Genomic DNA, 59,095 nt, shown 5'->3' with positions numbered 1-59,095 from the left:
TGGTGGAGGGAAAGGGGGGAGCCCAGAGCTGGGGCAGCATGGGGTGTGTGTGGGGGGAGAGCCCAGGGGTGGGGTGGCAGTGGGGCGTGGGGGAGCCCAGGGCTGGGATGGAGGCAGCCAAAATGTTTTTTGCTTGGGGCAGCAAAAAACCTGACTCTAGCTCTGAAAGCTGCCAGCTACCAAGCTCTAGTGGCTTGCTACTCCAGTTCCTTATGGTTAGGGTAGCATCATGATCAGGACGAGCGCTAGGGATTTGAGCGCCCTAGGCGGACAACAATTTCGCTGCCCTGTGCGCTGGTCCCGCGGCTCTGGTGGGGCTGCCGCAGGCACGACTGCGGTAGCTCCACCGGAGCTGTGGACCAATGGACCCTCCGCAGGCACGACTGCGGTAGCTCCACCGGAGCCGTGGACCAACCGACCCTCCGCGGGCACGACTGCGGCAGCTCCACCGGAGCTGCCTGCCGCTCCCTCCGGCGAAATGCCGCCCACCAATTATTCTGGCGCCCTAGGCAATTGCCTAGGCTGCCTAAATGGTAGTGCCGGCCCTGACCATGATTGTATGTTAGGAGGCAAATTCTGAGGTTCAGGAGCTCTCCAAACGTCTAGATTGGTCTTTGGATGTCTGTCACAGTGGCCAGATCACTTGCTTTGGAAGCGTCTCAGAGGAGGTGTGGCTTGGCTATGTAATCCCAGCTTGTCTCCAAAAGCCTTGTGGCTAATAGCATTTTACTATTAAAACTGAGACATTTTGAAAATCTACCTTCCCCACTTAATTTACTATTTGCATTTGGCTGGTCTTTGGAGAGTGAAACTTCATGCATCAGTTACACTGCATGGCCCTGATCCTGCAATCCTTCCATGAGCAAAGAGCTCTTATTGACATCCATGTGCAGGGTTTGGAAGTGTATTCGTACTCCTAGTCAGTTTTACTCTGGGTCTTGTGTTTTGGATTTCTAATGCTGCAAAGGGAGGTTTAAAGGAAGAAAATAATGCTTTTGTTTTTTTAATTATTTGTTTAAATCCTGGAAACTTGTCTGTTCATATAATTTTGTCACACTTTTATTTTTAACATAAACCCTCAGTGTTGGGCACCAAACTGGACAGAGGATAAGCTGGCAGTTCAAAAACTTACTTCACATTCAGTAAGGTTTCTTTGTAGTCCTGTCTGCCACGTATTAGGTTACACTGACACCTGGTGGCTTCTGGTAGTTATAGGTTAAATGAATAAAAAGGACCGTTTTCTCTTAACTGTGAATGCTCATTTTTCCTGTGATTTTTATTAGTACATTCAACTGATAACCACTCACATCTTAGCTGATATTCTGTAGCTGTTGAAATCACTTGTGGTCAGAGGGTTCAGTATGAGGTGAAGTGAGACAAATGCTATGTGAGCACACCCCTGCTTTACCTCTGCAAAGCAACGACAGGGAGTTGATGTATTGTTCTCTGGGGTCACGGTGCAGAATTCTGAGCTGAGATCTATAGACAGCAATAGATGTTGCAGTACACCACAGGACACGTACCCATCAATGAGATGCATCTGCATGCAAATAAAGGAGGTTTTTAAAATAGCCGTCTCTGGTGGTGAACAGCATACAAGAAGAAAAGATGTGAGTTGGTGCTTGACTGGAGTGATGGGTAAGTAGGAAGGAAGAAAGAAGAATGGCTATCCAGAAACATAATGAGCTACAGCCTGTATGTTTGGTGGGGTGAAATCTAATTTGGTGGGGTCAAAGTACAGACTGCTAGCCAAATGTAGCCCAGGGGTATCTGGAATGGGACCTGTGGCCACCATGTTGTTTAAGGTAGAGATGAAACCAAATGGATCAAGATGTATGCTAAGACTTGTCATAGCTATAGGCTGCGTCTCTAGGTTTAGAGTGTGGGGAAGGTATCCAGTAGCGAGCCAGCAATTATAGTTGTAAATTGCCTTGAGAACCCTCTGGATGAACAAAGCTGCATAAAATGTAGGGATATTATTATAGAAGTTATTAGAATGATTATTTTGAGAGCAACAATGGATCCTTTTTACCCTTTGCTGCTTGTACTCTGTGGCAATAACCTGTGCCCTGTCCACAGACAAAGTTCCCGCAATACAGCAGCAAGAGTTTCTCCTGTACAATGGGTTAGGGTTCATGAGCCTGACTTTCAAAGGTGCTGAGCACCCTCAGCTCCCATGGCATCAGTGGGAGCAGTGTGTGCTCATCACTACTGAAAACTGGGCCAATAGCCTCTAGCTTAGACAGCAGTGAGTGTTCTCAAATTCCTTGTTCCTGCTGGGCTTGGCTGCCTCAAGCCACCCTTTGTATTTGTTTGGGGCTGTGACTGAAGAAAACTTAGGCTTGGTCTACACTGAAAAGTTATATTGGCATGGTTACATCAGCCAGGGATGTAAAAAACCCAAACCACCACACCCCTCTGTGAGCAACATCACTATGCCAACAAATCCTCCCCCCCCCCCACACCCCACGACACAGATATGTTGACAAAAGAGGGTTTCTATCAACACAGCTGGCTTTGCTGGGGGAAGTGGTGTCCCTACACTGACAGAAAAAGTACTGTTGGGGTAGGCTGCACCTCCTGTGTGGAGCTATGCCAATATAGCTATGCCAGTATGGTGTCTGTAATGTAGACACACCCTGAGAAGCCCTTGGGGTTGGCCCTTAAATGGGCAGGATTGTGGCAGTGATTTGTTTATTTATTAAACACAATAAAAATACCTTCTGGTTGTCTGAACACTTAGTAGGATGGGAGAATCCATGTTTGATCACCCCAGCTTCAACTGACTTCTCTTGCATCTGCACACAGACATTTACATACACTCATTGTCTTTACAAAAAATAAAGCCACCCAAATCTCAATTCCTCTAAGCTGAAATAATTGTTACATTAACTAACCCTCAAAGCTAGGTACACTCTTTCTGCTCTTTGATCCTTTTTATTCAAAGGCTTGGCTTATAGGGGATAGAGTGGGAAGATACCTGCTGGACCATCCAGTCTAACTCTCATGCTTCAAACACAAATATATGATTCTGTCCATACAACTTTGCCTGGAACACCTCTCATCCTATAATTCCTTCACCAGGCAAAGGGATTTTCCTGTCTGCTCTGCCACATGGCTTGGAAGGTCTGACTTCAGTGTATCTCTGGGTGCTGGTAACATTAACCCCTTCCCTGCCTGTATTCCTGGGGATTATGATCATCTGCAGCAAATGCACAGACTGGATTGTGGTTCGCATTGCAGCTTTCATCTGTGCTCTCCTGTGTTCTCACCATTCCACTAAATAAACTAACTTTACAATGGTTACTTCTTTGTTTTCCTTTGCCAAAATATAGTGTTAGCTCACCCCTTCCAGCCACCCCAATACCATAGCCTGGGCCACCAGAAGTTGAGAGATGCTGCTGCAATGTCTCCACCTGGTCTCTTTTTCAAGCACAGCTGTAAACTAACATGAAGAGTGACTTTAATTCTTATGGGAGTGACAAACACAAAAGGTAGAGCCCAGGCCCACTACAGAGCAGAAAGGCAGCTCTTCAGCAAACCCCACTGCGCTGTTCTGCCAATACAACTTCTGCTTTGGCTGCAGCATCACAGGGGGCCTGAACCTGTTCACGTAAAGATTGATATTTGTATATTGTTGGGGTGGTTTTTATGGTGTGGACAGACATCTACAGGACCAGGGATTAGGATGAACTTGTAAACTCCTTTCCAAACTTATTTCAGGATTTCAAACGGGATCTCCAGAGTCAGAAGACTAATGGAGAAGTCTCTGTGGCTCCCTGTCTCACTGGCCAGAGGGTACAGGTTGAATTTTTTTTTACCAGGCACCTATTAGCCAGAGGACTAACATTCCTAGGCAGAGTCCAGGATAAAAGATAAGGGAATAGGACACATCAACACAATCTGTGGAAATGTTCTAGTGAGGAGCCCATTCAATTTACTCCCACCAGGTAGGAAGGGAGGAGGTGTCACACTTCCTACCAGGGTGCTGTTCATGGATCCTATGCAGGGGCTCTATCTTTCGTATGGGTCTACAGCTCATAGGTGGCTGATAAAGCCTTCCCCTCCCCCACGGCTGGAAGTGCTGCTCTCTCAATCCCACCAATGTTCCCAGCCTCCTATCTACTGGGATGGAAGAATAACTGTACTATCCCTCTTCTAGCTTCCTGGCTGCTAATAAGTACATAGTGTCTCTGCTAATCTATTGTTCCTTTAGCTGTCTGCCTATTATTCCTTAGAGAGAGAGTCTATATGGCACTGCCCTTCCTCAGCCTTTAGTTTTTGGGTCATCCTTTCTCATGAATAGCTTCAGTGTCTGATCCTGCTCTGCACTTTGTAAAGTAGCAGTTGCAGAGTGAAATTAACATAATTCTCATTAATTTCCTTGCTGCATACTGGTCTGAATAGCAGAGCACTGAAACTCACCACAAAGGAGTTAACATCAAACTGTTGCTTCCTGCGAAGTTATGAGCAGGAGAAGAGACACTGGAGCTGCCTGTGTGCAGACTCAGGAAAACAGAATTCCGTAGTCTCATTTGAAAGATTTTCTTCTAAACCAGTGGTTCTCAACCAGGGGTACATGTACCCCTGTAGGTACGCAGAGGTCTTCTGGGGGGCACATCAACTCATTTATATATTTGCCTACTTTTACATCAGGCTATATAAAAAGTACTAGCAAAGTCAGTAAAACTAAAATTTCTTACAGACAATGACTTGTTTATACTGCTCTACATACTATACACTTAAATATTAAGTACATTATTTATATTCCAATTTATTTGTTTTATAATTATATGATAAAAATAAAAAAATAAGCATTTTTTCAGTAATAATGTGCTGTGACATTTTTTGTATTTTAGTAGGGCTGTCAATCACAGTTAACTCACGCAATTAACAAAAAAATAATTGCAATTAAAAATTAATTGTGATTAATTGCACTGTTAAAAAATAGAATACCATTTGAAATTTATTAAATATTTTTGGATGTTTTTCTTCATTTTCAAATATACTGATTTCAATTAAAACACAGAATACAAAGCACATAATAATAAGGCACAGAATACACAGCGTTCACTTTATATTATTTTTTATTACAAATATTTGCACTGTGAAAATGATAAACAAAAGAAATAGTATTTTTCAATTCACCTCATACAAGTACTGTAGTGCAATCTCTTTATCATGAAAGTGCAACTTACAAATGTAGGGTTTTTTTGGTTACATAACTGCATTTAAACAAAACAATGTAAAACTTTAGAGCCTACAAGTCCACTCAGTCCTACTTCTTGTTCAGCCAATTGCTAAGAGAAAGAAGTTTTTTTAAAATTTACAGGAGATAATGCTGCCCACTTCTTAATTACAATGTCACCTGAAAGTGAGAACAGGTGTTTGCATGGCACTCTTGTAGCTGGTGTTGCAAGATATTTACGTGCCAGATGCGCTAAAGCAGTGGTTTTCAAACATTTTTTCTGGTGACCCAGCTGAAGAAAATTGTTGATGCCCATGACTCAACAGAGCTGGAGATGAAGGGTTTGGGGTGTGGGAGAGGCTCAGGGCTGGGGCAGAGGGTGAGGTGCAGGGACAAGGACTCTGGGTTTGGGGGGGTTCAGGCCTGGGGCAGGGGGTTGGGGTGCAGGAGGGGGTCAGGGCTCTGGTCTGGGGGTGCAGGCTCTGGGGTGGGGCTGGGGATGAGGGGTTTGGTGTGCAGAAAGGGGATCCAGGTTTAGGGGGGGCTCAGAACTGGAGTAGGGAATTGGGGCATGGGCTTACCTCGGGTAGCTCCCAGGCAGTGGGGCAGCAGGGGTGCTAAGGCAGGCTTCCTGCCTGTCCTGGCACTGTGGACCATGCTGCACCCCGGAAGCAGCCACCAGCAGGTCCGGCTTGGTGGAGGCACACAAGCGGCTCCACATGGCTCTGGCTTGCAGGCACTGCCTGCACCATCTCCCACTGGCTGGTACTGGGTCATGACTCACAGTTTGAAAACCACTGTGCTAAAGATTCATATGCCTCTTCATGCTTTGGCCATCATTCCAGAGGACATGCCTCCATGCTGATGATGCTAGTTAAAAAAATAATGCGTTAACTACATTAGTGACTGAACTCCTTGGGGAAGAATTGTATGTCTCCTGATCTATTTTACCTGCATATATATATTTCATGTTATAGCAGTCTCGAATGATGACACAGCATATGTTGTTCGTTTTAAGAACACTTCCACTGCAAATTTGACAAAATGCAAAGAAGATACCAATGTAAAATTTCTAAAGATAGCTACAGCACTAGACCCAAAATTTAAGAATCTGAAGTGTCTTCCAAAATCTGAGATGGATGAGGCCTAGAACATGCTTTCAGAAGTCTTAAAAGAGCAACACTCTGATGCGGAAATTACAGAACCCAAACCACCAAACAGAAAATCAACCTTATGCTGGTGGCATCTGGCTCAGATGATGAAAATGAACATGCTTTGGTCTCCACCCTGCTTTGGATCGTTATTGAGCAGAATCCATCATCAGCATGGATGCACGTCTTCTGGAATAGTGGTTGAAGCATGAAGGAACATATGAATCTCTAGTGCATCTGGCATGTAAATATCTTACCACACTGGCTACAACAGTGCCATGCAAATACCCATTCTCACTTTCAAGTGACATTGTAAACAAGAAGCAGGCAGTATTATCTCCTGCAAATATAAACAAACTTGTTTGAGCGATTGGCTGAACAAGGACTTGTAGGCTCTAACATTTTACATTGTTTTATTTTTGAATGCAGGTTTTTATTGTACATAACTCTACATTTGTAAGTTCAACTTTCATGATAAAGAGATTGCATTACAATACTTGCAGTAGGTGATTTGAAAAATACAATTGCTTTTGTTTTTTACAGTGAAAATATTTGTAATAAAAAATAAATATAAAGTGAACACTGTACACTTTGTATTCTGTTGTAATTGAAATCAATATACAGTATTTGAAAATGTAGAAAACATCAAAAATATTTAAATAAATGGTATTCTATTATTGTTTAACAGTGAGATTAATCACACAATTAATCACAATGTTTTTAATCACACAATTAATTGCGATTAATTTTTTTAATCGCTTGTCAGCCCTAATTTTTAGGTCTGATTTTGTAAGCAAGTAGTTTTTAAGTGAGGTGAAACATAGGGGTAGGCAAGACAAATCAAACTCCTGAAAAGAGTACAGTAATCTAGAAAGGTTGAGAGCCAGTGTTCTAAATCATAAGGGCTAGATACTTTTTTTTTTTTTTTTAATGAAAGCTTAAATTCTATCCCACTTACCAGGGAAAGTTTCCTACTCACCACTGGCAAGTGAATTTTTCAGTTTCTGGCATAAACTGTATAACATAGAATTTCATTGCATCTGTGGTTTTCCAAAGTTTCAGTTCATAATCATAGGGGAAGATCATTCTGGATCTGAACATATGTATCACATCTCTGTGTGCATACATATTGCTCATGTACGTATGTCATGTATGTTACATTCTTTATTGCTTGGCTAAAAAACAATAGAAACCCACCTGCAAATATCTGAAGGCTCAAAACATCCAGGAGCTAAAGAAATAATTTAGAAAGGCCCAGAGGCTATAACTAGGAGTGATGGAACTAAAATAAGCAAAGGAAAATGTAGACTATCATGAAACATGTCTACTAATGAGATCTAACAGACTCTGGAAGAGCATCTTACAGGGGAAGTAGTGGATGATCCATCAAAATGGGACAGGACAAAGCACTAGAAAGTATACTGTAGAGAATGATCCTGTACTGGCTGGAGATGGATAAACTGACCAACCTATCTACATGTTTATATGGCCCCCACACTGTTGTATTTGAGTACCTAGATCTTATCTGTCTCTAATTTCTATGACTATAATTGCCTTATCTATGAATGTATGTTCATTAAGGGAATTTACTAAAAGACTATGATCCCTCAGAGAAAAAAACTTTAATTAAAATGTAGGGAGACTGGCCAGCCTAAGTGCTCTGAGGAGGGAAAGCTAAACTGGAGACTAAGGCCTGGTCCAGGCACATATTTTATGCCACTATAGCTGCCAACTAGGAGTGTGATTTTTTTTTAATCAATATAGTTTACTCCTGGGGGAATTCTGTGCCAATAAATAACTAAATAAATAAATAAAAATCTGCATGCAATATTTTCAATTTCTGTAAAATTCTGCATATTTTATTTGTCATAACACAATATAATCACACCAGTTTCAATTATTTTTGGTCATTTATTTCAAAATACCTGTCAGCGAGTATGTCTGTAACAATACAGACAACAAAAAAAGATTCAAGAAATGTTTTTTGACAAATAGATTTCTTACTAGTCATATTGATACAGAACTCTGAGTAATAATTCATTTAAACTACAATACAGAAGCGTATTTCACGCACCCCTCAGAAGGAATGCAAATGCTTGGGGGAGTAAGGGATAATGGAGGAGCTGAGGGAGAGGGAAATAATTGCTGGGAAGGATCCTGGGTGTGAATTTGGAGGGTTGCTGGGTATAGGTGGGAAAAGTATGGAACAGGTTTTTTTGGAGGGCGGGGAGGAACTGTTAGGGAGCTTCCCCCATGCTGACCCCTAGCCTCTCACATTCAGACACATCTGCCCCTCTCCCCATGTGTCCCTGCACACCATGTGTCTTTTATCCCCTGTCCATGTGTCCCTTCACCCCCACTCAGACACCCACTCCCCCCTTCCCCATATAGCCCTGCACCCCCCGCCCCACTCCCCATGTGACTCTGTGCCTCCACTCAGCCACCCCCCATCCCCATGTGGTCCTGTACATTCTCCCCCGTCACCATGTGGCCTGCACCTGCCTTCCCCTGTGGCCCTGTACCTCCATGCTCATTCAGTCCCTGGCCCAGTCTCTCTTCCCCCACTACTCCTATCTGACCCTGCAGCAGATCCAAGCTGTCTGTCTCCAAATAGTCCCTGTCTCCTGACCTGGCCTGACAGGTGCTGTGAAGAAGGCACCACAGGCAAATCTTTCTTTTCCCTAGCTGTCTGGTAGCTGCTACTCTGTTCTATTGCCACAGCGGCTTCTGTTGGGCAAAAGTCAGAATTGCAGCAACTTTCCAGTCGAAGTTTTTTCTGCTGGGTCTGGCTGGGGATGCTGCTCTGTTCTAGCACCACAGCTCTCTCTGGTGGGAAAAAGGTAGACTGCATCAACTTTCCAGCAGAAGATTTTATCTGAGCAAAAAAATTAAAAATATGTGCGGCTCATTAATTATGTGCATACACAATGGCACAGAATTCCCACAGGTGTAATAGTTGCACTGGAAAAACCTCTAGCATGGACACAGTTACACCAATATAAATGTACTCATACTAGGGCCTAGCCTACACTTACAAGTTATGTTGACATAGTGACGCCAGTTAGGGGTGTGAAAAATACACATAACCCTGGTGCTGAAGCTATGTTGACCTAACCCCCAGTGTATATGCAGCTATGTTGATGGAAGAATGCTTCCGTTGATGTAGTTATAGTAGGTTAGGGAGGTAGTAGGTTAGGGAGGTAGTGTTCCTACACTAAAGGAAAAACTCACCACTTCTGTCTTTGTAGGCGGCGTCCGCACTACAGGATTATTCTGGCATAGCTCTGGGAACCTAGCTATGCCAGTGTAGGCTCTGTAGTGTAGACCTACTCCTGGGTTAATTTATTCCCCTTCTTATACTGGAATAAATTAAACCCACATAATCACTTTTACACTGACATAACGGTGTTCACACTAGGGGAAGTTGTATGGCTTTAACAATACTGGTATGGCTAAAGAGAGTACAAGTTTTGTGCATAGTCAAAGCAAAGTCAGATCTTGGGTATTGAAAGATCAACTTTGAGTGAAGCAGGATAGCTGTGGTTTATACAGACCGCAGCTATATGCCTTGTAGGAGCACAGTACATGAGAAAACTGAATACAGTCTTTTGGGAACATCACATTCCTGAGCATTTACACAGAACCCCTATCTAGAATGTTGCCTGGAGAGCCTGTGTGGCATATTCCAGACCAATGAGCACACAACTGTGTGGAGGTCGAGTAGAGCCAAGATGCTCAGTGTTCTAATCTAGAGCATGTTCTAGACACCACATCATGGACTAGAGCAGACCCATCCAGTCCCCCATTTTCGAGAACATCTGTGGTTCTTTACAGCTGGCTGAAGCCACGCCGGGTATGTTGTTTTAGCTCCAGTACAACATAAAGGGTTCCAGAGCCATGCCCTCTCCCGTGGGGCACTACATTGAGCAGAACGCTCCCAGCCATTCTAGAGCTCGCTGCAGCACCGCACGGTCTAGAACAAGCGGGGAGCTCCCCCCTCCGCGGCCATGTTCTAGAGCGACTTCGTTCTAGAACCGCCCGCCCCGGGACGAGAAGTTGGTTCTCGGACCCCTCGCTCCGCCCGAGCGCCGGGCCGGGGCGGGCCGGGGGCGGGGAGCGGGGCCGGGCTTCGCGGTGTCAGCGCCCCTCCGCCCGCCGCAGTGTTTACATCCGCTGCCGCTCGCCTGCCCCGGCCCGGCCAGTCCCGTCCCGGCCCGGCCCCGCAGGCAGAGCCAATGCGGCGCCGCCGCCCCTCGCCCCGGCCATGGACACCAGCGACCTGTTCACCAGCTGCAAGAAGGGGGACGTGAGCCGAGTGCGGTGAGGCTGGGCAGGGCCCGGGGCCTGAGCGATCCGGGGAAGGGCACCGGGGGCCGGGCCTTATGGGGAGGCTGGGAAAGGGGGTGCAGGAAGCGGGGTCTGGGACTAGGATACAGGCCAGCTAGGCCTTGGGGGATCGACTCCAGGGATAGGGGCCGGGCCAGGTTGTGGGGCCCCAGGGAGAGGGGCCTGGGGCATCCGGGCCAAGTTGTGGGGCTCCAGGGAGAGGGGCACGAGGGATACACACCAGGTTGTGGGGGCCCCAGGAAAGGGGCACAGGGGATACAGGCCAAAGTGTGGGGGCACAGGGAGAGGGGCCCATGGGATAGAGGCCGGGGTGCGTGGACACAGAGAGAGCAGTATGGGTCAGGGCACAGGGGATACAGGCTAGGTCTTGGGGGCACAGGGAGGGGGCAGAAGTTGGAGCTGAAGGGGAATGGGGGAGAGGACATGGGGTGGCCAAGGCCAGGGGGGTCATAGAGAAAGAAGTGGGGAGGGGCAGCAGAAAATGGAAGGTAGGGGTTGCAAAGAGCAATAGGGAGCTGGGATCGTTGGCAGCAAAGACAGCTGGAAAGGGGCCAGGAGAGAGCAGTCCCTCTTGCTGCTCCCAGTAAGTTCTGCTGCTTTGTGGGATACCTGTGAGCACCTTTCCCATGTATAGAGTCAAGAAGGGGTAGGTGTGTGGCACACTCTTGTTATGTGACTTCTCACCATTCCGTAAAACCAGTAACCACTCCCTGTGCCGCTGGGGCTCAGAGAGGTGGGAGCATTGCAAAGGCTGAGCTGAAGCAGTTGTATGATATTACTAGGCATTTCTGTAATGCTGACTCCCTCACAGGATGTGTTGAAGTTAATGCACATAAAGCATTTTGAAGGGATGAAGCATCAACACTTTCCTGTTACAGCCCAGGAACAGATGTGCAAGAAGGTTGAATACCTTGCCTAGGGTCACCCCCAGTGATTCAGTTGTACAGCTGGGGTTAGTACTCAAGAGTCCTGACTCCTAGTTCCATGCTGTCTCTGAGGTACAATGCTGACTTCTGAATACTTAACGCAGGTCTGACACTGACTCACTATGTGACCTTGGACAAGACACCTAATCTTTTTGGGTATGTGTGTCTCCACTGCAATAAAAGACCAGCAGCAGGGTTGCAGGTGGCCCGGATCGGCTGGCTCAGGCTCACAGGGCTTGGGCTGTGGAGCTATAAAATTGCAATGTAGATGTTTGGGGTCAGGCTGGAGCCCAGGCTGTAAGACCCCATAAAGGGGTGGGTCTCACAGCCTGGGCTCCAGCCTGATCCTGAATGTCTACACTGCTATTTTTAGCCCCACAGCCTGAGCCCCTGAACCTGAATCAGCTGACCCAGGCTTTCAGGGTATGTCTACACTGCAATTAAAAACCCTGTGGCTGGCTTGGGCTGTGGGGCTATTTAATTGTAGTGTAGATGCTGGGGCTCAGGCTGGGCTGCAGCCCCTGCTACGGGACCCTCCCATCTTGCAGAATCCTAGCACCTGGGCTGCAGCTGGAGCCTGAACATCTGCATCACAATTAAACAGTCACACAGCCAGAGCCCTGTGAACCCGAGTCAGCTGGCACAGGCCAGCAATGTGTTTTTAATTGCAATGTAGACCCGAGCCTCCATGCTGCAGGTTCTTTATCTCGGTATAGATGTACGCTCTGTGTCTGTCTCACCCATCTGTCTGGGCTAATACTTGCTTAGTTTCCACTGGTTTTGAGGAATGAACTGTTTGATATCTGATGAGAGGCGCTAAAGAAGATTCTAATTAAATAGATATGTCACAAAATATTAATATAGAAATATTCACATGCACAACAAAGAAGAATGGATGTGTAAATAGAACAACTCCTTCTTAAGATTGTGTTCTCTTTTCTAAGGAGTTCCTTGCATCTGTAACAGTGTTATTCCTGCTAGCTAGAACCAGAGTTGTGCTTTCTTTACAAAAAGTGCTCTGGGATAGTTTCCATGTAACAGTAAAGTTTGGTACCTTGAGCATGTTTGAATTTCTCTCTACATCTCTCTATTTTAATAGACAGTTTTGCTTTAATTAAATAACTCTAAAATGGACCAGGAATTTTGTAAGAGGATACTAAGAAATGTGTTCTTTCTCCTATTACACAGCAGGCCATTTTCCCTTTGTTACTGAATGCTCATTTCATTGGGCTGCCTAAATTTAACAATCTGACTTGATAATACGCCATTACTATGTTGCTTCCTGACTGGGTCTATGGTTAGAAAAGCATGGGAGCTAGAATTTATAAGAATTCTTAATTTATCTAGCCCTGGATATCAGCTAGACCTCATGGCCTGAAACAGCTGATGACTTTAGATAGCAGTCAAAACACCGAGAGCGATGGATGCAAAGGGGAAAGTCACTTTTTAAAATTATAAACATGTTTTTCCCAAGTTGTTGGATGTACTGTCTTTTTCTACTCTAATGCATTTGGCTTTGCTATAGTTTGATATATTTCTTTAAAGATCAAGCATCTGATCACATCAGCTGGTCCTAGTGTGCATCATTCACAACCAACCAATCTATGGCAGCTGTTTCTAGTAGTCTTCTTTTTCTCTCCAGCTGGTCTCTTGCTAGAATAATTTCATACCAGTGCAAATACACCTTTACCCCGATATAACATGGTCCTCGGGAGACAAAAAATCTCACCGCATTATAGGTGAGACGGTGGTATATCAAACTTGCTTCTTCTCCCCTCCCCCCGTTTCTTGTTTCCTGACTGCCCCCTCCAGAGACCCCCATCCCTAATCACCTCCAGGACCCCATCCCCTACCCAACCCCACTGTCCCCTGAGTGCTCCGACCCCTATCCGGCCCCCCCGACAGGCACTCACCGGTAGCGGTGGGAAGCAGAGCTGCCCAGCCCCAGTCTGCTTCGCTCTGCTTCCCGCCATCAATGAGTGCAGGGAAGTTGGGGAAAGGATGCCCTCTCCTGCACTCACCTGCAGTGAGAAGTGGAGCAATGCGGCCCCATCTCGCTCCGCTTTCCTTGCCCCGGCCCCAGCTGTGTTACTGGGGGGTGGCTGGGGAAAGGTCCTGCACTCACCTGCAGTGGGAAGTGGAGCTCCGTGGCTGGGAGCTAGCGGAGTGGAGCTGGCTGGGGCTGGGCTGCTCCACTTCCTGTCGCTGGTGAGTGCGGGGAGGTTGGGGAAAGGACGCCCTCTGCACTCACCGGTGGTGGGAAGCGGAGCGATGCAACCCCAGCCCGCTCCACACTGCCACCTCCCAGCCATGGTGCTCCACTTCCCACCCATGCTGAGTGCAGAGAGGTTGGGGAAAGGATGCCTCTCGTACTCACCTGTGGCGGGAAGCGGAGCAGCCCAGCCCCAGCCAGCTCCACTGGAGGTGGCAGTGTGGAGCGGGCTGGCACCAGGCTGCTCCGCTTCTGCCGCTGCTGGTGAGTGCAGGGGGAGGGGGGAATCCCTTCCCCCAAATCCCCTCCCCCGAGCTACATGGCTGGGGCTGGGGCAAGCGAAACAGAGCGGGCTGCTCCTGGCCCCCCGCTGATCCCCAGGGCCACTCTGGGACTGTGGGGCCCCCAAAAGTGCCCTCCCACAGCTCCTGCCTCCCAGGCCCTGGGCGGGAGAGCCCCTGACCGCACCTGAGACCCTCTGCCCCTTATCGAACCCATCGGCCCCAGCCTGGCCCAGCACCCTTAACATGCTGCTCAGAGCAGCATGTCAGAGCTTTACCGTGTTGTAGACGAGCCTGCATTCTATCGGGTTGCGTTATATCTGGGTAGAGGTGTATAATGTGCTGCAATGCTGGAAAATGATTATTAGGATATCTGCATGGTGATCAATAACACAGTCCCATTATCTAAAGAAAAGGCTGAATATTTGCTTTGCTGATGGTACAAGTAACTCTGCGAAGCATTGGAATGTTAAATTCAAAATTATGGACTTCAAGGTTGTGATGATCTAGTCTGACCTCTTGCACATTGCAGACCACAGACACTCACTCACCCACTGATTCTCTGGCTGAGTTACTGAAATCCTCAAACCATGTTTTAAAGATTACAAGTTACAGAGAATCCACCATTTACCCTAGTTCAAATCAGCTAGTGACCCCTGCCCTATGCTTCAGAGGAAGGCAGTCCCTGCTCCAGAGTCTCTGCCAATCTGTCCTGGGGGAAAATTGCTCAAGTCTGTTCTCCTGTAATGAGGCAGCATGGTCTAGGCAGGGGACCCAGAACTAGTTAGCAGACCAACATTATTTTCCTGATTCTGCCACTAACCAACTGGGAGACCTTGGACTAGGCACTATACTACTCTGTGCCTCAGTTTTCCCTCGTCTTGTGTATTTTGATTGTAAGCTCTTTGAGACAGGAATTGTCTCCCACTTTGTATGTATATAGTGCTTAACACAATGGAGTGCTGGTCTCAGTTGGGGCCTCTAGGTGCTGCTGTAATATCAATAATGGATAATTTATTAATCTCATGAGCAGATACAATGTTATTGTTAAATCAGGTGTTATGCTTGTAAAAGAAAGAACAGGCCTTTTAATCCCCAACAGAAACATTTGGGATGGAGAAGAGTCTGTGATTTCTATAGCAAGCAATATTAAAGTAAGTTACTTTAGTTCTGAAAGTAAATCTGCTCCCTTGTACATGAAACATAGTTACATAGCACAATACCCTGTGCTAACTGTTTTAATCAGTTCACTATACTGTTCAGCCTTGGACAAAACTAGAGGAGGATATATTAATTTAAGAGCCAGGCTCAGCTGGAGAGCAAAGGAAGCATTCTGTACTGTTACCAGCTCTTGTGACGCTTTGCCTTCCTTGCTCACTGTAATGATAAATCAGATACTGTATTCCATAAGTCCAAATTTTGTTATGGATTGTAACAGCACTGATTATGAGTTGAGTCCATAATTTTGTTTCATGTCCTTCAGTTCTACTTTATTGTTTATCGGTGAGGGTACCCAGGATATTGTAGGTCCTTTCCAAATGCTCCAGAAGGGTGACCTCTGGCCTGAGGAGCACACACTCTAAGGACAAATGCAAATAGAGGTTAGGGAAACAAGAATAGGCCATTTGTATACAAGTTAGCACACCTTGCTGTGAGCAGTGCAGTATAAGTGGATCTTTGAGAGACTTAATTGTGGATGGTGGTGGGGCCTTGCAGATGAGCTCTTGGAAATTGTACCAGGTTCAGGGACTGCATGAAAGAAGGCATGGAGCCAGTTGTGGGAGAAGTGGACCAGGCTGGGAATGCTGGCACAGTGGAGCGGATGAGGAGGTAATGTGAAGCTGTACAGTAGTGGCTAACTAAGGAAGGGCAGAATTATATAGTGCTTTGAAGGTAGTTAGAGAAATCAACTTTTTGGCACAGTAGCAGATGGAAGGAATCAAAGGGAGGAGTGATGTGAGCTAAGTGATGGACAAGGAAAATGACTTGAATGTTTTGTATGGACTCAGGGGGGCCGACGTGTGCTCTGAAGGCCAGAGAGGAGGATGTTGCAGTAATCAGGGCAGGCTGTAATGGGATACTGAATAGAAGATGTCTGTGGAAAGAAAAGGACCGCTCTTGGAGATGCTGAGGAGCAAGAAGTGGCAGGGTTTGGCTATGGCCTGGATGTGTGGGGCAAGGGAGAGAGAAGTCCATTATAACCCCTAGTGACAGGGAGGATGGTATTGTTGTCAACTGTAGTAGAGAATTCTGGGAGTGGGCAGGAAGAAAATAAATTCTGTTTTGGCTATGTTATGTTTTAAGATTTGTGTGTGTGTGTGGTCAGTTGTAAGTAATTGCTCAGCAGCAACTGTTGCAGAAGAACTTGGAGTGGTTTTTTAAATGATCTGGCTTGGTCAGTGATTTGTCACCTTAGGCTCAGAAGGTTGTGGATTTGAGTCCACCATCAGAACTTCAAGTCCAAGCCAGCACTGACACCACAATGCAGTATTGTTGAGACAGACTGCATGGGTACAGCTGCTGTCCTTCAAGTGGGTTGTTAAATTGAGATCCTTTCTAACCATCTCTGCTGGTTTTCCAGTTGGAAGTTAAAGAATCCAGGGAACCTTTTGATAGTTATTACTGTACAGACCCAAAGCTACATTTTCTAGAGGGGAAAATGTGACATAAAAAGAGTCTAGAAGAAGTTATGACTTACGATCTTTTTCTTTCTTCTCTTTCAGATATCTTCTTGAACAGAGAGATGTGGAAATAAATGTTCGAGATAAATGGGACAGTACCCCTTTGTGAGTGTTACAGCCTAGAGCTCCAGTGTGACATATTTGGGTGAGGGGAAGGTGGGAGATCTCTAGGAATCCTGTCTGGTTGTATGCTCTGCTGAATACTTTATTCTCTCCTTTGTGTATTTTGTGCAGCCGGGTGCCCCTTTGTCTAGCCATTGAGGTAGTGGGTATAATAATCTGAATGGGACATGCTATGGAAGTGCTAGAGGAATCCCAAGGCAGACAATGGATCACTGCCTCCACCTCTGGAGTGGGGCGTGGTGACTGATTTAAAGGTGTGCGGAAACTCTGCACAACAGTGTGGGACAGGGAGTGAAGAATACCATGTTCACTGTTGAAGTCTGGTGCTCTGTGCATATAATATGCTGATTCCAAAGTGCCTTGACACATCTGCAGTGTATTCTGAAGACTAAATATCTTCCAGAAGGCTTGTACAAAAGTTAAGCAGTAAAGGTGAAGGAGGTGATGGTATTTGAGTGCCAAAAGTGTGTGAGACACATGATCTCAGTTGGTCCCAAGGCACTCTTGTAATAAACATGAGTCCCTGAAAGTTTACAATCCAAACAGGCAGCATATAGACAAAGGATGGGAGATGGGATGCAATAAGACTGAAGGCGAGTTGAGCCTAAACATGTGTCTTGTTCCATGACAGTTTAGAACTATTTTTGGATGTTTTTGTGAAGGCAGGATGAAGGTTTACAGGCCTCCTGGCAGAAGTGTGCTTGCGGAGGGACTCCAGGGAGAAGAGCAGAGGCATGGTAGACAGGGCATGGAAGATGATGGGGAGATCAGCGTGGGTGAAATAGTGAGAGTACATAATCTAGTGATTATTGAGAATAGGAGTCAAGACTTATGAGTTTAATTTCCAGCTCTGTTACTGACTTGCTGTGTGACCTTGGGTAAGTCATTTCCTGTCTGTGGTTTCCTGATGGAAAAGTCCTCTAGAATTCAGTAGGGACCAAGCCACCAATAGGATTCTAAAATGACTCTAAGATCTGTAGAACTGAATACAGTCTGAGATCTCTTCAGTAGCTTTTTGGATAGTTCAAAACACCTGTATAAAGCTTCTCATGTATTTCAGTCTATAGGACTTTTCTAGAAGGGCCAGTTTTATCTGTCTATAAAAGAGGGATAATACCTCCTACATTGAGGGGTTATAGTCTTAATTGATATTTACAGTGCAATTTGAGATCTTCAGTTTAAAGGTGCAAGAGGAGCATAAAATACTTGGGTTGTGAAAAGATGCCAAAAGGAAAATAAATCCATCCTAAAAGGGAATTGGAGACATTGGTTTACTGTACATCTGACACATGGGGTTGAGCCTACAGCATTCTAAGTATGCAATAATGAATGTGCCTACTGAAGAAGCAGGAGTGTGTTTGGGGCAGTGGGGCATGGAATTGCTGGGTGCACATGAAATAAACGAATGAATCAAGTTTGGCAGCCTAGAGGCATTACAAGGGGCTGAGTCAGGGTTTGGACCCTGAGGTCTCTTGGCAGTCCAAGAGGACCTGAGTGTGCTGAGAACAGAACCTGCCCAGCCTTTTGTATGGAGGGGCCATAAGCACCCCACCACTGATGGAAGGACAGATTAGTGCAGTGAGGGGCCTGTTGGGGAAAATAAGGGCCTCTTGAGACATTGTGATACACTCTCAAAGCAACAAAGGTTTCACTTGTTGTAATTCTGACTTTCTTTTTTTTTTTAATTAACAGATACTACGCTTGTCTCTGTGGACACGAGGAGCTTGTATCCTATCTTCTAGCCAGTGGTAAGAGAGGGTGTTGAGATTATGCTGTTCTCTTCGAGTATCTGTCCCACTTCTAGCTTTCCATTTATCATTTGCTGCTAATGTGTATAGAAGCCTATACCACTTCAACTGTGGCCTGCAGAGCTACATCATAATATAATCAAACCTCTGATTTAAAAAACCTTGACTGTTGTGGGACTCCACAGTCAGGCTGAACTGGCTAATGTCCCGTTTACAGACCACTTACTTCTTGGGCTTCCTACAGGGAAGTGTTTTTTGTGTATGTGTGTGTGTCATTTTCCTGTGGCAGTAGGTTCACCACATGAAGTTGGTGAGTTAGAGGCTCTGGTGAGGGCTGCCTACAGTTACAGTAGACTTTTGCGGAGTGTAATTCTGTTATCATGTCAGAACTGCACCTTAGTCAGTGAATCACCTGGTGAGCTTTTTCCTTCTCTTCCTTTGTGGCTTTCTACTCATTTTTTTTTTTTTGAACACTTGCTCCATACACACTATGTAAAGGCAGAAGCTATCAGAAGCCTGCACCCCAAGCAAGGGGGAAAAAGTTCATAGGGAAGAGTTGCAGACCAAGCTGGATGAGCAAGCATCTTGAACAGCTAATTTAAGAGAAAGCAGAAAGCCTACCAGGATTGGAAGATGGGAGGGATCAGCCAGGAAAGCTACCTCTTAGAGGTCAGAAAGTGTAGGGATAAAATGAGACCTGCCAAAAGCCAAGCAGAGTTTGACCTTGCAAAGGGAATTAAAACCAATAGTAAAAAGTTCTATAACTAAGAAAAAAACAAGGAAAGAAGAAGTGGGCCCACTAAGTATTGAGGATGGGGCGGAGATTAAAGATTATTTACATATGGCCCAACACCTAAACAAATAGTTTGCTTCAGTTTTTAATGAGACTAATGAAGAACTTAAGGGTAGTGGCAGGGTGGCTAATGGCAAAAAGGATATGGAGGTATAAATTACCACATCCGAGGTGAAAGTCAAACTCAAACAACTTAATGGGACTAAATCAAGGGGCCCAGATAATCTCCATCCAAGAATATTAAAGGAACTGGCATATCAAGTTACAAGCCCAATAACAAGGATTTTTAATTAATATGTAAACTCAGGGGTTGTACCCTGTAACTGGAGAACTACTAATATATTCCATATTTTTAAGAAAGGAGGAAAAAAGTGATCCAGGAAACTACAGGCCTGTTAGTTATACCTCAGTTGTATGCAAGATCTTAGAACCAATTTTGAAAGAAAAAGTAGTTAAGGACATAGGGGTGAATGGTAACTGGGATAAAATACAACATAGTTTTACAAAAGGTAGATTGTGCCAGACCCATCTGATCTCCTTCTTTGAGAAGATAACTGATTTTTTTAGACAACGGAAATGCAGTAGATTTAATCTACAAGGATTTCGGTAAAACATATGATGCAGTTCCATGTGGGAAATTTTTATTTAAATTGGAGAAGGTGGAGATTAATATGAGAATTAAAAGATGGATAAGAAACTGGTTAAAGGGGAGACTACAGTGTGTCATACTGAAAGGTGAACTGTCAGGCCAGAGGGAGATTACTAGTGGAGTTCCTCAGGGATTTGTCTTGCGACCAATCTTATTTAACATTTTTATTAATGATGTTGGCACAAAAAGTGAGAGTGTGCTAATGAAATTTGCAGATGATACAAAGTTGGGATGTATTGCCAATATGGAAGAGGACTAGGATATTGTACAAGAAGATCTGAATGACCATGTAAACTGGAGTGATAGAAATGGGGTGAAATTTAATAGTGCAAAGTGCAGGGTCATACATTTAGGGATTAACAACAAGAATTTTTGCTATAAACTGTGGACTGATCAGGTGGAAATGTCAGAGGAGGAGAAAGACCTGGGTGTATTGGTTGATCACAGGATGACTATGAGCCATCAGTCTGATGTGGCCATGAAAAAGGCTAGTGCAGTCCTAGGATTCAGCAGGTGAGTTATTTCCAGTAGAGACAGGGAAGTGTTAGTACCATTATACAAGGCACTGGTGAGACTTCATCTGGAATACTGCGTGCAATTCTGGTCTCCCCTGTTTAAGAAAGATGAATTTAAACTGGAACTGGTGCAGAGAAGACTGATCAGAGGAATGGAAAACCTACTTTATGAGAGTAAAGAGACTCAAAGAGCTTAGCTTGTTTAACCTAATGAAAAGCAGGCTGAGGGGAGATATGATTGCTCTTTATAGACACATCAGAGGGATAAATGCCAGGAGGGAGAGAAATTATTTAAGTTAAGTACCAATCTGGACACAAGAACAAATGGCTGCAAACTGTCCATCAACAAGTTTAGGCTTGAAATTAAATGAAGGTTTCTAACCATCAGAGGAGTGAAGTTCTGATATAGCTTTCCAAGGAGAGCAGTGGGGGCAAAAAACCTAACCATCTTTAAGACTGAGCTTGATAAGTTTATGGAGGGGGTGGTATGATGGGACTGCCTATGATGGCATGTGGCCTGTCGGCGACTGTCAACAGCAAAAATCCCCAACTGCTGGAGATGAGACACTAGATGGGGAGGGCTTTGAGTTACTACAGAGGATTCTTTCCCAGGTGGGTCTTGCCCATATGCTCAGAGTGTAACTGATCACCATATTTGGGTTTGGGAAGGAATTTCCCCCTGGGTCAGATTGGCAGAGACCCTGGGGTTTTTGTTTTTTGTTTTTTGTTTTTGCCTTCCTCTGCAGCATGGGGCACGGGTCACTTGCAGGTTTAAACTAGTTTAAATGGTGAATTCTCTGTAACTTGAAGTCTTTAAGCCATGGTTTGACGATTTCAGCTAGAGGTTAGGGGTCTATTTCAGGAAATGGTGAAGTTCTGTGTCCTGCAATGTGCAGGAAGTCAGAATAAATGATCATGATGGTCCCTTCTGACCTTAAAATCTGCAAGTCTGAGGGCTTGTCTACACCGCGCGGGGTCGATCTGAGATACTCAACTTCAGCTACGTGAATAAGATAGCTGAAGTCGACGTACTTAGGTCTACTTACTGTGGTGTCTTCACTGTGGTAAGTCGACAACTGACGCTCTCCCTTCGACTCCATTTGCACTCCTCGTTCTGGTGGAGTACCGAAGTCAGCGGGAGAGCACTCAGCAGTCTATTTATCACATGTATACTAGACACGATAAATTGACCTCTGCTGGATCAGTTGCTGCCTGCCAGATCAGTGGGCAGCATCGACAAGCCCAAAGTCTAAATGCAAAACTTTTCTTAAAAACAAACAGGGGTGAAAGTAATTTACAGGACTTGCCGGTACTGCCAGAGTCCTGAGAGGGGCGTGGCCTCATCTGGAAGAGGCATGGCCTCTCAAGATTTAAAAGCCCTGGAGCACCAGCTGTGGCTAGGAGACCCAGGGCCTTTAGATCAACCAGAGGCTCCCAGCTGAAGAGGTGGCTGGGAGCCCCCCGGGGTTCAGGGGCAAATTAAAGGGCCTGGGGCTCTGGCTGCCAGGGGGAACCCCAAGCTTTGTGGGGCTGGGGCAGGGATTTAAAGGGCCCAGAGCTCCTGCCGCTGAGGAGAGCCCTGAACTCTTTAAATCCTGGCCCCAGCCCAGCCGCCAGAGCCGCAGCTGGGATTCAAAGGGCTCTGGGCTGCCTGCAGCGGCGGGGAGCTCTGAGCCCTTTAAATCCCAGCCGCGGCTGGGATTCAAAGGGCTCTGGGCTGCCTGCAGCGGCAGGGAGCTCTGAGCCCTTTAAATCCCAGCCGCGGCTGGGTTTCAAAGGGCTCTGGGCTGCCGGTGACGGGCAGCCCAGAGCCCTTTCAATCCCGGCCGTGGAAGCTGGTGCGGTCCAGCACGGCTTACTGGCTCTTGCTGGTACACCGGACCGGACCGGCTTACTTTCACCTCTGAAAAGAAACCAAAACACCCTTCAAACTTCCTGTTTTCTGTTCCAAAATGAGTGACTGTCCATTCAGTACTAAGGCACCCATGACATCCCTCATTCTGGCAGACAAACCAGGGCACTTGCAGTTCAAGATCTCAGGGAGATGATATCTCATTAATGCTGCATTTAACGCAGTTAAACAGCTTATTAATTTCTCTTGAAATCTAATAAATTTCCTTCTAATTCTCTTTTTTTAGTAAAACTTTTGCAGTTCACCTTTAAAAAGGGTCATTTGCTTTCTGTGTAAAACAGAAAATTGGTCTTTAAGTATCCTGTGGCTAATAGCACCATTCACACAGTGAGTTTCTTCCTCCTTGAATGATGGTGTTATGCCAGGGCTGAGGCCGAGATCCTTCTGTCACAGAAGATACACGAAACATCTCCTGGTTCATTCATGAAGGAGCAGTAGTGGTGGGAGGTCAAACTTGAAATGTGGATGGGTGGGGAGCCTAATGTTGGCAATTGAATTCCAATACTGTATGGGATGATGATTCTCGTAAATCATATAGTCAGCCATAGGACAATTCCCTCTATTTAGCGAGGGAGCCATCTTTTAGAGGTATATGTGCTATGTCTGTCTTGCAGTGTTACACCTGTTGCCATTTTGCAGGTGCAAAATGTGAAGCAAACACTTTTGATGGGGAGCGTTGTTTGTATGGGGCTTTGAGTGATGCCATCCGACGTGTGTTGAAGGAATACAAGCAGATCACAGCGAAGTGCATGAAGAGAGATTATTACGATGTCTTCTTGCAGCGGTAAGGTGATGGGACAGCTGTTCAGCACATTTCAGAGTCCCAGCCTTTATGACAACTAGGCCACTTGAATCTGCTATTCTGACTTAAACCATTTGCAGGTCGATCAGAGCGCTGCCTCATTCTATACATGCTTTTACCTATCTTGTCAAATTAGGCAAAGCTTAAAACATACCCTACGGATCATTTACCACATACATCTGGGTGTTGAAAGAAACTTTCATCAGCTTACATACAGACACATAGGCAGGGCCAGTGGAATGTTGAGAGAGCATAGTAAAAGCATGACATGTGCAGCGTACATTTTTGAACCCTTGACTGCCAGATCAAAACGCGTTTTCATCAGGTTGCCAAGAAACACATATGTGAATTTGAACGACGTGTCCGACAAATTTAAGTTTCGCCCCTAACCTGCTGTGGCAATAAGGAGAATATTTTCACTAGTCATCAGTGATTATAAGTGCCTTATTTCGGGGGTGCCCAACCTGTGGCCTCTTAAAGAAGCCTGATTTTTCAGAAAGAAGGTGCTAAGCACTTCCTGAAAATCTGGCTCCTTTAAGGTGTCTCCAGTTGGGCTACCAAAATCAGGAGTCATTTTTGAAAATCTTGGCCTAAATTTTCAAACAAACAAAAATTTGTAGCTTGTTTTAGAATGACAAATGTGTGGGATTTTCCGCACTCTCTTTTGTATTAGAAAATGATAGAATTGTCTTTGCTCAGTCTTCCAAAAAATATAGCTCTTGGGCTGAGAGGAAACATGGGGAAAACTTCAGTTTCAAAGATAAATGAAGGTTCTAAGCACCTGAAAAAGGCCCGTTAGAATGAAAATGCGTAAGGCTTGTCTATACAAACACTTAGTTCATGACAAGCTGGGGTGTAAATTTTTCCCACTGTAACATGCTGTGCGCTAAGGCTGTATCCCTGGTGGAACTAGGGGTGGGGTTCCCAGCTCCTAATGACATACCCATGCTAGCTCTCATCAAGCTCTAGTGTGGGAGCAGTTTCACAGGCTAACTGTGCTGAGTATGTACCCCTGGGGTTCAGAAGGGTGAGTATTTAGAGTGCCACTGCTCACCACTGTCTGTGCTACTGCAGCTATACTTCTAGTTTGTCTATACAAGTATGTCTGTGCACGCCGGCACTCCCCACCCCCAGCTCATAGTGTAGATATAGCCTAAGTGTCTGTGTGGACCCTGCTGCTACACACTGAAAGTTCCCTAGTGCACCTTGGACTCCCATTTCTCTAAATACAAAGAACTTAGGGAATGCATTATAATGAGGTGTGGCATACAGGCTTTGTCAGCACAAATTTGGGATGGTCACATTCGTGGGGAAATGAGCAATCCACAAGTGAGCCATGCATCCCAACCAGCTGATAAGACCTTCATACTGCACTATCATGTGTTCACTGTATGCCATTTACTTTACAGTACATAAAAAGAATGTACAAGAATCTTTAAATCTTTTAATAGTCTCTATATATTATGTTACTTTAGTTACCATGAATCCAATTACACAGGGCTCAATGGAGCTGTAAGTATGTCTAAAACTGATCTAAAATGGATTTTAATAGACTTTTTTAAAAATCATGATTTTAAAGTCTGTACCTTCAAAATCTGGAAGCAAATGAGTCCCACTGGGAGCTGGGAATTTCCCCTTTAGTTTCCATTTTTAACCCTGCAGGGAAACCAGAAAAATAACTTGATTGTTTTTGCAAAAAATTACTCTCCCCAGCTAAGTACAATTTTGAAAAGTTGATTTAAATATCTCAGATGTTGCATTGTTGAGCTAATTCACTAGAACCAGGGTGAAACTGGCTATGTTCCACGTTCATTTTTCAAAGGGAGCTACAGTTAAAATTGTAACAAACGGCAATAATGTTGAAAAGTAAATTCATTCATCTTTCATTTGTACTTAGGTGAGATATCAGTAGGAAGGACAGTACAATGGTTGGTGTCCTGTGTGGACTTGGCAAGCTTCTTTGCCTCTCTGTGTCACAGTTCCCCATCTGTAGTGGGGGTAACGCCTTCCTCGTCGGGATGTTGTATGGATAATGCATTACAGATTGTGAGGCACTCAGAATGAGGGCTATATAAGTACTGAAGAAAATCTGCAACACTCTTTATCTTGACAGTGTCTCCTTAAGGAGCAAGATGTTCACAAATTGCCTTTTTCCCAGTGTGTGAAAGCTTCCCTCTCCTCCTTCTCTTTTCTCCTTCCTCATTCGGTGCAGCTGATTTTATCTTCCCCTCTTTCTTTTTCCCTTCCAGGCTTCTGGAACAGGGTTACCAAAGCGACATTGTCTTCATCGTCCATGGGAAATCCTTCTGTGCCCACCGCTGCATCCTTAGTGCCCGCAGCGTGTACTTTGCAGAAATGTTTGAGACCAAGTGGAAAGGGAAGAACATGATAGCATTAAAGCACCCACTGGTGAGGAGAACCACGCACCAGGTTTTTCCCCCCACATCTTAGATATTTTCTGTCTGAGGGAAGTGAGGTTGAAAAGGAAGTGTCAGGGGTAATTTCCGTAGTTGACACGTTCTATAACACAGAACAGTTCCGGAACTCAGAGGGAGATGGAACACTTTGTGCACTAAAATGGCTTCTTACTCTGATACACTGAAAGCTGTAGGCTGTATGCTGTCAGATTCCTGTCATTTCACCTCTGGCATTGGTTCAAATTCACCTCAGGTCAGTAATAAAAGAGCTGTTACCGTCTGCCAGCTGTTTGGTGACCCTTATGTGAAATGAGTTGAGCCTTTGTCTAATTCCCAGTAGACAAGTGGTCCACACCACAGAAATCACCACTATAATTGGCACTAATTGGCTCCCACTTGTTGCCTCAGAAGAGAGGCTAAGGAGTAAATAGGCTATAAGTGTATTTTGCTTGTCCGTTACCAACACTCTCCAGCATATGTTTCTGTGGTTTGGCTATCTGTCGGAAACCTCAGATTCTCTCCTGTTGCAAACATCCTTCCTGTTTCTCAGGACAACCTTAGTTTTCATCACCTTCCAACTGTATTGCTCTTTAGGCTGCAACTTGGTTTCTCTTTAACTGGGAGGGTTGGAAGTGGTGGGGCCCAATGGATGAGGAGTTGTGATAGTGCTTCTACTGTAGTTGCCTTCTTAGATGTGAGCCGCAATGTCTCTGTTACCTGCCAACTCTGCAGGCACAGATTCTGTGCCTTTCCCTGCAAGAAACCTCATTCTCTGATGTGTAACATTAGGTGGGGGTGGGTAAACCCAGAAGTTAATATATTTACAGATCTGTGTAAGCTGGATAGAGTGGGAATACTAGTTATGTGAGGGAGCAGGGGAATGGTGTGTGTAATGAAAATGTTATTATTGCACTAGTTGGAGTTTCCACAAAGGAGGCATCCTCACTTGCATTCTGGAGTCCTTTTCTTGAACGTAACCCCCAACCTTTACCTTAGTGTGTAATGCACTGTCCCTTCAGTTAGGTCATATATATATCTGTGTTGACGTTTCAAGCTCGTTGGATAAATGTGTGTGCTTTATATAGGTGACCTTTTCATGTCTTATTTTAGATCAACCCAGCGGCCTTTGGCTCCCTCTTGCAGTATCTTTACACAGGTATGTTGCGGCTGCTTGACATGTGCATGCATGTTGGAATGCAGTAGTCAGCACCTCTTTGCCATGGCACTGTTTGGGTGGCAAAGGCTTCTAGACAAGCTTGTTTGGGTGGGTGGGTAATCATGGCTTAGACACAATCTCTCTGTCATCTGGCAGATATGAGGAGTATGAGCAATTCCATGTTGTTGTGGAAAGCTAGTGTAAATGCATATTTATACCTCTTGCCAGTTGTGGTTCTGCCAGTAGCTTTGAAGTCAATAAAAATCAACTTTGGTTGAGTGGACAAATGTGGGAAATGTAACTTCTCTAGGATTATAATACATGTGTCATCTAAGAAGATGATCTCCTGAGATTAGCAGTGGCCATATTCCCTTTGTACATTGGCTCGTGAGCATTTTCTAACTGGCAGTCCTGACTGCTGAATGGTTTGACTGCAACTTGTGACTGTTGTTCCAGCAGAAGTTGTTCTTAAACCTTCAGCCAGTATTAATCAAGTATTTTGTATTCTAGGGAATGCAAGTGCAATATTCCCTCAGACCATAGGGTGGTGCCCTAAATTAAACTTCCAACATGTACTGCAAGGGAAATGTTACTAAGGCATCTGAGTTTCTTCACCAGAAAACAATAACTGCTTGTCTCTTTAAAGTTAGCTTTCCTCAGTGCGCTCTTTAAAACACTCTTTAGTAAATTTGGTGCTTCTGAATGATTGAGACTTAAGTCCTTTCTCACGCCAAAACATGATGGCAGCAGCAGTGCAAACTTCCACTGCCCTGCCCCTCATCTCTGTTCTTCCCGAGAAAATGAAATTTTGTCTCCAAGATCCATTCAGTCTTTGGCCTTTTTGCTGAGAGTGCCAAGTGGGGGTCCAGCTGCAGTGTGGGCAACTGAGGAATTGAGCTGATATTCACCAAATTTGGTCCAGCCACTCAGCAGTCAACAGATATTAATTTGCACTGCTGTAATGACACTTGAGCTAGATTCATACCAGTGATCCAGAAGTGAAAATGCATAGCCTGTTAGCAATCCTTCAGTCCATCCAGTCCCTTTTCTATAGATTAGCCATTTTTACGCCTAAGTACGTAAATGGTGACTGGTGCTAGGTCAAGGAACTGGCTGATAGAATCTTGGTGTTTCTCTTTGGCAGGTCGTCTAGACATTGATGTAGAATATGTGAATGATTGCAAGAGACTAGCCAAGCAGTGTCGGCTTCAGGATCTCATTGAGGATTTGGAGATCAAGTGTAAAAAGGTCTATGAATTTGGTGAGCTCCCCTTTAATGGCTACTTCTCTTCATTATGTTTGTTTTTCCTTTTGGAGTGGGAAGGAAGATCATGACAATGGACGTTCCAGCAATGAGGCACCTCCGGCACTCATAAACTAATGGAGGAAAAAAACCCTGAGTAGTTCTATGCACAGCTGTTAGCAGAATAGGTCTTTCAAATGAAGGCTCCTTGTGGGGCAACTTCTGTCGTACTCCGTGTCTGAACAGTGAACAAGTGTACATCGTAGTAGTGGGGACCCTGGCAGCAAGGCTTTATTGAATAGTCCAGCAACCGTAGCAGAGCACTGAGGAGCATGTTTCGAAGTCCCTGTATTCAGGGAGCTAGTGGGTTACAGTGGTGGCTCATGTTTTCTCTGCATGTTAGAAACACCCGACTTAAAGTGGAACAGTCAGATAATTTAGACTTGGTGTGTTTTGTGTGTGGAGAGAGAGAGAGAGAGAGACACACACACACACACACACACACGTTAATATAAAAATGCCTTATGTGTGTTTTTAAAAGTACAAACAGTCGTATGGGTTTTGAACGTTCTTCTGGAGTGTTCGTGATCCAAACACAACACTATTGGGCCATTGAATGAGAACCAGCAGGTGGAATACTAGTCTTCTAACTGCATAAATATGGCAAAGTAAGATACATTTAGAAAATGAACTGCTTTCAGATGTAATGGTGTAATGGTTTAACTGGTAAGGAAACATGTAGTTTGAAATCACACAGGGTCTGTGTCTCCCCTAGAGTGTAAATAACTCCTTTGACTTAGTCGAGTTACTTCTGATGTGAAAGCAGAATCTGGCTCATTGTTTTCTCTGATCTAAGAGGTCAGGTTGCTGTAGCTGCTCAAGTTTTTACTTTAAATATTAATTGTCAATTCATATTTTCCAGATTTGTATGATTTACATATGTAGCCTGGAGTGACAGTCCTCCCATAGTGCAAAGTTAGCTCTATAGCTGCATCACAGATACTGCATTTTTTTCCCTGTTGTGATATGCAAGTTTGTATACAAAAATATTTAAACACATGAAGAAAGAATTGTTCTGCTGCTTATAATGAGTGGTAGAAGATTTCACTTGACATACCAACTGTCTGCTGGAAAAGAAAAGGCTGTGGTCAACACCCTTAACAAAAAATAAGTTACTAAGTCAGACCGTCAGATAACAAAAATGATGTTACGATTTACAGCATTTTGTAATACCGGAATGTTTCGATGGGTCACTGGATGGCAGCTTTATGATGTTGCAGTTGATTGGTGTGGTGACCATTCTTCTCCAAACGCCCACAATACAATCCCTTACTAGGCTGCAGATTAAATAAGGTTAAGGTGTTTTATTAGTGTTACGGTTTGTATATATTCTGAAACCATCGTGCAGTTTGGCACGATTGGCAGCTTCTACTCATGAGGTCCAGACAGAAATAAAAAAATGACTGCAAGTAGCATTAAGGCATTGGGCCCCAGGCTTAGAGGAACAAGAGAAGCATTACCTCATAGCAGCAGCAATTTGAATGGGAGCTGGATATAGTTTCTAATCCCACCCTGATGTAAGCTTCCTGTATGGCACTGGGCAAATCACTTTAACTTCTGTGTTCCCTTCTGTAGAATGGGGATGATGATTTTATTTCACAAGGGTGTTGTGGGGCTTAATCAATGTTGGCAAAGCACTGATATAAGTGATAGGGGTTATGTGTTTGTGGCAGACCAGGACTGTGGCGAATTGGCAGCGTTGTAGTTAGTAACATTAAATGTTTGCCTGTCAAATCAGACATGTTATAGGTGAACCGGGGAACTAGTGTTGAATTCCCAGGAGAGAATTAGTATGAAAGAATCATAGAAGTTAAGGGATGGGAAAGACCTGTTGGGTAACCTGGTGTCCTTTACTTGCCAAAACATCATTGTTCCCTATTGTATATTAGAAGTTTCTGCTCCGAATATTTTCTAGAAAACAGGCATCTCGTTCAGGTCTGGGTATCTGGCCTAATTATACTGGTCAGGGACCAGTGTCACTATCCATTGTACAAAAATGTATCCAACATGTTTAATGTAAGCAAAAATACACACTGTAGCCAGTGCTGTTCTAGGGAGTAATTGCATGGCAGACGCTTCTGTCTAGTCTCATTATCTAAATCTAGTCCGTATTTCTAAAGCACCTTGTATCTTGAGGCTGTGGAAAAGTGTTACAAAGACGACAGCAGCAGCAGGAACTGATCTGGTGTCTTCCATTATATATGAGCTAGACAGGCATCTGCTATGCTGAGTGTAATTACTTCCATATTTCCCCTTCCTGCATGCTCTGGATATGACCTCAAAAACCTTTTATAATTTGGAATAATTCAGACGGGATTTGTCCAGATTAAGTCATAATCCTTGCTATGGAACTAGAGGCATTTTTAAAAAAAAATAGTTCAGGAGCTTTTTCTGTATGTTGCAAAGCATAGAATTCAGGTCAGGTTTTGTGAACACCTATTTTCAGACCTCAGGTCCCTGCTCTAAAGGATTAGTGGCGGTGGTTATGCACAGCATTATACAAGTGCATGTGTAATGCAGTCAAGTGTCAGAGGGGTAGCCGTGTTAGTCTGGATCTGTAAAAGCAGCAAAGAGTCCTGTGGCACCTTATAGACTAACAGAGATATTGGAGCATGAGCTTTTGTGGGTGAAGTGGGTATTCACCCATGAAAGCTCATGCTCCAGTATGTCTATTAGTCTGTAAGGTGCCACAGGACTCTTTGCTGTGTAATCAGATGTCCATGTATTGCATGATGTTGGAAAGGTTTCTTTCAATCCAGCTAAACCAGTGGTGTATTAGTAAAGACTACAAAGAAGTATTAAGCTAGTCGAGAACAAAGACAGATTAGGAGGCAATCAGTGATGTACTGTGCAGCTGTACCAGAAGGGAGTTTAATGACTAAGCGTATATTCCCTCCAGGCAGCGCAGGACTGTTCCCTACAGTGTAATTGCCAGTGCTTTGGCCTACCTTTTTTTTCAAGACTTGAGTGTCTTCTCTTGAGACCGTTCTACTACTCTAAAAGATCCTCCCAAGTACTCAATCTACACTTGTTTGCTTCATTTCATACCTATTACAACTCCGTAGCTTGCCTTAAATGGTTATTGTCCCTCCTCGGTGTGTATACTTGGCAACCATTTGCAGGAGGTTAGCATGCTTTCCTGTTCTTCTTTAGCTGAGCTTCACATGGATTTGCTTCATTTAATCTTCTTTCCTAGCTAGATAAATCGCTCCAGCTCCTTTTATCATTTGTATTGCTCTTTTCTGAATTCCTTGCATTTCTTGCATTTCACAAACATCAGATGATGGACCCTCCTGCCTGTGGTTTCCAACAATCTATTTTTTGTCTCTTTCATCTTGTCTCTTTCATCCTTTTAGAAGCAAAAACAAAAAAATTGTAGCAGTGGAATGTTGCATCCCTGCATTTGAAATATTCAGTATCTGAATTGGTCTATACACACAGCACTATCATCCAAAACCCACTGTTTCTCGTGTGAGCATCATCAGAGATTTTTTTTAAGTGGCTATGGAAGTGCCTAGTTATGCTGGAGAACCTAGGGATACTTACCATTGTGTCTGCCATATTTCTTGGCTGATAACCCTGAGTAGGCACATCTGATGTGGCATGAGCCTTGTGTGTGTGAGAGAGATATTTCTTGGGCTCATCTGTCTTCCTCTCAAGTTTTTATAGTGTGCCCTTCACCATGGTATCTGAGTTCTTCATTTACAAGGGAGCTTCAGATAGATAGTTTTTCTGTTTGACCCTTTTAATCTCGCTTGCTGTTCCCAGATATCTCTTGGGTGGGATTGGTAGGCTGACTCCCACAAAATATGGTTTTAAAGCAATTACATACACAACCTCTGCTTTAAACTAGCACAAAGCTCCTGCCAGCCTTATATACAGTAGGGTAAAAAGAGTGAACATGCTCTAACAAACTTTTTTATTCTAGTCTAGACAAGACCCCTGTGTCCATCAAAGGTTGATGGGTAGAAAGTGCTTTGAGAGCCTCTGATGAAAGGCACCCATAGAAGAGATCGTTATTATCGCACAGTCTCCGTAACCTGTCTTCACAGAGGGGTAGAAATTTAGTCTAAGTGTATGTCTTCTTCAGTACAGAGTTCATGTGGGTTATCAGTGGCCAGGTCTGAGCAGCTGAGTTAGCCTGGGCTGAGCGTAATCAGCCAAGCTGTGAAGCCGTTCCACAGTTACGGTGTCCTCACTGGTACTACACTTACCCATGTGTGATATTAGGACTTCTGGGGGCCTATTCCATGGTTCTTTGTGCTGCAATAAGATGATCCACTCTGATTCTCTGCCAGTGAATTTTGGAAGATCTTGTCTGTCCTTCTAGGCACACTTGTGTAGGTAAATTGTGGGAATGCATTAGAGGACTGTTGGCACTCTGATGATTTTAGCCTGAATTGTCACTGCAAAGTGGGTGGGTTACCAGTCTGAGTGAAAGTGCCTCTTGGGTTTTAGCCAGCAAGCCCAGTCTGTAAGCATCATTGAACTTCGATGAGATGATTTTGTATGTGGACAGCAGGGGGATTAGGGGAAACACTTGAGTAAGAGCCTGTGTTAATTCTTCTGTGAAGATCTACCTTAAACGGACAAAGTGTTCTCAGTTGCTTATGCAGATCTGTAATTCTGTGGGGCTCTGTTCTGACAGCTTTGTCAGTTGGCTTGGGTCTATGCCAAACCTGTCCTGCCCCTCCAGTAAGTATGGTTGTTTGCTGAAGACAAGGGCATCCGCATTCAGTCCTATAAATAGAAACTGCATAGCTCCTTCTCCAGGGCACCTCTCTGGATAGAGATCATAGAATCAATAGTGTCTTTAATTGGTGGATTGGGTTTTTATGCACCCTGCTCTTTCCAGTACCGTTTGGGATATTCAGCCAGTTCAGGTGTCATGGTGGCCCGTCTTGATGGGTGCAATGCTTTCTTGGTGGTGGGGGCGGAGGATTCATATTATGGCACATCTCGGTCTCATTTCGCCCACCATCTGATGGAGTCATCTGATGAAGCCCATATAATGATGAGCAAAATGTCAGGAAAAATAAGGTCTCATGGTGATGTGATTCACCTGAGAAGAGAGGGGTTTTAATGCAGTGAATCACGCCTGTCAAAAATCCTTTGTAACACCCAGTACAGTGCAGTTTAACTCTCTAATCACCAACCGTTAACATCTCTTTCACTGTGCTCCCAATGGAGTCCGTAAGATTTCATTGCAGCAACTTTCATATTTTCAACTGCACTTTGTTTTACAAGCTTTCTCTGCTAAGAGGCTTTCAAATCTGGCAAAGTCTAATCTAAATTGGACTTGAGACAGCAAATGAGGTTCATAAAAGATCATGGAGAGGAAAGACAAAGCTGACAATAATAAAATCACACAATAATGCATGTACACACCTTGATAGTGCTGCTAACTTTTTAAAAACCTTTCCTTCCCATCTGTGCTCATGCAGCTGTACCTGAAAAAGGTTGCGAAGACCTCTGAGACCTTTAATTTTACTTGTTCTGCTAGGGACCTGCGGCACTACTTGCATTCATCGTTCTTGCCAGTGGAACAAAAAGTTGTAAGATACGGCAGGCAGGCAGCTCTTTCTAAAGAGACAAAGCTGTTGGAGAAGAAGGGCCAGAGGAGAGATTTTAAATTAAACCTCTACAGGGAATCCAAATCAGCTTCAACTGAGTCTCCTGTTGTTGTGGCCTTTGCCTATAAGGTGTCCATCACAGTGTTTTCTGGGGGCCCTTTGTGTGATTTGGATCAAGGGAATACCATAGTTTCCCAAAATGGGGAGCACTTACCATATTCCCTTGTGGTAGAATAACCAGCTACCCTGACAAGACCAGGAACGGAGGTTTCTAGCCAGGAGGATAACTGAGAAGGAGCATCCCAGACCTACTCTTCATTAGTCTTTTCTTTATTTGCTGGTCCCTTGGTAGTGGCTATTATTAGCATTTAAGACTTACATTGCAGTGGCACCTAGAGGCCGCAATCAATATAGGGGCCCCATTGTGCTAGGTTCTATATAAATATATAGAAAATATATATTTTCTATATAAGTCTCTGCCCCAAAGAACTTGGTTTTAAAGGTTATAAATTCTCTTCCCCATGGGATTAAATCACAGCAGCACTACTAGCACCTGATCCAGGAGAGTTATGGTACAGCAGAGGAAAGCATAAGCCAGACTTCACTCTAAATGAATAACCAATGGGGCACCGGTGGCGTGGAAGCGTGTCTGTAGTAAAATAGGCTTACATCCCTGCTAGGCAAGGGGGCTATCTTACATTATTACTGTGTCACCTAAGGCTGACTCCAGCAGCGGGGAAGCAGCCTCCATAAGGCAATTCTCAATTGTGTCTGTAGGGAGGGGAAGCAGAGAGGAGAACAGAACAGGCACATAGCTACTCCCTTTCCTCCCTATGGTCTCTGTAACTGATCTTCTGGAGGTGAGGGATGAGTGGAGACATAAGAGCGGAAATGGTGGAATCTGTGTACATAGTGATAGTTACAGCCCTGATCATTGCTGGCAGGTGCAGGCGTGCGTACGTGTCTCTGAAGGACATGTTTTTATATTTCAGTGGAAACTAAGAGCCAGACAAAACAAACAAACGTTTCTCAGAGAGATTTTTTTAACAGGAGGGAAAGTTTTTAGATGTCGTTTTTTCTAGGCATCCATACTTTTTGTTTTGTTGTTTTTGTTTTGCCTTTTCCAGTCTCTTCCAAGCCAGGGACCTGTGTGAAAGTGCTGACGATTGAGCCCCCAGGTAACTGCCGGCTACAGGAGGATCTGGCTCTACTGGCAGACTGCGCCCTGCCGGCTGAACTGCGGGTAGGGAGTGTTTCTATTTCTTCCCACACTCCACTGGGACCTTCGGACTGAGCCGCAGGGAGAGCTGTATGTTCGCACACATTTAGACTCACTTTCTTTGTTGGGTTTTGTGGTCACTTGTTTGCTGGTATTAATGGCACAGACTGACTTTCCAAACACTGAACTCATGTATAGCACAGGGAAATGCTGCAAATCTCATAATCAGGCTGCCGGTTTTCCCTCTCGCAGCGAGATTATTCCTCCCTCAGAGATTTGTAGAGGTCAGATCCCTGGTCTCATCCAAGTCAGTGAAAGTTTCCCCATTGATTTCAGTGGGGACAAGATTTAGCCCCTAGTTCAATATATTACTGAGACGCAAAGAAAGGGGGAAAAATTCCTTGGATGACAGCAGTACCTTCGGATATGTATAGATGGAATGGGATTCCTAATGGGGGTTATTGGTCCACAGAGCTTAACTGATCCCTGGTTAAGAATCGACCCCCGTGGTATACTGGCAGGGAGTTGGTTTGTTACTTTTCTCAGAAGCATTGAGTCAAGATTACCCATTAGACGCAGCTATGTGTATTGCACACAATCGATTCCTAGTGATGCAAGTGAACAGGGCAGATATTGGTGGACCCCAGTTCTTCCTGCCTTTGTTCGTCTGTGTAATATCGATAGTTGCATCTTTTATTTTCCTTCCTTTAATATGCTTGTCCCAGTTTCTTCACATTGAGTAGTAAAACTAATAACATACTCATTTTAAGCAGCTCTGTGCCTGTGGGCTGTGTAGCTGAACAGTGTAACAAAGCTTATTGCTTTCTTGTGCGAAACAGAACTCTCTGATGCAGAGCTCAAGGAAATATCTGAAGCAAGGTAGAAACTCTGTCATATGTCTCTTTGTATGTGCTGGTGGCTTAGGTTTCGTAAGCAAGACGTGCCAAGGTATTTTGTGCTGGCTCTTAGTGATCCAGTTATTCTAAGTACTGAGGGATTTAAAGAGGGAATCCTGCCCATTGATGTTCTCTCTATCAAGGCAGAAAGCTGTTTTTTTTTTTTGTTTTTTTTTTGTATACCTTTGTTGTGGCTTTCTTTGTTTATCATTAGAGACTTGGAAAAATCAAAAACCAGAGAGTAGTGTGGAATGAATTCCAGTAGTGTCAACCCCAAGCGCTTAAAAATCATGAGTGGGGTGCCCAAATACAATGAGATTGACTTAAAAATCACGAAGTTAAAAAAAAATCAGGTTCTTGGTTTTCATTTTCTGGTTTCTGAGCCTTTAGGGTGCACTTGGGACACATTTTCAAGCATTTCTCCAAAATCATAAGGGCTAGAAACACACTTATTTAAAAATGAAAACAGAGATTCCTCCATAGTTATATGGGAACTGGTTCTTTAAGGAAGAATCCCCCCCCCAAAAAAAAATCATGAGAATCTGCATAAAATAATGAGTTAGCATTGCTGAAATTTCCTGATTTTTTTCCAGCTGTTTTATGTAGCTTAGAAAAAAGTGCATCATAATCCAATCTAAACATGTTACACTGATATTACTGACCTAATTTGTGTGTGTTTTCATGAATGCTAGGAAGGAATAGGGAAAAAATGATTATATCATCTGCATGGCACCCATAACCATGGAATCAGGGTTCATACTACTCTTAATTACCTTGTTTTAACTTGATCATTTTAAAAGCTCTTTTTCCTGGCCATTTATAAAGATCCTAAAGACAGGATTGTAGCCTTTTAATCTGCCTTTTACTGCTTAATTATCATTTACATCTCTTCTAAATCTTTGTTTACTGGGATCATCCCATGAAATAGGCATTTGAGTCCCAGGAGCAGCAATTCTGCAACCTCACTAGTAGATTCTCATACCATACAAATAATATAATACAAAAAACTTCCTCTGAGGCCAAAGAACACTGACCAGTCAGTCACAGATGTGAAGTTTCTTGTAATAAGTTACCAAACACTTCCTGGAATATGTGAAACAACAAACAATACATGGTTATAAGATACAAACCAAATTTGTTTTAAGCAACAAACGGGATTGATCACAAAAGCAGAGTTCTGAGTCACTAGACAGCATGCAGCTTTCTATTATATGAACTTTTGATCCAGATAATATTTTAATAATACTCTGATATTGGACATTAAATGTAGAATTTTTTAATCCCACATTTTTTTTTCTGTATTTCAAGTGAAAACTGTCTATTCTTTGCGCTTTCACAGTTTTCTGTCTATATAAAACAGTAATACCAGGAAATTCTGCTGCAATAGTCGAGACATCTTCTCTAGTGCTCTGTAGTGTTAGTACCGTTCGTGGCACTGCACCATACGAATATATGGAAGCTGTTTGTGGGATGTATTAGTTTTTTGGAAGGCTATTTCAGACACCCATACATTTTATAGTTTGGTAAACCACAAGAGCAATTTCTTTAAACAAAGTCACTACAAGTTAAAGGCAGTTAAAATCTTGATGTCTTAAATTGTCATTTCTGGTTATACTTGAAATTTGCCTTTTCTCCATTGCTTTTTATGTATGGAAACATGATGTTTTCAGTAGTGGTTAGTGATGATCGGAATAATTCAGAGGAAACATTTTGTCACTCAAATATGGTGATTTATCTCAATCTAAACATTTCACAGAAGTAGTTGAATTTTGATCAAGTTCCAGCGGTACCCAGGCAAGACTCTGGTGGAACCCTGCCTAGCTTGCTGCTAGCTCACACGCCCAGCTCCAGGGTAGCCAATCAGAGTGGGGAATGCCTGGGCTTTCAAGGGCCGCTGCTTTGGGTCAGCCTGTCAGGTAGACTGTCTCAGAGTGGGGCTCCATTCCATTTCTTGCAAGATTTTGAAAATTTTGAGTTTTGTTCCAAATGTGAATAAAGCCAAGCTTCAAAATATTGAAATCCTCCATGAAACGAAATCACTTTTCTCTACCCAGCTTGGTGCTGCAGGTGAGCTGTTAACATCTGTGTTACCTTTGGCCACTGTGCTAGGTTTTTTTGTTTTTGTTTAAGTCCTAGAAATCAGAGATGCAAAAGACCTAGTCTTTCCCTTGACCAGTGTGGGCCTGTTGCCTATAGTACATTTTCTGGTGCTTTACTTTGTGCTTTTGTAGATGCTCTAATTTGTTCCTTATGTCATAGAACCCTGATGACTCAACGTGCAGCTGGATATAAAATCTTGAGTCTGATTCTCCACTGGTAATCCCATTATGGATTGTTAGGCTATAATGGGCCTCTGTAGGTTGTCATAAATTATTTACGGCTGAATTTTTCTACTGTGCTTATTCTTATCTAGGAGCAAATTGCTTCTCCCTGTTGGTTGTGCACGTTATTGTCCCCGCCAGTTGTTCTTGTCTGAATTTAGACAGCACTCTCTTGGGGGCAGGGACTTAGGTTTCCGATGTTTCTTGAAGTGCCACACATGTCTCTGGTGCCGTATAAGATGCAGAGCAGGTTCAAAGGGCAGGTAACAGAGCAGGTTAAAAGCTGTGGGGATAAGATGGGATGAGACAGATACTCTGAAGTGCTACAGATCTTTTACTTTAAGGAGTTGTAAAAATTCCGTTTGTCCTGCTCCCCACGAAAAGAAAGAGTAAATAGGTTGTAACTAAAGTCATAGACTAGAGAGACCAAGCAGGGTTGCTGCAGAGTTTGGGAAGGTGGCTTTGCTGTTTAATCACCCAGAAATTGTGACCGTCATTAGGCTTAGTTGTACTATAATTAGAAACCACTCTGCCAGATCCTGATGAGTACTGACAGATAGCCCAGAGAGCAGGGCCAGGTTGCTATGCTCCGAAGTAGTGTGAAATTCAGAGCCTTTGCTAGCTCAGTGGCTCTCCACAGCCTGGGACCAGGAGTGCCAGAGAATCCCCACTGTGTATGAATTGAGCTTGCCTGATGGTACTGAAAGCAGGCATGTATCTCTGTTTGTTTCCTGCTGAGACAGATTGCAGGGAGGGTGAACATGATATATCTCACTAATTCCCCACTATACCCAGTGCTCTTTGCTAGTGCGGTTTGGTAGGAGATAATATTTGCCATTCTTCCACGGGAAGTGAAACTTCCTGGCTTCCAGCCGTTGAACCTGGGGAAACCTAGAGCCAGTTTCTGGTGTGATTTGCTCAGAGGAGAGACTTGTGGTATGGATCAGACTTTTCATCCCAGGCTGCTCAGGGAATATACCTAGATAGGAAAAACCAGAGGAAACTCTTGTTTTCAGTGGATAATTGCCCTGGTTACATGGTTGTGAACATAGATTCACACAATTGAATTCCCTTGTGTCCATAATGCCAGCTTAAAAAAAAACAGAAAAAAAAACCAAGCCCACAAACTTTTATACTAGTTGGCTTGGCACATTGGATTGGAGGGAGTTGTGTTAATAGTCTAGTGAATTAGTTTAATTTTAATTTCTTTAGACTGCAAAGTGACAAGAAATTGAACTGTGCATGGGAAGCTTTGTATTGTGTTGACTGAGGTTGTAGTTTCAATTAAATTGTTTCAGATCTGTGTATTCCTTTATTTAAGCCATAAAATGACCTTTTTACATATACTGTGGTTAAAATAACATGCCTTTCCTTGACTGGTGTCAATATTAAGATGCCCATCCCATGATGTAAACTAAATACCCACCCAGCAATCCACCTCCTCATTTAGAAGTCCAACAGGAGTTACGAGCCTGCCACTGTTGGCTTGAAGGTCATTTGGCTCTGCTGGACAAACTGGGAAGGGAAATTTCAGTTCAGAAGCCTCTCCACTGAGAATTCCAGGCATTGAGCTCTCAGATGTTCAAATCTAGGATCAGTCAGGAAGAGCATCTCTGGTGATTTCCATTGCTGCTGAGGCGTAAATGGGTAAAGGTGGGTGTCTCAGATAGCAAGACACACTGGACTTTATAGATCAGTGTCAACACCTCTAATGTTTATACCATGGGTGCTAACTGCAGACATTTCTTATCTTTTAACTTGTCTTTCTAGGTAGGTTTTGGGGAGCTGCCGTTTGACAGCACTGACAACTTTAGCAGCTGTCCTGATGTGTGTTTTCGAGTGACAGATTACAACTTTTTATGCCATAAGGTATGCACATACATTTAGAGACATCAAGGTCCATGAACATGTCCTTCCCACGCACTTAGTATGAGATAATTAGATATACTGCAGGGGTAAGGTTAAACTTAAAGCCCTCTTCTTAATGAAACAACCCAGCCTGCTTCCCTTATTGCAATTCACGAATCTCCTTACCGTGTAAGAGGCATCTACATTGTGTCTCATGCTGTCAGCAACAAATCTGAGCCTGTCATTGGGAGTGTTGGATCCTTAATAGTTCAGGATGAGTCAGTGTAAGGGTGGAACTGGAAACAGAACTCCGGAATCCTGACTAGAACTATATTGCTACTCTATATTGCTACTCTAGATTAACTGTCACTCTAGTTAATATCTCATTTTTTTTGCTTTGAGGGCAGTAATGTGTAAAAATAAGATATGAAAGAAATAAGAAAAATGACAAGTTTATCAGAGTCTAGGGATGAAAACACAAAGCTCGGCAGAGGTTATGCTACTGACTCGGTGCTTTGGAACTTGCATAATTAATACCTGAAAGTTGATCTCTTGCCTAGTTCTGTTTGGCTCAATGCAGCAGAAAGGGAGATGCTAGTGCTGGATTTTTCCGTTTCCCATGCAGGCATTTTTCTGTGGCCGCAGTGATTACTTCAAAGCCCTCCTTGAGGATCATTTCAGTGAGAGCGAAGAGCTGCAGACTCAGCCCACCATCCCTGTGGTGACCCTTCATAACATCTCAGAAGACATCTTCATCAGGGTCCTCTACTACATCTACAGCGATGACACCGAGGTGAGACCAGCCTATTCTCTCCTTTCATCGCCTTCAAGTTATGCCCAAATGTCTTTGCAGAAGTGTCATCCTATAGTATTCTACTGCTGGTTTGTTAAATATCACTCACCCATTCTCCCACCTGGCTTGAAGAACCTCAGTAGCCCAAATACTGGTATCTCTGTTTATCCATGTTGTAGGCTAGGTTGGAACTTTGTTTCCTGAATATATCAGTGCAACTGCTCCTAAATGCCATTTGTGTATCTTTCATCCTAAATTCATATCCTGTAAATTAGGATACATGTTACTTAGGCCAGATACATAATGCATGATTTGTGTGGCTGTGTATTCTTCCCCACAGAATGCTATTGTGCAGCACTGACTGCTCTCAATGACACACAGTCAGAATTCTGCCGCTAGATGGTGCCTGAAAACAGATTTGCCCGTGTGCTAAGGTTAAGAGGCCTGTTCATTTACTATTGGCATTACAACCTATCCTTGCATTTAAAACAAAAATGATTTGCATCGCTGGAATGCCTAGATGTTCCACTCAGAGATCAGGGACCCATTGTGCTAAGCACATAACAAAAAGACATCCCCTGCCTCAAAGAACTAACAATCTAATTGAAAGTGCAGCCAGCACTATACATCTTTTGGCAACACTGAACGGATTAATGATGCTGATGAGCTGGCTTGTATCCTCTCCAAAGCCTAAGGCTTTCCTGTCTGAGTGAGACTGTACCATCCTACTCTGGGTTACCCTGTGGTTTTGGTTTGCTGTGACCACCTGCACAACTGTGACCTTATTCCTGCTGATCAGCTTGGCTACAGGTAGCAATATAGAATCTGTGCTAGGCAGGGAGATGATTTATCAGACAGGAAGTCACTGGCTAGCCTGCTGAGGCTGTCATTAATACCCTGTAGAACTTCCTTCCATTAACTCATTCTGCTCATAACCTCTTATTGTCTACACTCTGGAGGACAGGAGTGGGAGGTGAGGAGCCCCAAGGCACATCAGAATCTTGTCACAGCCCTGCAGCCTGACCCAGTTCTGCTGCACCTCTTTGACACTCCAGAATCTGGCTAACTCTCTGGTGTTGCTAAGTAGAAGTGTTTCTAAACCGGAGCTCTAGCTGCAGCCTTCCCTTTCAAATGGATCTTGGGATGCTACCTGTCTGTGCAGTGCACACGCCTGATGGCCCAGCTCAGTAAAAACAATGTACTGTCATTAAAAAATTGTTACTCATATTTTCCAGTGGCTATTTGAGTCTCAAGCCAAATGAGCTTTTGTGGAAAGAGGCCATTTGTTTGAAAAATTATATTAACGTTTTCTTCATTATTTTTCCTGGCAGATTTTCAAAGTTCAGTACTTTTGTACAGTGTTTTTTCTTCCCAGGCTTACGTCCAGTCTAGTGCCAACATAACCAGCGTCCCCATCCTGCTTGACTTGCCTTTTTCAAAGGATTGACATTTCTGTCACTGTTGTGTCTGTCACAGCAGCCTGTATTATCAGTGTGCGTGTGGTTTCTGAGTGGAACTTGTGTGTGTGTGAAGTTTGAAAAGGAACATCAAACTGATTCTGTTTTCTTATTGAACAGTGATCAGTCAAGCATTGGTGTTTTCAATTCAATCCAATTCAAATGCTCATGCTTATAGGTTACAGGTTCCCTATAAGGATGCTTATAGGTTCCCAAAGCCTCATATTAGATGCTACAGTAGAGAGACTTGCAGTTACTGTGGGGGTGAAACTCACACAGTGTGTGGTCAAATCCTCCTAAGGAAGGGGTAGGTGAGGTGTAAGTACAAAAGTCATGAATCTGAGAGAGGTATAAACATGCCTTTGAACCGTAAGTGGAGTGAGAGGGAGCACAGATCTGGGAGACCTGTATCTATAACAGCACTTGATGAATAACCGTGACAACCTTGCTGCTGCTGCATAGCTTTGTTACAGCACTTTAACAACTGTTGCAAGCCTCTGACATGCCTCCTAACGCACCTTGCATTCTTATGTACAGTTGTGCACTATGGCACACAAGCCTTCATCTTTCCAATCACATTCCAATTCACACGTGCTCTGAGTGATCTTGTTTACTCTAGTACCAGTGTGGACAGCCATGCAAGCACTGCAGCTGCAATGGTGCAATTAATCCTTCTAGTGCAACCCCACTTTGAAATGATCATCTGTATCTGTGTGTGGATGTGGGCAGCAGTGGACCTGGCCCAGAATGGCTTGAGTGGAGGCACTGCACCACTGCAGCTTGCACCTGTGAAAGTTGCAGCTGTGAAGATTTTTAGCATAAACACAAGATTTCGTTCTCAGAATCCTTCTAAAGCATGTGCATGCCATGTCCCACAAAGCTAGGTGGGTTACAGTGCTCTTCACGATTCCTTTCATATTAGCAATAGCAAAACTGCACAGAAGAGAACTCTAGTTCCAGATTAGTGGCATAGATGATTGATTAAAAAAAATGTCAAGGATTTGACCAGCCAGGAAAAAAAGGGAGAGAAAAGTCTGAACAAGGTTTAGGACTGTGACTTATTTGTTTAAAAAGACATTCTACAGGAATATAGTCCTCAAACCTTGCTATTTAACCATCTGTTGCCATATTACAGAGTAAGCATCATGATAAAACTTACTTCATTTCTCGAGATTTCATTGAACTGAGTGAAAACTCTGTGTACACACTTAACACAGCCTGGGCATGACAATTAAGTATTAAAATTAAAAAAAAAATTAGACCAGTATGCCGGGTTTATTTTTGCAGATGAATGTATTTTGTCTGAGTATTGAATAAAAGGTAACCAAATATCTTGATTGACATGCCTAGTCTGTTAAATATGTGCATAATAGCTTTTGTTTAAAAAGACAAGTGTTGTAACTATTGTTTGTTTCCCATATTTACATGGCAAGGCTTTGTAAACTTGTTAAAACTTCCTAAATAAATAATAAAAACCAACAACAAAATTTATGTCGACCTAGTATGTCGCTTAGGGGTGTGAGAAATTAACACTGCTGAGAGAAATAGGTAAGCCAATCTAAGCCCTTATTTAGACATTGCTAGGTCAACAGAAGAATTCTTCCTAGCTACCATCTCTTGTGGGGGTGGATTAACCACAGTGACAGAAAAACTCCTTCTGTTGCAATAGCAAGTGTCTACGCTACAGTGCTGCAGTGCCGTACCTGTGCCGCTGTAGTGTAGACATAGCCTCAGTCTCTCGAATGGTGGCATAGAGCACTCTCTGCAGGGTTAGTACTCCTGCGCTGGTGGTTTTCCCCTAACTGCAAGAAATTATGTCTGAAATTAAATCTCAGGGCAATCTATCTGTGCCAGAGGCATGTGGCATAGGCAGGACTTTCTTTAGGATGACTCTCTTCTCTACATTACCAGCTGTCCCCTGAGAATGCTTATGACGTGCTGTGTGTAGCAGACATGTACCTGTTGCCTGGCCTCAAACGCTTGTGTGGGAGAACCTTGGCTCAGATACTTGATGAGGACAATGTTGTCAACGTCTGGAGGATTGCAAAGCTGTTCCAGCTGACCCGACTGGAGGACCAGTGCACGGAGTACATGGCAAAGATCATTGAGAAGGTATGCAAAACCCTCCCCTAAGATGTTTCAGGTGCAACTACTAAATGTGCATCTGTGTTGCCATGGTTTAATGTATGCACTTTTCACTTCTGAAGATGTTGGGTCATAAGTGAAGTGAATTTTGTAGTCACACCTTGGTCCTCAGTAGGACCCACCTCACAGTTTGACATGACTGGTGAAGAAGACTGCGGGTGTGGAATAGCAGGGAGTGCTGCAGCTCATGACTGATGTGCATTGGGGTGCTGTGCGAAGGAGGTATGTGGGAGTGTTTGTCTCCATACATGACTCTTCCCGGTGCAATTAGTTCTTTTGTACTGTAGCCTCAAATTCATTACAACTCCCCAAAAGCAGATTATAGGGACTTCCACAGGAAAAACTTATTACTGATGATTAACTAAATACCAAATCTTATTACACTGGAATCCTATTTACAAGCATCAATTTGAACGTTCCTTCCCACTGCTATTTTGTCTGTTCTCTCTGATGGCTGCTTGGAGATCCAGGAGCCAGTGATGTCTGCAGAGAAACAGTGACCATATGGCACAGACAGTTCAGTTCTTTTACTAAGTATTTTGGTTCTTATCGGGGTCAGTAGTTTTATATAAATGGCTCTAATTAACACTCCCACATGAGCGCCAACATTCTTTACCTGCAGCTGAGAGGCTTGGAGAGAGGTGTGAAACTCTTTCCTGCCTGTGAAAACAGTGAAGAAAATAATTTCCAAACAGTTCTTCTCATTCAAAAGTGCCATTGGTCAATATAAATTAGGGAACCAACACATCAGCATATGGCCAGAACTGGGTTGTGAAAAGGGGATTTCATCCAATAGCTGAATGAACTGTACAAGCACTGATGGGGAACACTGAATTCTTGCTGCTGGGGCTTTGCGTAGGCCAAGAATTTTAGGGCATTCCCTCACTGTTTTACTAGTGCTAAGAACAGTGGAAGTGCGGGTGCAGGGAAGGCTCCAGGGGACCCCCAACTGTGCCGTCTAGTGGTGCACAGAGCAAGTTGAGATGACCCAGTAGTTGGATTGTCAGCAGATGTCAGCCCCTTGTCTGCGATAGCGCTTCCTCTAGGAGAGCTGAATTGGTATGGGCAATGATGGGAAGTTCTTGGCAAAACACTGTAGTGTGGAGACCAGGCCTAAAGTTCCATTGCAAAATGGACATCTCTTGTCTGTCTCTTCCATGACAGGAGCTGTTGGCTTTCCCTGTGGGGGTTTGTTTCCTGGTTTGGGCGAAATATTGTGAATTCATGTAAACGGTGCCCAAACACTCAGTGATGGACATTTGGTCAGTGTGCGTTTACAGGGCTGCAGCCTAGTGACAGGTGTTCTCTGCTGTTTAAACGTTTGAGACTTTTTCCTATTGGTTAAAGGTGCAGGACTGACAGCCCTGAAGACTGAATCCTTGTGTTTATCCATAGAGCAGGTACAGTCTTGACAATTTCAGGACAGACTTTTCCTGTGGTCTGCCCCTTGCTGGTATGCCTCATGCTGAACCTGGAAGGACCCCTCTAGAGCGTGAAAGGGGAATTCACTCCTTGGCACTCTGTATCCTCCTTGTAAGTCTCATCAGAAGGGCCAGCTATGGGGATGACCTTGTTTTGGTCATTTTCTCAGTGGTAACTAAGCTGAGACCCTCCAATTCGTTTCACAAACCCAGGTTCCTGAACTCTCCAGACTTATTTTCATTACCAGCCTGAGCTAGATTTGAACTGGCGACTTAGTGGTAAAAGGCTGAACATCACTTTGCCACTTCCCATCAGCCTTGCAGCTCCCCTAATCGATGTTTTGTCTTCATCCTTCCAGCTGGTGGAGCTAGAGGAGTTTGCGGCTGCGGTGAAGGAGAATGCTGAGGCAGTGGAGGAACGGCAGGAGACCGATTCCATCCCCCTGGTGGATGACATCCGCTTCCACATCACCAGCAACGTGCAGACTTACAGTGCTATCGAGGAGGCCAACCAGAAACTAGAGGCCCTGGAAAACCTCCTGGCCAGTATAGGACTCGAGTGCTGAAGTCTGTAAATCCTGCTGTTGGATGCAGAGAGCAGCTTGTGTGACCTCCAGTGGGTTGCCTCTGAGTGCAAGAACATATGAGTCTTAGTCAAATGACTTTTCTTTTTTCTCTCCTCCTTCCCCCCCACCCCTCCAAGCCCAGGCATGGTTTCCTTTTAATTCATTCATGGCTGGACATTCACATGTTTGCTTTTTTCCTTCTGTTAATAGGATCGCAAAGTGCAGCAGTTTGATAGTTGCTGCTTGTACGATACAGCACTGAGAGGGAACTGCCAGCCATGTGGCTAATGGAGCTGTATTAACAGACTCAGTGACATCTGGCCCCAGGAGCTGCCCCAGTCTCTTAGCCAGCAATGCATTTCTGAAACTGGTTCAAACCATGGTTCTTGTATAGTTACCAAGGGAACAAAAATGGATTATGATAAGTGTAAAGGAATCTACTAGATCCTTTCGCTGTCAGTATTATGGGGAGTTAGTGGAGAGAATGGCATTTTAATGGGGCACTAGCTGACTTCATCTGCTCTTCTTGTTTCTCAGTCACAAACTACTGGGATCCCCCAAGTATTGACACCTAGATTTACACCCTCAGTGTAGTATGGAAGTTTAGGTTTTAAGTCCATATTCTGACAGATTGTGACAGTGTATCCTTGATCAGGGGGACATGGCTAAATTAAATTATTTCTTTTCTGGGTACTTTATTTAATGCATGTCCCAAATATAAACCTATAGGAATACTTTACAAAGCAGCAGGAGAGAGACCCAGTCTCCTATAGAGCCAGTAACTTTTCAAAGGCACCGATGCAGAGGTCCTGCTCTTGTCTCACTCTAACAGGAGAGCAACTCCTTTCCTCTCAGAGTTGCCACATGGTCTCTCTTTGGCCTGTTGTGTCAGGATGAAGGAGAGACTTATCAAAGTTTAAGGGTGGGTGACAAGGAAAAGGGAGCTTTACAAGGCTTGTCTCAGTTCATCTGCCCTGCTCTTTCATCTTCTGACTTTACTCAGGCTTAAAAACCTTGAGTTCCTTGTTCTAAGAAGCTAATTGTTCATCTTTGCAAATGTGTTTGGGGATTCTTCCTCTGCAGTAGATATCATTATCTTTAGAAATCTGGTCTCCCTTGGCTTTTAGAGAGGGAAGGTGCTGGTTTTTTCCTCTTTTCTCAACATCAGTCAGTGGGCCACAACTCTTGCACTAAGTATACCTAATCATATGGACTAGTTCTCCAAGCCCTGCTCCCTTGCTGTTACAGCCCTGTCCTGTTAGCAAACCCACCCTGTCTCACTACATGCCCCTCTTTAGTGTTGCCCTGTTTCTAGATACCCTCAGAGGTGGAAGTGTAGCAAGAGTTTTACTTGTCGCTCTGTTTTGTGTGACAGCATGGTTGGAAGTTGCAATTTTACAAGATGTCCGGGTTATGAAATGACTTCAAGCTGGATTCAGTGGTCCTGTGTGCTGATACTGGGTGATACGCCAAAGAGACAGTATTGCCAGAGTGCAGGACAATTACATCCTCTCTTTGTTCACTTGTGAGTGAGGTCATGGTATTTTCTTGGTGTTGGCCAGAGAAAGGAAGGGAATCTACAGTCACAAAACCTTGCCTGCACCCAGATTTTGTTCGTTCTTCTTAAATCTCCTGCTCTTGTCACAAGGATGTACTATGGTTGCTAGACTTTCTAGAGTTGTTGTCAGAGCCCCAAGGATTCACTGTCCAGTTTTCCCAGAGTGCAAAGCATGGAGACTTAACTGCTCTGACCCTTTAGAGAGTCATAGGAAGCGGGTGGCTTAATGGCGGGAGACAGAGGAAGTATCATAATGTTGGGAATCTAATGCTGCCAAGGACTTTGCATGCTCTGTGTTACTAAGTCTCCTCAGAATTATGTAGTATGTGAGTCTTGATTTGTCAGGGGAAGGGAAATGGATTCTTTCTGCAGTACTTGGGGCCTGGGAGGGAGAAAATTGGGCTGTATTAATGGCATGGTGACTCCTATCAAAATGTTGGTGCTGCTGTCACTGGTGGATGTTGCTGTTTACAGTAACTGCATGACACGGGTTTAAAACCACACCCCCATGGCCTGTGCTTTCGTGTGTTGGCCCTGTGCATTGTTCATGCAGAGAGGTGATCTCGGTCCCCAACAGCTCCTCTGACCATTCTTCTGGTAGTGTTTTTCCAACATAAGGGAACAGATGTAAGTTCCCCTGTATGGCAAGGACTGTGTTATGTGGGCTTTATGCTGTGTCCTTTCCCATCTGCTAGCCTGGCTTCGTAAGTGCCTTGGACAGCTAATGAAATCACATTTGGTGGTCTTGATTTAGTTATGATTATGAAGTTGCTACATAATTTGGCTAAGACTGTGCTCCAGAAAGGCTCAGTGTCGGCAGAGTAGTGCGTATTGCCTGCTGGGATTGAGCTGCATCGGCAGAATTGTGCATGGAAGCCCAAGAATAGACTAGACTAGCAGGTCAGAACTGAAATGCATTGTTGAAGCTGAGAGTTTTCAGCTATGGATTGGCTCTCCCAAATCCCAGCGGATTCTTCTTATCCATATTTATGTGGTGTCTCCTGCAGACCAGGCATCTTTGGGGAAGAGGGTGTCTCTGGAGGGTGTTGAGCTATTTGAGCAGGATCTGCCTCTATTTCTGTTACCTGTTTCCCCAAAGGAATTTCTGAGTTTTTTCTGGCTTGCTTTTTGCAGGCAGGTGCCAGTATCTTGGTTCCATAGTGTGCATGCCTGGTCCTGTATCAGAATAGTGACATGGAAAGAGGAACTGTATGTTCTGTTCTGTGTGTATTTAAGAACACCCTAGGTCTGTGTACTTTAGTGTCCATCTACAGAGCACAGACTAGTTTTGGCTGAAGGACAGAATGACAGGTCAATGACGTTCTGAGAGCCAAAAGTAACTGGGCTCTGAAGCGTGTCTCAATTTAAGATGTGGGGGGAAGGGTTGGTTAGACTAATGCTAAATCCCTTGTATTTTGTGTCAGGGGAAGAAGAGAGTGTTGTCTCACCCTCTGAGGTGTAAGCTCTTTAAAGATCCCGCAAAACATGTTATTCAGAAACACCCTTCTAGCTAAACTGGTACGATTCACCTGCCTTTCTCCTCCCTTTATTACTAAAGATGACTTTGTATATAAGCACGATGCTCAGGTTTTATCACCTCTTCTCTGCTCCTGCTACATAAATTTCTCAATCACCCTGCTTGCAACACAACCTTCCTTTTCACAGCAACTGTTGTGACATACCCCCTTCCTACCTAGAAGACTGCAGGCCACCAACTTAGATGGATTTACACCAGCAGTGAATTTGGCCTTTGCCCTCAAAGCATGGTGTGTGCTGGAAGTAAGATTCAGGAGCAGGACTGCTGAGAAACACACTATCCTTTTTCCATATAGGCATCTTAACTCTTAAAAAGGACAGTGGTACAAAAATGGGTGAAACGGCAGCTGCACAGTTTGTAAGTATTTTCCATGCAGCTGTTCTTAAATGTGTCCATTACTGTCCCTTTAAGTGGAGAACCACGTAGAAGGTTGTATCTTGTGGGATTAAAGGTCAGTGTGGCCTTTTTTATTTCCCTCCCTGGGAATGCAGTTCTGTTAAATGTGCTGGATGAATTCAGAACACCTTGTCTGTCCAGCTGTACGTAGGGACTAAATCTGTGAACTAAACTGGATTGTGCAATTACTGAGTATCTAGGGCTCCTTCATCTCTCTGAAAAACAGATAAGCAGGTGCTTAACATACAGAACAAGCTCCTTAATTGAAAAATAAATAAACTGGTTTGTAACATGTTGAACTCACTTCAGTGTTGCAAATAATTTTATTACAAGATGAAAAATTAGGATTTCTCTTCTGTTAGTCTTTTTTTGTGTTCTGTTCTGCTATCCCCATCCTCTTCATTTACTATTAGCAATTTGTTGAAATAAGAAAATTGTAAAGTTTATCAGAGCAGCAATATATTATAATAAAAAAATATTTAAAAATGTAATGTGTGAGCATGTGTGCAGCAATAAAAAAAAATGTATATTTCACTATGCCTTGTCTCTGCTGCGACCTATTTGTTACTGACGCTAATGATGTCTGCGTGACTTTATTTCTGAAAAGACCCAGGTGGTACATTTAGCCTGTATTCCCCATCCCCACCCACCCACCAAATAGCTAGTTTTTTTCTGATCTCAAGCAATGGGGGAAAACATGGGTTTCCACTCCCAAGTGGGCCAGTCAGATAATCCCCGATACAACACAACAGCAAACAATTTGAGAATGTTTGTTTTTATTTTTTTCTCCACCTGTGGGCTTTCTTCTCCCTATCCCTGGAATGTCTTGCCTTCTTATTATTGCACTGTCTGGGCCAAAATCATCCCATTAAATTATGCCAGAGATAATTTTTTGACAGAATGTACTTTGGGGGTTCACCCTGAGGCACAAGTAATTTCATGGAAGAAACCTCAAGTATCCCAGCTGCATCCTCCTCCATCTCTGAGAATACATCAGACTTTTGTCTCCCATTCAGACCCCATGTGCAGCTAGATGGCTAGAATGTTGTTTCTGTAGCAAACGGTAGTGACCTGACTTGTAAAGGTGCTGAACGCCTACAGTTCCCATTTACTTCAGTGAGAGTTGTGGGTACCCAGCACTTAGAAGTAAAGACCCAAGCGCATGCTAGGTAGTTCTATGTAAGAACATACAGTATTTCTGAGAGAAGCACAGAAGCCTTTGAATGATTTGAAACTGACAGAAGGGACCTAGTTTTGAAAAGTTCAGACAGCGATCAGTCTTCAGTTTAAAGAGTAGGAGTACATGTGGCACCTTAGAGACTAACAAATTTATTGTAACATAAGCTTTTGTGGGCTACACCAGCAGGACAACTGTGTTTAAGAAGGCTGTTCATGGGGAAAGTGGAACTTGCTGAGACCCAGGAGTAAAAGCCATGGATTGGATTATCTATTACCTGCTCAAGTAGTTTGTGTTGGTGCATTTATGGCCAGATTCTAAAAATGGCACGTTCTCACTTAACGGATCTCATTCACTGTGTGCTGACAGATTACTCTCCCTATCTATTGACTGAAATGAAGTTTTCTCTATATCTTGCTCCTGCTTGCACTGCAAAGTCCAAAATTTCTGGGAGCAGGATTCAATTTTGGGTTAAACGTAGTTAACAAGTCAGTGGATGATGTACATACTCTAGTTGCGGAGTCTTTGCCAATGATAAAGTTAAAGGCAGAAGGAGCTCTGCCTCCCAGATTCCAGAGGGAGTTTGGGGGGGCTGGCAGTTAGAGCGGTTCTTGGAAGCAAAACAAATCTGACATGGAGTTAAGAGACAGAGTCCACACCGGGACCCACTTGTCAGAGTAGAACCACAGTTTAAACAAGGACTCTACACTTTTCCAAACTGCTTCTTTGTCTTGGAAGAAAAGCAAGAGTCAAATAGAGACCGAACTCCCCTCCTGGCAAAAGTGTGCGTGTGTGAGAGAGAGAGATCTTGGCTATACCTATCTGGCCATGCTCTACTTCTTTGGCAGATAAAGGGGACTTTGGTTTCCAGGGCTGTCAATCCAGTACCTTTCATGAGCGTTAAATGCACATGAAAAATTAAGCTTAGAAATCAAAGAGGTGTCTAGAGAGACAGCAGTTAAGAATGATCAACATTTTTGGGGGAAAAAAGGCCCTGCAGTATTACACATGCTTTTTTTGATAAGGCACTTCTGTAACACACTGAGGTTAGTAAGACTTGAAGGGAGTGTGACAGCAAGCAATCACTGGAGAATAAAGAAGAGGACTCGGGGAAGGGACTTCAGTGCCTGCTAATGAGCTAGCCATGTTCCCAAGAGTCTGTTTGCCAGGTTCCTGAGACAAACTCTGAGAGGAGGGAGTGTAAGACGGAACTCCCCTTTTCCCTCAGTGTTGGCTGACTAGACTCCAGGACTGGAAAAGATCAAGAAGCAATTCCAGGCAGGGAAAGCTCCAGGCTCTTTTCACATTGATCTCAAAGCATGGTTCAAAACAGGAACTCTTCACTGGAAAGAGAGAGGAGAAAGCCAGGTGAGGCTGTCTGAATAACTCCTGTAAGAGAGTAGGGGAAGGGAGGCCTGGCCATTGTGCTTCTCTTGCTAGGCATGCTGGGAAAGAGGAGTCGTCTTGGGCCTTTATAATTCAGGCTCCTCTCCTTCTCAGCTAGGGCTTGGAAGAACTGCAACCAGGAAGAGCACTGGCTGCTGGGCTGAGAAGACCCTGGGAGGTAAGACTTGTAGGAAATACTTGAATAAGCTTTTATTTGGACTATATGTATTCTTGTACTGAAGAAACTTGGGATTTGTATCATTGTGATTTAGGGGAGCTGGTCTGTGTTGTTAGGGTGTAAAAATAACCCTGTTAAAGGATGAGATGAAGAGGGTCTCTTATCCCATTGTTTTGGGTGGACAGGATCATCCTCATGCCATTATGGTTAGTGACAGGGAGTTGCATGAAAAGTGACACTGATCAGCTGAGAGAGAGAATCTGTACACACAGAAATGTGCACTTCAGGCAAATAAAGTAATACTGTAGCATGAAATCCTCTGTTCAGACAGAATTGTAGGATCATCTTAGCCCTTACTGGAAAGATCAGCTTTGATCTCCCGTAAGTGACATCTAAAGAAGTGAGCATTCTAATATAATCTAGGCACAGAACAGTACAAGAACTAATATTTCTATTACTTTAATTTAAAATGCTTCCATAACAGTGGAGCCAGCATTCTGCTGCTCTAGAATTGATTACCACCCCTACACCAGAAAAACTTGACCAAGTAGTTTTAAGACCTAACTTATCAGTGGCCTTGTTTCCTTTCCCCTCTTCTCAGTTTCTCAGCAATAGTGTTTTTGAGAACACAATACAAGATGGACAGGAGAGTCTTTCAGAGGGGCTCTTACTTTTCAGATCCTGATTACTTGTGGTCATTGAAGATTTTTAGAATGCTTTTTGCAAGAGATGAGTATATTGTGCCTGGTGTCCTGGACAAGTTTTATCTTGGGTAACTCTTTGTGTGTCCCTGAATTCCCCACAGAGGGTCAAGTAGGCACAAAATTCCTCGCTCCCTGACCTAACTTGCTTTGTAGTGATGGTGTATGCTTCTAGTTAAACAGTTGTCATGTTCTACTTCAGAAGGAACAGAATTAGAAAATGATTTCTCCCCTACTCTGCTGCAAAGTGGTGATCGTGCTCTCAGTAAGAATCTTAAACTCAGAACTTGGTGGGTAAGGCCTTGTCTCCACTAAGGAAGTATGGAAAAAAATTCCCATTGGTGCAGTAACCCCTTAGAGGTGAGTGCTGTGCGTAGGAGCTGGAACTAGGGATGTGGCAGGGATGGGTGTTGCCACACCCCTGGCTTGAAGTGGTTTCCATTCTATACAAGGTTTACAGTTTGGTTCAATAGCTCTCAGCCTCCCCACTATAAAAATTGTTCCAGCCCCCCTGAAGTTGTGTGAGCACCATTGCAGACTAAGCTCCTGCAGCCAGTGACATTAACACCATGTCACATACACCTGCTTTGAGCAGGGTTAGAAGCCAGTGGTAAAAACGTCAGTTGAGTGGTGGAGGTTATCTCCATTAGGGATTCCAATGTTGTTAATGCAGGTGCAGCTCCATTGATGATGGTGGTGGTGAGAAGCTTCCTGCCAGAAAACCAACCCTGTAATCCAAAGTGAATGAAGCACTAACTTCTTCAAACAATAATATATTTGTAATGTGAGTTTACATCTGGCACATAATCTATTCCTAATTGGAAGTCTTATTCAGAGTGTTTCTTTGGTTTTAGAAAAGCTGTGCAGGCCTCACCATTTTCTAGAGGAAAAGCCAGTTTTTAAATTAAAAATAATAATTGTGGAAAGTAATATAGAGCCAAATCTTGCTGTTCTCAGTAAACCTAAAGTTCCATCGACTTGATTGGTAACTTTGACTCAGGATACCAGGATTTGGTCCATAGCCTTTGAGTGATTGAGTTTTGTTTTATTTTCTCTTATTTAGGGAAACTTTCTTAAAACTTGAAAATAGTTAAGGAATAGCATTAGCCATTGTTCTGACAGTTCTACCTTACTGTAGCCTTAGCTGCCTCACTAAACCTTCTCCCCCGCCCCTCCATACTTTCTCCTCTGTAGACATTTTCTTGGGAGATGGAGTAAATGCTTCCTCAGCTGGACTATTCACCTCTTTCTGGGTTAAATAGATTTCTTTGCCAAGTTTCCTGTAATTAGACCTTAGTGCATATCAGCAGACTCAGACACACTCTTAATTGATCTCGTAGGAATTTTTTCGTCTGGATTTCTGGAAATAGTCCAGGTGTTGAAGAGCATCCACAGCCTGACTTAGTCCCATGGAGAGAGAAAGCTAATCCAATGCCTCTCTCTCAAGGAGTCATGAAGGGCATGGGGCTGATCTCTAATAATTTATAGACACTGTATGTGACCTGGTTACTGGGAGTTACTGTTTGGCTGTATTGGATTACTGGAATGCTTACTGTAGGCATATGTTGGTTTAGTTGAATAGTCCTGTTAAGAAATAAGCAGGAAGGCACCATGATAGCTCTAGATAAACAATCTCTCACTAAACAGGGGAGGGGTCATTAAAAGATAATGCCTCTAGCCAAAGTTACAAGGTTTGTGTTGCCAAGGCTGGCAGTAAGAAGATCAAAAGGACACTAAACTGTTAAAGTCACTCACTGGAGAGAGGCTGAGGCAGCAAAACCTGCCTGGCCAGATACTACAGGGTGATAGGGCTTTAGGTTTGTGTAGCCTGTTTGTTGTGTTTTGTTTCAACTGTTAAGATTAAACAGTACTTTGGCTTGAGAAAGCTGTCTGTCTGGTCACTGGCTAGGGGCAATGGGGCACAGCGCAGGGGGTTGGTCCCAGGAGTAGGGTGACCAGATGTCCTGATATTTGGGGCTTTTTCTTATATAGGTGCATATTACCTCCCACCCCATGTCCCGACTTTTCACACTTGCTGTCTGGTCACCCTACCCGGGAGTGAGGAGCTGGCCGAGAACAATAGGCTCGGGCTGGTTAGGGTGCCAGTACATCCTGTTTTGGCCAAAACTGGGCATTTGTCCTGGCTGCAAGGCAGAGCAGAGAGTGGTGGCTGCTGCCGGGAGTCAGCTGAAGGCAGCACTGCCTGCCAGCAGGAAAGTGGAGAAATTTGCTGCTGGTGGGCAGTGCTGTTTTCAGAGCTGATCCCTGGGCAGTGTAGAGCTGCAAGGGGAGGACAGCCTCATCCATGGGCGGCACGGAGCTGCAGGGAGATCAGCCTCAGCTGTGGGTGGCACAGGAGCGATCAGCCCCAGCTTTGGGCAGCACAGGATGGGAGGGCACTGAGTCCCCCAGCTGTAGGAAGTGCGGAGCTGAGGGGGTTCAGCCCAGCTGTGGGCAGCACTGGGCTCAGGGGTGAGGGTCAGCCCCTGAGCTCAGGGGCCAACCTCAGGCAGCAGGGGGGGAGAGAGAAGGGGTCAACCCTAGCTGTGAGCAGCATAGGGCTAGGGGGTCAACCCCACCCCCAGGAGGCATGGGGAGGGCGGCTCGGGTGAGCCCTGCAAGGCAGGGGGTGGCTTGGGCGAGCTGCTGTCTGTCCTGTTTGTACTTTTAAAATATGGTCACCCTGGGGTTGCGTGTGTCAGGATCTCTCTTTCTCTGCTGGAGCTGGGATGAGAACCACGTCTTTCTCTAGCCTCTTCTCTTTTCAGTGGTGGCGTAAGTTACTGTGCCTGACCAGACATGGGTTCTCCGGAGCAGCTCATGCTGCCTTCCTGCCCAGAGGGTCTGCGATTAACATGCGTTTAAAAAAATTAACGTGTTAATTGTGCTGTGCATATAATCACACACATTAATGGCAGTTAATTGACAGCCCTAATACCTATATATAAAACAATTTGCTGTTTGTATAGTGTTTGGTTTATATCATATGATAAGTGAATCTTCTAGACTGAAATGCTCCATTAGTGTGTAAAGGTGGTGGCAACTGAGACCTTTCACCAGGCTGCCTATCTTAGGTACTTATATGGCCTCCATTACCATAGTATCTGAATGTTTCACGATCTGAGGTAGCCCCATTTTATAGATGGGGGACTGAAGCACAGAGGGGCTGATTTGAACCCAGATCTCCCAAGTACTAGGCTAGTCCTCTAATCAATGGATCACCCTTCCTCTTCTCTTTTACTTTGTCATTCTCTTGTCACCCCTCTCCCCATGTCGCATGCTTGACAACCTCCCAAGCAAACTCTCGCTTATGGACCAAAGATGCCATTTGATCTCATTTTAGATGTGGCTAGTAATGAAACTGGAGGATAGAATTTACAAAGAGGATCTTCACAGAGCAACTAAGCTAAGCACTGGGTCCCCACAGCAGCGTGGTGGTCCTAATTAACATTTCCATTGTGCTTTTCAGCATCAAAGAGATTGGCTTGCTTGCTTGTTACACACCACTGGTGCACATGGTGCTTTATGACAGGTGAGACCAGGCCCTGTCCTAAGGGGCTTACAATGTAAATAAATGGGGGAAGAGATGCAAGCCTATCCTTATTTTGTAACCTTTCCTTCCTGCTTTCCCATGTGAGAATAAATAACAAAGAAACACCCTTGGAATTCCAGGTAAATTTAAAAAATGCCAGTACCCTTTGGGTGCTTAGAATGGAAAAACATAAGCAAAAGAGACATATTTAGGGCTTTTGATTAATCACAGTTAACTCGTGTGATTAACTCAAAGTAATTGCGATTAAAAATAATCTTGATTAATCTCACTGTTAAACAATAGAATATCAATTGAAATTTATTAAATATTTTGGGATGTTTTTCTACATTTTAAAATGTATTGATTTATATTACAACACAGAATACAAAGTGTACAGTGCTCACTTTATATTTTTATTGCAAATTTTGCACTGTAAAAATGATAAACAAAAGAAATAGTATTTTTCAGTTCATGTCATACAAGTACTATAGTGCAATCTCTTTACTGTGACAGTGCAACTTACAAATGTAGAATTTTTTTGTTACATAACTGCGCTTAAAAGCAAAACATTGTAAAACTTTAGAGCTTACAAGTCCACTCAGTCCTACTTCTGGTTCAGCCAGTGGCTAAGACAAACAAGTTTGTTTACATTTACAGGAAATACTGCTGCCTGGTTCGTATTTACAATCTTACTGGAAAGTGAGAACAGGCATCTGTATGGCACTTTTGTAGCCAGCACTGCAAGGTATTTACATGCCAGATATAGTAAACATATGTATGCCCCTTAATGCTTCAGCCACCATTCCAAAGGACATGCTTCCATGTGGATGATGCTTGCTTAAAAAAAAAAAAAGTGTTAATTAAATTTGTAACTGAACTTCTTGGGGGAGAATTGTATGTCTCCTGTTCTGTTTTACCCACATTCTACCATATATTTCATGTTATAGCAGTTTCGGATAATGACCTGGCACATGTTTGTTTTAAGAACACTTTCACAGCAGCTTTGACAAAACGTAAAGGAAGTACCAATGTGAGATTTCTAAAAATAGCTTCAGCTTCTTAAACCAAGGTTTAAGAATCTGAAGTGCCGTCCAAAATTTGAGAGGGACGAGGTGTGGAGCATGCTTTCGGAAGTCTTAAAAGAGCAACACTCAGATGCAGAAAGTACAGAATCCGAACCCTCAAAAAATAAAATCAACCTTCTGCTGGTGGCAGCTGACTCAGATGATGAAAATGGACATGCGTCACTCAGCTCTGCTTTGGATCATTATCGAGCAGAACCCATCATCAACGTGGACGCCTGTGCTCTGGAATGGAGGTTGACAAATGAAGGGACATATGAATCTTTAGCGCATCTGGCACATAAATTTCTTGCGACACCAGTTACAACAGTACCATGTGAATGCCTGTTCTCACTTTCAAGTGACATTGTAAACAAGAAGCTGGCAGCATTATCTCCTGCAAATAGTAACCAAACTTGTTTAAGCGATTGGCTGAACAAGAAGTAGGACTGAGTGGACTTGTAGGCTCTAAAGTTTTACATTGTTTTGTTTTTAAGTGCAGTTACATAACAAAAAAAATTCTACATTTGTAAGTTTCACTTTCATGATAAAGAGATTGCTCTACAGTACTTGTATAAGGTGAATTGAAAAATACTATCTTTTGTTTTTACAGTGCAAATATTTGTAATAAAAATACATGAACACTGTACACTTTAGTCTGTGTTGTAACAGAAATCAATATATTTGAAAATGTAGAAAAATAAAAAAAAATTAAATAAATGGTTTTTCTATTATTAAGAGCATGATTAATCACAATTAATTTCTTTAATTGCTTGACAGCCCTAATTATAATATGGATATGACACTTTGTGGAGGTATGCTATGTTCTCTGGGCTCCAGAGTGAACAACCTGTGATATCTACAGATACTATCCCTACCCCTAGAGCTGTGGGGTGTGGCTTTCAGAAACCCTTAGCCGTTATAGAAGGCCCTGACTGACTTCCTAGGCTGCCTTAGTTTTCTAATAAATTGCCCATTAGGGGAAGGTGAACAAAGTCTAGCCCTCCCTTGGTTTCTCTTCTGTCCTAGGACTTCTCTTGGGAGCTGTGGGCAGAGTTCAGACTTCAATTAATGGGCAGGGGGAGTAGTGAAGGGAGAGAACACCATGAAAACTAAAATGCTTTTT

The 59,095-nt window shown here is 43.8% G+C and overlaps 1 protein-coding gene across 1 annotated transcript; it reads left to right on the top strand.

Annotated features, from left to right (window-relative positions):
- The first annotated feature begins 10,524 nt into the window (after positions 1-10,524).
- On the top strand, positions 10,525-50,468 carry ABTB1 (ankyrin repeat and BTB domain containing 1). Its single transcript, XM_030568325.1, has 12 exons — positions 10,525-10,659; positions 16,829-16,891; positions 18,602-18,657; positions 23,166-23,310; positions 25,578-25,737; positions 26,856-26,901; positions 28,046-28,162; positions 34,905-35,020; positions 39,984-40,082; positions 40,687-40,854; positions 44,223-44,423; positions 46,237-50,468. Exons 1-12 carry the CDS (start codon positions 10,604-10,606, stop codon positions 46,441-46,443), a joined length of 1,434 nt encoding a protein of 477 aa, XP_030424185.1. The 5' UTR covers positions 10,525-10,603; the 3' UTR covers positions 46,444-50,468.
- Positions 50,469-59,095: the final 8,627 nt, after the last annotated feature.

This window comes from Gopherus evgoodei, chromosome 7 (genome assembly GCF_007399415.2).
Source record: "Gopherus evgoodei ecotype Sinaloan lineage chromosome 7, rGopEvg1_v1.p, whole genome shotgun sequence".
In the NCBI taxonomy this organism is placed as follows: domain Eukaryota; kingdom Metazoa; phylum Chordata; order Testudines; family Testudinidae; genus Gopherus; species Gopherus evgoodei.
Note: the sequence above shows the minus strand (reverse complement) of the source record. Positions and strands in the feature narration are given on the sequence as shown.

Excerpts from the sequence above, each read along its gene's own strand:
- ABTB1 (XM_030568325.1), top strand. The coding sequence starts at position 10,604 with ATGGACACCAGCGACCTGTTCACCAGCTGCAAGAAGGGGGACGTGAGC. Across the intron at positions 16,892-18,601 it reads AAATGGGACAGTACCCCTTT|ATACTACGCTTGTCTCTGTG; the intron begins GTGAGTGTTACA and ends TTTAATTAACAG. Across the intron at positions 35,021-39,983 it reads CCCTGCCGGCTGAACTGCGG|GTAGGTTTTGGGGAGCTGCC; the intron begins GTAGGGAGTGTT and ends TTGTCTTTCTAG.